Genomic DNA, 72,089 nt, shown 5'->3' on the forward strand with positions numbered 1-72,089 from the left:
AACAGGGAATGCGCACACTTATCCGCTGCGCATTGTTACCCCGAATTATACTCTATCAGTTATAAATCAAAGAAGTTTGCTATGTTACATAAACCCTAATATGACTGAAAATCACTTATTTTGGAAAGTTAAGTGAGTATGTGTTACAGTCCTGAGAAGTTCTATACAAATTTTGACAATGAGTTTTCAATCAGTGCATCAAAATCTCTCCGGAAGATCATCTATTCTAAATGCTTTATATTGAAAGAATTAACTATTTTTTTAAATCTGTGTAAATATTCGATTATTTTTCGTGAAAGGTTTTTTTAAAAATCAAAGCATTATTTATTTTTCTATATTAATATATTTAAAAGTTTTATTACAAGATGAACACGAATAATATATAATCTTTTAATAAAAATTAAATTGCTTAAAAGCATATCTGGACCCGCCTGTATTGCCTCCTCGTCCTCTCCAGCCTCTTTGCCCTCCTCGTCCTCTCCATCCTCCTTTACCAACCAAAGCATTTGCTCCTCTGCCACGGCCCCTTTGGCTGTTACGTTGAGCATTTCTTATTTGCTCCCATCTGTAAAAACGCAAAAATGGATAAATTAAATTATGCCAAAATCTTTGTCCAATTATTTTAGTAACTACAGAAATTTCGAAGAACTTGATCTTTAAGAATATACATGCAATTACAACATTTTACGAAAAATATACGTAAATTAACTTCTAACAAATTTGTATATTGAAGTTTATATGAATTTATTAAGTGAAGATAATTTTTTCTGAAAGTGTTATAATTTGTTAAGAACATATGCTTTCAATGATTACAGCAAATTTGTTTACGGTTACTTCAGCAAATATAATATTGCACGGTTTTGTAACATGAAACGCGAAATTTAAATAAAAATCAATTATTTGGCTCTCTTGTACATACTTTTTATTCCGCTCATTTTTATTCTTTCCAGCCCTGCTTTTTTGCACGGATGTCCCAGGAACAGGAGAGGCATTCTCTTCTCCCCCATCTCCCTTCTATGGGACATCTGTGCTACCGCCCGCTATTTTCGATTGCGACGGTTGCGTTGCGGGTGACGCCTTCGTATTGTCGACAGTCAGTGCAGTCTTCCGATGTGCATCGCTGCATTTCGATGATGCACCATAAGTGCGCGGATTGGCCCCTTTGTTTACCATGAAGGGTGATAATGGCGTCCGTTCCAGCCAAGCCATCTGGGCTTTGGCATTGGCCTCATCAATTTTCCTATAAACAAAAATTTTAACATTATATTTGAGTAGTTTCAGATGACATAACAGACGACAGGGCTATTTACTGTTTAAAAGCCAGTGTGAAAATTATTCTCGCTCTTTGATAAAACGGTATAAGTTTGCGGATAGAGATATATAATGCAACAACATTCACATTGCTTTTTTTACTTGTAAATAGTTCCTTTGCCAGTTACATCATTCCGTACGTCAGAAATAAAGGAAGAGGGGGGGGGGGAGGGAGGGGGGGAAAGAGAGAATGTAGGTGCAGATTGATTAAGAAGCTATGATTATTGCTAAAAGAACCGCAGAAAACGGAACAGCAAGACAGTATGAAAGGAATGGACAGAATAAATAGGGAAGAAGTGTATTTATTATTCTCTATGCAAAAAGATATTTAATTTATCCAACAATAGAAATAAAGACCCAGCCACTGTTATAAAAAGGTAAAAACGTGACAAGAAAGCGGTAACGAAAGGACAACCAGAATGATTAAATGTGAGAGAGAGAGAGAGAGAAGGAAAGAGAGAATATATAGATGTACATTATTTACAATGTAATGATTTTTTTAAAGATGAAGAGAGAGAGAAAAACAGGAAAATAGTATATAAGAAACAGAATGAACATGCATTAAAAATCACGCTTATGCCTCTTGTTCCGTAAATTTTTTGGAAAATTTCTCCTCCAGCCGTTGTTCCATCTGCTTTGGCAGTTCTGCCATCTCTTCTTTATTCATTATTACTAAAGTAGAAAAGAAAAACTATATAGTACAAACACATACATACATACGCAAGTAAGCGAACATCAATTGTTAAATGAATTCTACTTACAACCTTCGGCTACTGTTTTCAACGAGAAACTGTTGCACTGTGCACAGAAGAAAACAAATGTGAGGCAACAATGAGCATATTCCGTACCAAACTTACTGGCTAATATTTTGTTTTCGAAAGTTGGCAATAACTAACTATAAACTAAGCCGAAAAGTGTTCCGAACATAATGTCAGCTACAAACTGTCAAAAGTATCATAAACATTTTTTATTTTGCTACATACATTAACTTAAATTATTTTAACAATTAAAAATGGAACAAGTGCTTGCTATCTTATTTACTAGTTCCTCCAACAGTGATAGTAGTGATGATGAGGATATGGAATTTTATCTAACAATTAGAAATCCTATTGTAATGAGAAGGCCAAGGGTAACAAATTTCATTGAAAATGTAATTTATGCTTATAATGATGAAGAATTCAAAAGACATTTTCGGTAAGTAATAACAAACGATTGTTTATTTTAACACAGCCATTACATATCATGTTTTGTAGAATGGGTCGTGGTACTTTTTATTTTTTATTAAACGTCATAAAACCACATCTAAGAAACATAGAAAATGATGGGCCTGTTATACCACCAGAAAAACAACTATACATTGCTTTATATGTATTAGGAACTCCTGACTCATATAGATGAGTATTAATTATATTTACTTACTTAAACTTTGTATAATTATTTTATTAAAATTTGCATAAAAACATAAACTTATTTGAAATTTATTTTTATTTACATCTGTAGTTACAAAATTCAATGTCGGTAATGTAACAGCTTGGCGAGCTGTGAAAAGGGTAGTGAAAGCTTTATGTATTATACGTAATACTTTTATTCGCTGGCCTACAAGAGAAGAAAGAAAAGCCACTGCTAATAATATAAAGGAAAAATATAAATTTCCAAGAGTACTCGGTATTGTGGATGGGACACATACAGGGTCTTTTCCTAACAGCAGAGCATAGGAGATTCGTGTTAGTTGACTATAGCACTCGGAATGATGGAATCTGAGAGCGCTGATTGGTCAATATTACGTAGTACCAACAGATAGTAAGCCGTTACCAATAGTTGGATACAAAAAATGAGATTCATCCGCCATATTGGTGTGGAGAATGTTTACATGCTAATCGTAGCAGAAAGAAGTGTAAAATGAAAAATGTCAAATGTTGTCGTTACTAAAGTAAAAATTGAATACTTTGAATGAAAATGAAGAATATTCGTACTTTCCATTCATTATTTTCAATTTTTACTTTAGTAACCTTACCATTTGACATTTCTCCATTTTACACCTCTTTCTGCTAGGATTAGCATGTAAACATTTCTCCACACCAAAATGGCGGATGAATCTCATTTTTCATATCCAACTATTGGTAACGGCCTATTATATGTTGGTACTACGTAATATTGACCAATCAGCGCTCTCAGATTCCATCATTCCGAGTGCTATAGTCAACTAACACGAATCTTCTATGCTCCGCTGTTAGGAAAAGACCCTGTATACGGATTTGTACTCCTAAAGAAAATTCAGTGGCCTATGTTAATAGAAAAGGATATCCTTCTATACAGCTACAAGTATAAACCACAAAAAGTATTAAATTTATATTTTACTAACTTAATTTAATAATTTTTAGGTAATTTGCATGGAGGTACGAAGTACCTGGAGAGAGCATAAGGTCCCGCTTTGGGCAAGGGGGTTTAAGAAACGGAGGTGAGAGGAAGGAAGACTGGCCGCCATTTGTTTGGTTCACTTTTTGGCATATATATATCATATATATATGCTATTTGGTTCAACTATTGCACCGTGAACCAAGCCAAAAATAAATGTTCCAAAAGATTGTAATTTTTAATTGCCCCTATTGTCTTCATTCACGTCCAGTGTCCATTTTCCGTGTTTCAACTTAGGAACTTAGGTAAGAATAGTAAGTTGGAATATACTACGCCAAGTGTTCAAATCTATATATTAAAAAGTTACATTTATATAAATAATATAAATAAATTGAAAATGCCTGACTGTGAGGCAAAAGATTGTTACTCTAGAAGAGGAATAAAAAGGAGAAGTAAAGAGCAAATAAATTGGGAAGCTAAATATGACAGGAAAATAACATTTCACAGGTTTTAAAATTATATTTATATTTAAATCACTTATTCATTCCATTATTTTCTACTTAAAAATATAATATAAAATTTTTTGCAGTTTCCCTAAGGATCCTATAAGAAGGATGAAATGGTTAACGATCATGAGTTTCAATGATAGTGAAGTGCCAATAAATGGAAGACTTTGTTCGCTCCATTTTGAAAGTAAATACATGGATAGAACTTCGAAGACAAATGTCAGATTGAAGCCAGATGCAGAGCCTTCAGTAAGTAGTCTGGATATATTTAAATAGAGCTTCTTTGTAATATGGGACAAAGTACCAGAAAATCAAACAGTAATTTAGCTACTATAGTAGTGTATGACAATAAAAGTACAATAATGAAAGTATGTTTTGAATCACCAACTCAATTAACAATTAATTATATTTAAAAAAAAAAATCTTTTAATAGAATAATCAGGAAAGGGATAGTCTGTTTCTATCAAAAAGGCGTAGACTGGATCAAATTGATGAGACACAGAATTGTAGAGCAGGCTCACCTGAAGCTGGGCCCTCACATTTCAATGACGAGATGTCTGAACAACTTCTACCAGAAGAATGTATGTTATTTTTTTTTTACTCATTAATTTTTGTTAAACATAACCTTTCTCACTTTTCTGGCTTTTAATCACATAACACATCAAACCCTTGATAGTAATAAGGTGCACAAAATGTTTAATAGTGCATATGCATATTAATTCAGCATTATTAATCTTCCGAAAACTTATATTATTTAAGGTGGAAATTTTCATATAACTTTATAGTTATGTTTGCACTTTTTTATTTTTCTGTGATATGTAAAGAGAAAATAGGACTATAAAATGATGAAATTTGTACTTTATATAAATTAATCCATCGAATCATGAATCATTATTTCTGTTAATTCTGTGATGGGATATTCTACAATTCAAATTAATATAATGTAATTCAATAATGAAAAATAGTTACACTAGTTTCTAATATTTTCCTTGAATATGTTGGAATAGAATAAATATGGTAGAAGTTTATGAGTATGTATATTTGGTGTGTATAAAAAAGCTGTAAGAGTTACTGTAATCAAAGGATTTTTCAGTGACTGAAAGGGTTAAATTAATTGAATATTGTTAACTTTTATTTCTTTCTTTTCTTTACATGATGGAAAGAAAAATGTCTGATTAATGTACTGTACAAGAATTTATCCAATTAGTCAATCCTGTTGTCAGTGTAACGTCCTCAGTAGCAAACTTGGTCCAAATAATGTCATTATGACCAGAAATTCAGTCAAATTTATGTTATTTGGACCAATTTTGCTACCAGGTATGAGATAGTACTAGCTTCTATATGTGGATCAACATCGACTGGTCCTATTCTAATATTAATCGTAATTATAATATTTCAATATTTCTTCACACAAATTATATTTATTGTCGAGTTATTGCATGTGAATTATATGAATTTTCTATTATCCGTGTAGATTTTATTGCTCCTAACAAAAGGAGAATAGAACCCATGGCTGCTTAATGCGCTGCATAAGAAATTGCTTAATGAAAAATGTAGTTTGTATAATAATATATTCAAGCAATACTGGTTACTGTGAATGTAGTTTAGATTAATATTAGAATAAGACCAGTCAATATTCTAAGAGTAAACAATACTGTTCTTCACATTGGCTGCTTGCAAATTCATAACCGCTGTCTTATCACAGTGAAAAATACTCAATATGATTAGACAAATTGAAATATTACTCACTGTTTAACCAATCATAATTAGTATTTCTTATTATGATGAAGCAGTGGTTATGCATCAGCATGTAGCCATTATACTGAGAACAGGATAGACTATTTAAGCAATTTCTTGCGCAACACATTAACCAGGCATGTTTTCTTTTCTCTGCGCAATCTTATAATTATTTTTATTTTATTGCACTGGTCCTTGAATTTTCTTGTTCTTTTTAAACTGTATTTTTTTGTATTTCTAATTAAAATGTCTTAATGCTCTCTATATTTGATAACCAATTTATCAGCTGTATCAGTAAGAAAATATGTAAAAATGGTTAAATATATTTAAAAAACATATTGCTTCAAATTCAAAAGTTGATATAACAATAAATAATGATTATATATGGGATGATTTTTTTTAAATAATCTACTCAAATGTCTCAAGATTTAATGATTCAAGAAAAAGATCATTCAAGCAAAAATGAGTATAGCTTAAAGAGGAACGTAAGAGAATCATTAGTTTGATTTTAACACATTGTTTGAAAGGCACACTAAGATCACATTAAGTTTTTTAAGTGGAACACCCTATTTTCTTCGCATATTCTTGTACTTTATTTCAAAAGCTTCCAAAACTTTCTTTCTATTTTTTTATTTCATCTAATTGCTTACAAGATATTTCGATCTGAATTTATATACGTAGATGAGTGCTTTTGTGATATACTGTTCAATGTTATTAGATAGAGTAATTTTTTCGAATATTTTGCATATCACCAAGGCGAAGTACAAATTTTCCCCTGCAAGACCCATTCTTCATGAGCTTCCTATGGAGTTAGGTTTATGGGGTATACTACATAATTAAGCATGTTTAAATTACAAAGTTTACAAATGGTGAAATGAACGTGTTGAGAAATTATCAAGTTTAACCAAGTTTAGTTAATATTATTAAACACATGATCGTCATTTGACAAATGCAGATCTAGATCAAGGCAGTAGAGTGAATTTAATTAATTGTACGAATTACGTAATTGCAACCACCAGGTAAGTTTGAACAATATCGAAAACGTTATATGAAAAAATCCTGATGTGGTTAAATATTTATAGTACTTTCTTCGTAATCTGCTCAGGAATAATTTGAATATTATTTTCATGTATTAAGATATAAAAGTATTATAGGTTTGTTATTTCTCAACATATTTGTATTCCTAATATATATATATATATATATACATACCATTGTCAGACTTTTTAAATTTTGTAATTTGAACCTCTCTGCTTAATGTGTTATATCCCATGAACTAAATATCATAATAATGATTAAAAGTAAGTTTTACAGGAAATAATTAGTACTATATTATAATGTTATGCAAAATATGCAAAAACATAATTGCTCTAATCAATAATATGGAGCAAAAAATCTCAAACATGCCATTTTGTCCACGTTTAATTTTGATTATCTTGGAAACCTGATATACTGGATGAATTCAGGTATCATATTTGAATTCTGCAGAATTAAATATATAGAAGATTATGCTAAAATTTTAAAAGGAATCTCTAACTTTTCAATTTTCAAGCCTGTAAAATGATTGCTGAAAATGTATGAAATGTAATATTTGTTGCTGGAGTTGAAATGGATTGTATTTATTTATTCTTGTGGGTTATAGGTCCCCATATGACTCCAGTAAAACAGACAACATTGGAAAATAAAGGAGTCAATGTTTCACCGCATTTATCAGAAAGGACACCACGAAAAGAAGTCTTAAGGAAAGGTCTACTAAACACAAAAAAACATTTTGCAAAGAAAATGAAATCAATTCAGCAAAAAGAAAGAAATGCTAAGAAACAGATAGCAAAGCTGAAGGATATCCTGGTGGCATTGAATCAGCGCAATTTACTCAATGAGGAACAGACTGATTGTCTTCAAAATTTCGGTGAGTTTAATAAGCAGTTAATAATGCGACAAATAAATAAAAATAAGAAAAACCCGGTGCGTAAGCAATACGAGCCTGAATTAAGAAAGTTCGCGTTAACATTACATTTCTATTCGCCAAGAGCATACGCATTTGTACGTAATAAATTTAATACTTGCTTACCTCACCCCAAAACAATAAGTAAATGGTATACATGTATTAGTAGACATACTATGCCGATTCTAGCCCCCCCCCCACTCCTGTCCACTCGGCTGAGCCTGGTTGCGAGGTAGTGGGGGGAGCCAAGAAGTGCTAAGCGGTGGTGGTGGGGGAAATCGGAGGCTCCACGTGAGCTCGCAGCAGGTAGAGGCGAGAGGGTTGCGAGGGTGCGGGAGGATACTTGCAGCATTTTGACGTCACACCCCCACTCCTCTGACTTCAGGCCCCAGTTGGTAAAAGCAGTTTCCTAGATGGTAAAACAGATTCCCCCTGCGTTGATTTTTTCGCTCGCATAACCTTGAATCTTTGCAGCATATTACTGACCCCGCTGAGCCCCCTTTACCCTAAATGTAGCTGAGTGTGTTGCTTTTTTTCCATAGCTCAGCAATTTTTAAACTAATATATAATAGCATGTGCAAATATTTGATTTATTCATTGAGTGCTCGGGGTGCAACTTACTGTCCAGTACTCTCTCTCTCTCTCTCTCGAGTAAATAAATCGGTTGAGGGAGCAGGGACAACAGTTTAACACAATTTGTCCAAAAAATCCTGAAGATTGAAACGATGGCTCCAACATTTGTGGATTTTCAAGGTTTTCGATTGAAAGATAAATCATTCATAGTGAAGGAATTTGCAGTCTTACGCGATGGAAAAGTGTTTCACATTTTATTTTCACCACCGTTTCCATATACATGGTTAAATGAGGCGGAGATAAAGCAATCAAAGTAAGTATAATTGATTTTCCAAATATATATCTTTTTAAGTGATAAGTTTCTTGTTTTTCATTCGATCTAGCTGGTTATATTATAATCATCACGGTTTAAATTGGATGGATGGTTATTCGCCTTACTATAGATACAAAGAAGTTATAAGGAAATATGTGAGTTCAAATGAGGATGAAGAGATTTTCGTGAAGGGACTCGAAAAGAAGAATTGGCTTAGTAATATCTGCGATTTTGTTATAAGCGATATCGATGAATATGAGTGGGGTGATTTTAGACTGAAAGATAGTAATAGCAATACACACCTACCTACATGTCTAAGCCATAATATTATGTGTGCGTTGAGGAATGTTTAATAAAAGTGTAAATAGTTTGTACGTACCAAACTTCAAGAAACTAATGTCCAAGGGATATCGAAGAGGTATAATACCTAGCACCTAAAATAAAGTATGCGTAGCTCAGCCACAATAGTTTTGAAACATATATGATAATGAAAGAGAAATTAAATATGAAGCACCATAATTTTAATAAGTTCCTCCCACTATGGTCTGTAATTAAACTAACAATTAGGTAATACTTCATCTTCATTGTCATCTTCATTATCCAAAATAATTATCTCTTCATATAAAAACTCCACTTCATCCTCACTTTCCACAATTATCACTTCCATTTCTTCCTCATCGTCCTCCACAACTATCACTTCCATTTCTTCCTCATAGTCCTCCACTACTAGATTCATTTGACGTCCTTCGTCCCTTAAAACCTCCTCCTCTTCATCATCACCATCATAACCATCGTTATTATCATCACCACTCATTTCCTCAACTTCTTCAATATCATTTATTAAAAATCTAATTATGGCCCCTAAATCTGCTCCAACACCAATTTCGTTTAAAAAATTTGTTATATCACCATCGACTGTGGATTCTCGACGTAAACTATTATTATTATTATTATTATACAAATTACCGGTACACATGTTTAATTTAATGTAAAACAGATCAGAGGTAGAAGCAAACTTTAATGAGCAGTCTGGAACTACTCAGATTTTTATAACATCTCCAACACCCTTTCAACGACAGTGTTGAGGGTACTTATACGTGTCATTTGATGAAATTACACCCCAAGTTTAGATAAACAAACACATATCATCATCTTACTAAGCACTGAAATTAAAATCATCGTGAGAATGCATGTAATAAAGACTCAAGAGAGAATTACACCCCAAGTTTAGATAAACAAACACATATCATCATCTTACTAAGCATTGAAATTAAAATCATCCTGAAAATGCATGTAATAAAGATTCAAGAGAGAAGCATGCTTCAGATATACAAATATCTTTGTGGTATTAATTTCAGCACGAGAAGAAAAAATTTTTCAAGAAATTTTATTAATAAGCCTATGTCGTTTAATTCTTAAATAAGATACATATTAGAAAGGTTTGTATGAACGATGTATGTTTTGGATGTTCAAATACTTTTGATGCATCAAATTTCAGCGAAAGAGAAGCCTGCTTTAGATATACAAATATCTTTGACGTATATGCTCCACATTGGACCTTACCGTATAACGATATGTCTACGTATGGGGGTGAAATTGAGATCTTCAGCAAGATCATATTTTTTTAAAAAATAATAATATATATTTTATCCAGATGATAGATCTTTACAGATATGTTGATCGCTAACACATTGAAGATCATCAATATGTCCTTGAATGATTCATGCATATTCTTTTAATAGAGTCATAATTTGATTAATCAGCAGTATATCATCTTACACGTTTTCAACAAAAAAATTATTTACCCCTTCCACCAATGAATTTTACCCCTTCCAACAACATTTTTTTCTATATAAATGGATTCGAACAATAGTGAACCAGCTTGAATCTGTTCAAACTTTAGTTAGTGCATCGACCACACAACCAGCAAGAATCTTCAAATCAGTACTTTAGTTAGTGCATCAACCACAACCAGTAAGAATACTCAGATCAGTTTATACCTCAGTCTCAACTGATAAAGAAAGGTAGGAATATATTATTCAAATATTGTTTTAATTTTCAATAATAATAATAATAATAGTTTTCTGCAATACAGGGTCTAGATAAAATGGCATTTTTAACTGGAGTTAATGCATTCGCTTTCATCCCTGAGAAGACATTTGTTAAATTAAACAGTCTCGAGGAAAATAAAGAATATGAAATAATTGAAATGATGAAAATAAAGACTAAATATGGAATGAGGATAATAGCGAAACTATCAACGGAGGATTGGTTTTATCTCCCTGCCCGGATGGTTGCCTTACTCGAATCGCAGGATCAGTTTACGGAGCTGATAAATGCAGCATCACAAAATATTTTAATCATGAAATACTTAGGCGGGAATTATAATAATTTAGAATTTAAGATTAAACAATAAGTGTTTTGCATAATAAATGAGTGAATAAAATGCTTTATATATATTTATTAAAAAGTGCTTTATTTTTTTTCTAACCTTACATATCTAACTTACATTTCTAACAATATTCGTAAGCGGATTATAGTCTATAATTTTATCATGTATAATTAAACAATAGGCTGTAGTATTACTCGGAATATTTTTCCAACACTCGATTTCAATCTTAACATCGACCGTGCCGGTTTTCACTGACTCGTTCTGATGTGAACAATCAATTACAAAGAGCGGACCGTATTGCAAGAAGTTTAGGTAATCGAGCATTGGTTTCGACAGTTTTTCTCCAGCATAATATGAGTAGAAAAACTTTACATACATATCATAGAGTACGGAGTAGCGAGATTTCGTGAAATCAGTATCGAGACGATCGTACGGATAAAATTCAGAATTTAAATAGACTTTAACATCACGTACATCGCAACCGCTAAATTTAAGTACATTCGAATATTGATCGTTCTTCTTATTTTTTCTAAACGCCAGTATCACGTATCGAGGCTTCTCCAATTGTGTAGCTGCTTTAACAGCCCATGTATGTCGCTGTGTTTGAGGTAAAAGGGGATATTCGTAGAGCTCCCAGGAACGAAAAGCCATGGTGAGATTTTTATTCTGCTCGATAATGCGTAGAAATTGTAGTTTGGTAAGTTCATTTAAAGTTACGTGAGGCATTCTCCATTGCACTCGATGCAGTTCAATCCCAGAATCGGTAAACTGATTCGAAGAAAATATTGAATTTATATCATTACGCGCTCGTATCAGAACGAGCTCATGGCGTGCATTGATAACGACACGTTTGTAATCTTCGCAGAATCCCAACAGCATATGCAGGGGAACGCAAAAGCTGAATGTGTCAGCAACATTTTCACGCTCTTGAGTGGCAACGAACCAGCCAGAATGACGTAGACTCATACTCTCTTCACTGCTTAAAGATACGAGATTCTTCATACTGGTAGTGATACCAACGTTTTTGCACCGATCAATCTCAATACCGTTCAATTCATAACGAATTTCATCGAACAGAAATGCCATGGAATTAGCGTCGAGCATAACTTTATCCGTCAAAGGTGTAGTAGCAGCACGAGTACCTTCAATCAGCTTCCCCTCTATGTAGAGGTAACTACCACTGGGCAAAAGAATCAAATCTTGCTGTTGTATTGGGATACGAATTTCATCGCTATTTCCCAATGATGCATTCGCATACGGATTGTAAGCATGTATTTCCAATTTAGTGATGCGGTTGTCGTACGCAGGCTGTGCGGTAACGTTCAATGGATCCATGATTTCTTTTCTTCACAGTCAGACCCAATGAGTGTAAAAAATTTATATTTTTTCTTGTCAAAACTTTTTTGTCACCGATCACGTTTTTCCCTATTTCACTCTGAACTGATGTATTCAGCTCTGTTGCAGCTAATTGACTGATTGGTTCATCGAGTAATGTTGGTTTATAATCGTCGGTATTCTTATAAATCAACATCTTCTAATGTGTAATCGTATGGTGATTTCCTCCTTTCCAAAATTTACAGGACGATTGTCTTGATCGAGAATACGTAATGTGAGACGATCGATTACCCTTGCAATGACTGGCAAGTAAATGACGTTCTTCGGTGTTTCCGAGATTTTATAGCCTGGTGGAACGCTTGGGAAAAATTCGTGGATGACATGTCGTGGTCTACCGTTCGTATATGCACCAGCGGTAATATTACATTCGATACGTAGAATATTTACTTTTAAAATATTCACAGGTTCGTCCGATTCAGCCCAAGTGTTTGGTAGGATTACGCGGTCCGACGAAAATCCTAGCAGAGAACCAATATTATTAATTTTTGTAAAATCAATAGAATATTTGCACATTATTTCACTTTTCAGTGTGTTATTATTGGCACGCAGAATAATAACATTATCATCATAAGGTAACTCCAACCGCATACGCAAGTATTCATTTATCGCACTCAACTCATAACAGCCTGTAGGTATGGTTATTAGTTTATTTTTACCAAAGTAAAAATTATTATTCGTCTCATCTACATTGGCGATCGAGTAGAAACTTTGAAAATCTACGAGCCCCAGTTCATTGTGACCGTCGTCTAGATTGATCGGAGGGAAAAAATTTGATTCCAACACATGACCGTGTCCTGATAGCGTAAATGTTAAAGACATTTTGTCTGTTCTCTTAGAAATTTAACACACAACTGACCACAAATGCTCGTATCATACGACTGATATTGGTCATGATTGTAATAAATTGTACTAAGCGGACCGAAGTACCGAACAAGTTCAGTCGGTGGTTTCAGATTACCGAAAGAATCGAAATACTTTACAAGATTATTGCATTTAACGTAGGCAACCCAGTGAGTGCCTGGACCATTAGAATCGTCAAGGTTAACGATTGCACATTCTTTAGACCATGGACCGTTTCGTGGTAGACTTGTACGCATAAAGACTCCACGGAAATTTGGTATATCACGACATACGTGAGATAATTGAATATTACTTGTAGCACCAGATCTTGGTAGACCGTGTACAGTTACTTTTTTGTTCGCTTCTTTGACATTGATTTTTTTGCTACGCCTCCTCCGCTTCGTTTGTACGGTGCGAGATACAGCCCCCGTCCGTCTCTTGCAGTTGCTTCTATCATACGATTGTGACGCTGCATTTCTTCCAACTGTTTTTTCGCAGCTTTGGCATCGTTTACAGCTTTCGCTATACCTGATGCTCCACCTGCTAGTGCTCCAACCGCACCTAGCAGTGGGAGCAGAGGCAACAAGCCGCCCCGTTTTTTAGGCACTCGAATTTTACGTTTTTTTACAGCACTATTTCCAGTTTTTCTCACTGCTGCTTTCCTCACCATATCTGTTTGTAATCCTAAACCAAGTTTACGCTTTGCGTTCATAGACGCCCAGACAGCTGTTGCTGCAGCACGCTCACCCAAGGTTGCGTCACCAGCTGTGATACGTCTACGTGCACGTTTTGCGAGCACTTTATCAGCTTGATGACGCTGCGATAGGTCTTTGTATTGCGAATATGCGATATCGTGTTCCAGACAGGCTTCGTCCAGCTGGTTCACCCCTCGATCACCGCGTGCTAATCGTTCTTGAAGTCGAGTTCCTGGTCCACAGTAATTGTATCCCGGTAAATGAAGCTCAATCGGTAGTTTGTTTATTGTTTTATTGAGAAATGATCCACATCCAACGCACGACATGTATAACAATCTTTTATCAACGGTGGTAGTCCATCCGCATGAGTAGTATTAGGTAGATTGAAATGTTGTAAACAATAGCGATATTTTTGAACCTCAGGATCTGCACGAATATGCTTGGGTAATTTATTCCAATATCTGTCAATACTGTGTGAAAAGTACTTTAAAAGTACAATTTTCGGTACGTATTCCAATTGATCACTGCTTAACTCCTCCAAACTTGTAACATCCAACACAAATGCAGGCATAATGAAAACTGATTCAATTCTCTGATTTCATGCCTATAAATAGCTCGTGCAATTAAGATTTAACCTCACAGTCGTTCGAGAATGCATTTCGTAAAGCAGCCATTAAGTATCAATATCTCTAATACCGATTATCACACTGCCACCGTTAGTGATATGAAACGTCATGGAACTTTGCTACCGTCAACTATACGCTGTATAGTTTGCGGACCCTCAAATTGTGGGAAAACAAACGTATTGCTAAGTCTTATTGAGAGTCCTCACGGTGTAAGATTTGACAACCTGTACGTTTACTCGAAATCGTTACAGCAACCGAAGTACCGTTACTTGGAACAGCTATTGACAGATATGGAGGAAATTGGTTATCATCAATTTTCAAATAATAGTGAGATTATAAATGTGACAGATGCATTACCAAATTCAATCTTTATATTTGATGATGTGGCAAGCGATAAGCAGGACAATATAAGAGACTACTTTTCAATGGGTCGGCACTCGAGCATCGATTGCTTCTATCTTTGTCAAACCTATGCCAAGATCCCAAAACATCTGATTCGTGACAATGCAAATATGATAATCATTTTTAAGCAGGATGGGACTAACTTGAAGCATGTTTACAAAGATCATGTAAACACTGATATGACATTTGAAAAATTTTGCGAATTGTGTTCAAAGTGTTGGCAGGAAGATTATGGATTTTTAGTAATTCATAAGGACAGTGGTATGCAAAATGGTCGATATCGGAAGGGATTCAATGAGTATGCAACCATCGAGTAGCATAAAGCATCATATCAGTGCTGGAAAGTGTTAGTTTAACGTAGTGCATTGAACAGTGTAAAGCTTTTAATTACACAAAACGGACCGGTTACATTATTAAGCAAACCAGTTATACAGATAAACGGGTCACTTGGATCGGTAAACCGGTCAGTCGAATCGTTAAAGAGGTCGGTTAACCGCTAACCGATTGATTGAACCGCTAAACAGGTCGGTCGAACCACTAAACTGGTTAGGTGAACCGTTGAACCAATCGATTGAACCGCTAAACAGGTCGGTTGAACCGCTGAACAGCTCGATTGAACCGCTAAACAGGTCGGTTGAACCGCTAAACAGCTCGATTGAACCGCTAAACAGGTCGATTGAACCGCTAAACAGCTCGATTGAACCGGTCGGGCGAACCGCTAAACCGGTCAATCGAACCGCTGAACAGCTCGATTGAACCGCTAAACAGGTCGGTTGAACCGCTGAACAGCTCAATTGAACCGCTAAACAGGTCGGTTGAACCGCTAAACAGCTCGATTGAACCGCTGAACCGGTCGGTCGAACCGCTAAACCGGTCAATCGAACCGCTGAACAGCTCGATTGGACCGCTAAACAGGTCGGTTGAACCGCTAAACAGGTCAGTTGAACCGCTAAACAGATCGGTTGAACCGCTAAACCGGTCAGGTGGACCGTTGAACCGGTCGGTCGAACCGCTAAACCGGTCGGTTGAACCGCTGAACCTGTCGGTCGAACTGCTAAACTAGTTGATTGAACAGCTTTAAAGATCGATTGAACTAGCACATTGACTGCTTAAACAATTAAAAGTTTATAAAAAAATGGATGAAAAGTCACTACTTAAGAAGATTGCTGAAACGAGTGAGGTGATTCGTGAAAAACATCGCGCACTGAAATCGGAAAGATCAATGGTGGAAAGTAGATTGAATGAAACTTTTAAACCAATAGTTGATCCACTGAAAAAACTAGTTATGCAAACAGATAATAGCAATGAAGAATCTTATGACTTAAACATTGATCTAAATCATGACAAGAAGCGGAAACGTTATCATACTTCAACCCCCAATGAGTATATTATCAAGAAAAAAAAGAAATTGCATAACAATGACGGTACTCTTACAAATAAATCATTGATGATCTATGATGATAATGATGAAAAATCTACTTTTGATAAATCAATATTACCAATGAAATCAATGCCAGAATCTACATCATTACATTCAGAGCCTGGACAAGAATCTGCATCATTACATTCAGAGCCAGGACAAGAGTCTACATCATCATCACATTCAACATCAAGACAGGAAACCTTAGGATTGCTCAAAAAACAAATAAATCATTCCATAGATTGGAGATCATTTCCACCTATTGCACGTCATTATATGCATTTGCTCCTTTTCGGTAATAAAGATGAAATCGATCACGGTTTCGGAGTTACATTAGATGAAAGGAACCAATATGTGATGGGAAGATGTACATTTGATATTAGTCATGAAGGTGATATTTTAATTGATAAAAAGCGCTATATTGGTACGAGAGGGCTTTTTGAATTAATCTTCATGAAAGAGCCTGATAGAGAGCTCTACACCATTGATGACAAGATCATATATAAGCAAATCCTTGAACAAACTAAATCATATAAAAGAGCAAATGATAGTTACCAACAGGTTCAAGGGAATAAGGGTCCAAAGTATAAGAAAATTATTCAACCACTAATTTACAATAAAGTACCATCACAACGAGTGATAGCTGGTAGTGGATTTATGCGTGTTACTGATGAGTCTGTAAACTATATACATTGGAACGATCCTAATGAATTAGTTGATCGATTGCGACTTTTAATTGCATCAACCACCGCAGGTCATACAAACCACCATAATGAAATACAGTCAATAATAGAAGAGTTGCGTGAAGAGGATCTTATTCTATAAAAGGGTACAGTTTATAAACATTTTCTTCAGTTGCGTACCACACGTCAATATGTCAATTAACAAATTTGGTAGTGGTTTTAACGTAAGGAAAGAATTTAATATTGGTACATTAAATGTGACTAAAAGAGCACTGAATTTGAATAATAAAAAAATAGTAAATTTGACTATTGATTCTGATAATAATACATGTGCTGTGAATATAAAGTTCTTGCAACACAGTTTAGCTAAATTGGAGGAGAAAATTGAAGAAAGAATAAATAAAAAAATACAGGAGATTGAGGCAAAACTTTTGCAAACAAACAGCAAGATTAATGATGGATCCAAAAAGTGAATGTTTAGGATGCATCATACATTTTATACTCATGATAATCGATTGCTTTCGAAAGAAAAAGAATCATGAGTGATAAAAAGAAACAGAAATTATATGTGCATGGGGGAAAGGTTGTAAAAAGCGAATCAGGGAAAATCGTGAGTGAAGAAAAGAAACAACTGGTGCAAGAGTTACATGTCCCTGCGAGAAGAAATTTTCCACGACGAAAAGTCATAATACGTGGTTTCGATGATCTCTGGCAGGCTGACCTTGTTGATATGCGTTATTATGTTGATACTGGTCATCACTATATTCTGACAGTGATTGATACCTTATCGAAGTATGGTTGGGCAGTAGCGCTTAAGACAAAAAGTGGTAAGGAAGTGACCACAGCTATGGGAAAAATTTTAAAGAGTGGAAGATGTCCCAAAAATTTGCAAACTGATAATGGTAAAGAATTTTACAACAACGAGTTTCAACTGCTCATGAAAAAACGTGGAATAAATCATTACTCCACGTACAGCACGTTAAAAGCGTCAATAGTCGAGCGTTGGAATCGAACCTTAAAAACCGAAATGTGGAAACGTTTTACACTGGACGGTAATTACAAATGGCGAAATATACTGCAACAGCTGGTAGATGATTATAACGCGCGAAGACATCGTACTATAGGAATGCGACCCGTTGACGTGAAACCTGAGCATGCTGAGCATCTGCTTGCTACTGTATATAGCAACATTAAGATCGTTGGACGTACCAAGTTCAAGGCTGGTGATTTCGTGCGAATCAGTAAATACAAAAATGCGTTTGCTAAAGGTTACACACCGAACTGGACTACTGAAATATTTCAAATTACAAAAGTGCAAAGGACAAATCCTGCCACGTATCTACTTAGAGATTCTCGTGGTACAGACATACATGGTGGATTTTATGAATATGAACTTTTAAAAACAGCTAATCCTGATGTATACTTGGTAGAGAAGATATTGCGTAAGAAAGGGAATAAGGTATTTGTAAAATGGTTAGGAATGGATAAAACGCATAATTCGTGGATAAATAAGAATAATGTTTTGTAATAATAATAATAATAATTTATGTAATATAATATAATACAATAAATACAGCTATTAAAATCTACTCTTTTAACCTATAATGTCCCCAAGGTAGAGTCGCTACAGAACCGGGTGTTATGTGACGTTTATCGTCATACGGACTGAGAGCAATTTTTCGCTGAGTAGTGGAAAACACCTTGTGCAATTTCGAACGAATTAAATTTTGGTTACGGGACTGTACGGTGAAATTATCCAAACAATCCTTGTAGTCGTCAAAAGTTATGTTTCTATCGATAACATAACCTTTGACCCCCTTAGCCTTTTTGGTAATTTTCGTACAGTCCTGCACCTTAAAGGTATACATTTTCGCTCTCAGTCCAATGAACTCGGTCATGATCTTTCCATTGTTCTCATCCTTCATTAGCCCAGGCACTTTTTTATTGACTCGAGGTAAGCCGTACCGATTATCAGGAGGGTAATCGCTGGTGTCGAATTTGACCAGATCACGTTTCATGACCGAGTAAACATCGTCACACTCGATACTGTACACTAGACTGTCCGTGTCGGTATACATCGCTTTACATTTACTGCCGAATGTAGGAAGCATATAATCGTAATGGAATTCATACAGACAGGTCTTTCAAATATCTAAAATGCTCATGCCTACGTACACGGGCTTATCAAACTTCGCGGATAATTTCGACAATTGAATAGCGACCAAATTCTCTTTAAATATCGCACGACTGTGAAAATTCGGTTTGGAAATCAACGCTTCCGCCCCGTATCTTCCCTCCCACTTGGTTACGAGCCTCACGTCAACTCTATTCCTAACATTTTCCATAGTCTTACCAAATACTGCATTGTTCATTAGCTTGAAGAGATTCTTCTCGAAATCGTTTTTCGAGGCTGTCCGCAAGCGTGTATTTAATTCGATATACGCCTTCAGCCAGGTGGACTGCCGGAACTTTAAACCGCGATAAATGCGTTTTAAGACGATACCGTTACGTATACACTGCTGTAGAGCACGGTAGTGTATCACATAACGCGTCTTATCGTCGACGGTTGCGAGCAGTTTCTCCTGGTGTGAACCTGGCGGCTTCTCACGCACCGGGCAGAATGGTAGATCGGAGTGTTTGTCGTGAAGCTCGCGTGGATATTCCAAGTTCACCTCCAAAATATAGCCTTCGGACGAATCCTCGGACACATTAAGGATGTCGAGATTGGCAGCGTCATCGATCCATTGGAAACCGTGGGTTGGCAACGGTTGACACATTGCCCATCCATATAGATTATTAACGTCGTAATACATCAAGTATTTCGACGGTTCCGCCGGATCGTAGTTTCGCATGTACCGATTGTTGGCCCTCTCATAGCGGTGGGAGCACTGGCTCAAACCACCGCGTATACCGCGTTCAATAAAAAGCAACATGTCCACATCGGTGAAGAGTTCCAGACGGATTCCCGTATGCTTGAGCATCGCGTCCCAAGTGAAGCCTGGAAGCGTATAATAGTGAGCAGGATCTAAACTATAATTTTTCATGCAGCTATCGCGAAAACTCTCGAAAACATCGGCCAACAATAGGACATCGGTCTTTAAATAAAGATCGCTGTACTCCCCGAGTGTTGTCACAGAGAATTTGGTCCATACCTCTTTGGCATGATTATATGCTTCTTCCGTGATATCGCTATCGGACAGTCTATTGTAGAACAACTCTCGTGCAGGTAAAACCGTTTCTTCCAAGCGAGTAATGTTATCCACATAATCGTAAGGAAAAATACCTTTTCTCGTAAGCAGACTGAACTGTTCAATACTTAATTCCGAAAATTGTGACTCTAAATTTTTCAGCTGAGATCTATTCAGATATGAACTCAATTTATCCAAACTGGATGCCATAAATTTGAACGAATCGATGAATCTTAGCTGTATATTATACTTTCGCAGATATTTACTAAATGAAGTGTATTTTTCCTTATTTACAGGCAGCAAATTTACCGATCCCTCAAGCGTATTCACGATCGCCTCAAAAATAAAATGTGAATCATAGCCGGATAAATTATGGAATATTACGGGAATAACATGCGAGTCTTTAAAGTTTAAGTTGCAATTATTATGAGCCGGTCCTCTATATCTACCAGTTAGGTGATCATGATCGCGAATACGCACTTGATTTGGAAGAAACGGTTTTCCACAAATGTGACAATTAGGTTCACTGTAGTGCCGCGAAATTTCAACATCACTAAGAGTATTCATCGGTATTACAGTCTTCAATTTTTCGCTGACGATGCGTGCAATGCTCTCGAGCTCGCATACGAACCATTCGATGCAATTAGCACCTCGATGTGAATTATAACATGAGAGTGACGCATTGCGAGCACTTTTTAAATAATACCCTACACTAAAAGGTACATGTTTCTGATAATCGTAACTATTTTTACTACTATTACTACTATTGTCAATTTTCTCTAGTAAACATTCAAAGTCTGCATAGACGACAAACGGCACTCTTTCACTGTTCTTCTGGTTCTTAAAAGATACCCAACAGTCTTCTGCATTCTTTGGCAGTATGACACGGATATTGTCATTAAGCTGCACACAATCCCTCTCATGAACCTGAAGTTTATCTGCCGTATGAAAATAGTGTAGACAGCTAAACAAAAAAATGAATATGATTTTAGTATGAATATAATATTTATGTATACATATATTTGTACATCCATTACAAACCGTTCACAAATATGAATAGTATGTTCCCTTTTATTTGTCTGGTTGCTTATTAATCTAGAAAGATTTCGTATACATAGAAAGTGTGCATTTCCTTGGTCATCTGTGATAAGAAGGAGATTAACATGTCTCGATCGCTTCTTCTTCGTTAGCTGAAGAGGTGTGATGTTTATTTCAGTTTTGCTTTCATTTTCCTCCTCCTCCATTGTGAACACATTGACTGAAATGTTATTATCCGATTCAAATTTCGGGATCTGTTTCAGAGTGGTTGGAAAGGTTAAGCTTCCAACGTCTAAAACAGACCGATAATGCGGATAGGAGGATGTACGGTAGGTTTTGGCGGGTGGTTTTGCAGGAAAAAGCGCTACCGTCACAGCCCATGCAAAACATGCACTATCCTCATTATCAATGTTTATCACAGCTCTTTTATGTATTATACTGGGTGGTAATTTGACTCCACATCCAGCACGCAGTGGATTATAATGATTTATATTGACTATCAAGTTCAATATTCTTTCCAAAGCCCATCCACTATCGCGTTCTTGAAACTCGCTCAAGTCATTCAATATTGTCTCTACAATATTTTGCCTATACCAATCGCTAAAATTATCAGTTTTATATAAAACATAATTTTTTGTACTAATGTTCTTATCATCACTAATATCCTTACTAATAAATTGTCCATTTAACACACAGTTTATTTTAACACAATTTACACTACAGAATACTTTATTTACACGGGTATGTACAATTTCTTGTGCATTTAACAGAAAATCACGTGGTTCTATATAATTTGAGTTTATCACCATACCACTGCATATTCGGCTATTAAACGCTGATTCAAGCTCCTCCCAAATGAGTCCTTCCGCTGCATTGGAGCCAGAACCAAATTTAATGAAACTCTTATCCTTTGCCTATCGGAGGAGGAGGCATTTAATGCTCGCGATCTCGGCAAAGTGTTTCTGTCGCGTACCTACTGAAGCATTTCGATCAATGTTTCTTAATTCCTGAATATAATCACGACATTCGCGAACCCATGTAGAGTATTCATCCTCTGTTCTAATTGAGCTAAACTTTTTTCGAAGTTCGGTATACATTTTGTAAATGTATGATCACTGGAAGATCTCTGATAAGTTGCTTCGTGTCCAACAATAAATCGCTGGGTGAAACTATAATGAAACTTTTCACCCGCGATGAATCTTTTTATAATTCGTATGAAGATGAAATTTGATATACTTAGTCATCTATTTATGTGTATGTGTGAATGTTAAAATCGTTTGAAAATGGAAAAAAATCAGGTATCAGATATCCAATATGCTGATTCTTTATTTTAAACACGTGCCGTGAATCAGAACAATAATGCAAATTGAATTTTCAAGCTGATTTATTTATTCCTTCTTTTTCTCATACATAAATTTCATATAATAAACATTCCTCAACGCACACATAATATTATGGTTTAGACATGTAGGTAGGTGTTTATTGCTATTACTATCTTTCAGTCTAAAATCACCCCACTCATATTCATCGATATCGCTTATAACAAAATCGCAGATATTACTAAGCCAATTCTTCTTTTCGAGTCCCTTCACGAAAATCTCTTCATCCTCATTTGAACTCACATATTTCCTTATAACTTCTTTGTATCTATAGTAAGGCGAATAACCATCCATCCAATTTAAACCGTGATGATTATAATATAACCAGCTAGATCGAATGAAAAACAAGAAACTTATCACTTAAAAAGATATATATTTGGAAAATCAATTATACTTACTTTGATTGCTTTATCTCCGCCTCATTTAACCATGTATATGGAAACGGTGGTGAAAATAAAATGTGAAACACTTTTCCATCGCGTATGACTGCAAATTCCTTCACTATGAATGATTTATCTTTCAATCGAAAACCTTGAAAATCCACAAATGTTGGAGCCATCGTTTCAATCTTCAGGATTTTTTGGACAAATTGTGTTAAACTGTTGTCCCTGCTCCCTCAACCGATTTATTTACTCGAGAGAGAGAGAGAGAGAGAGTACTGGACAGTAAGTTGCACCCCGAGCACTCAATGAATAAATCAAATATTTGCACATGCTATTATATATTAGTTTAAAAATTGCTGAGCTATGGAAAAAAAGCAACACACTCAGCTACATTTAGGGTAAAGGGGGCTCAGCGGGGTCAGTAATATGCTGCAAAGATTCAAGGTTATGCGAGCGAAAAAATCAACGCAGGGGGAATCTGTTTTACCATCTAGGAAACTGCTTTTACCAACTGGGGCCTGAAGTCAGAGGAGTGGGGGTGTGACGTCAAAATGCTGCAAGTATCCTCCCGCACCCTCGCAACCCTCTCGCCTCTACCTGCTGCGAGCTCACGTGGAGCCTCCGATTTCCCCCACCACCACCGCTTAGCACTTCTTGGCTCCCCCCACTACCTCGCAACCAGGCTCAGCCGAGTGGACAGGAGTGGGGGGGGGGGGGGGGCTAGAATCGGCATAGTATGTCTACTTGTATTAACGGTGACCCGGGGTTTAATGAAGAGTCATTAAAAGCAATTAAGCAGTGTGCAAATTCTTTAAATTATCCGTTACTTGGTTCATTAATTTTTGACGAAGTGGCAATAAGGCAGCATATAGAACTCATTGGTCAAAAACCTAGCGGTTATGTCGATTTTGGAGATAACATTGATCACGGGTATGGAATCGTAGCTAAAGATGCGTTAGTTTTCCTTGTAAATTGTATTAATGCATCATGGAAAATTCCAATTGGCTATTTTTTAATTGCTGGAATAACTGCCGAACAGAAAGCTTGTTTAGTCAAACAAGCATTGGCATTATTGTATGAGTCTAATATTGAGATTGTGTCGGTTACTTTCGATGGGGCACCCAGTAATTTTAGTATGTGTTCCTTATTAGGATGTAATTTCTATCAAAATGAATTTCAGACAAATTTCTTGCATCCCATTACACGGAGGAAAGTAGCTGTGTTCTTTGATCCCTGCCACGCGTTGAAATTAATGCGAAATTGTTTGGGCGAATATAAAACCATTGTTAATGGCAGTGGTGAAATGATCAAATGGGACTATATTATAAAATTGGATAATTTACAAAACAATGAAGGTTTGCATTTGGCAAATAAAGTGAGAAGTGCACATGTAGAGTACCATAAACAAAAAATGAAAGTAAAACTTGCTGCGCAAACTTTCAGTAACAGTGTAGCTGATGCTTTAGAGTTATGTAAGAATGAATTAAAGTTAACAGAATTCGCGGAATCAAGTGCCACAATAGAATTTATACGAATAATTAATGACCTTTTCGACATTTTAAATTCAATGAACATGAAACAATATGGATATAAAAAACCACTAAATGTTAATAATAGTAATGTAATTATAAAAAAATTAAAAGAAACTTACATCTATTTATCCAATTTACGTGATGCACAAGGACTGTTATTAATTAATTCGAGAAGAAAGTGTGGCCCTCTTGGCCTAATGATTTGTATCAACAGCTTATTATCAGTATATAATGAATTAGTAGTTAATTTAAATATATTACAGTATATACCGACCTATAAATTTAGTCAAGATCACATTGAGCTATTATTTGGTAGCATTAGATCTCACGGAGGCTGTAATAATAATCCCACAGCTCGTCAATTTAAAGCTGCATATAAAAAGATTTTAGTTCACACGGAAATTCGAGAAAACTCACGTGGAAATTGTATTCCACTTGAGCTAATTTCAATTTTGCACGCTTCAGCAGATTCAGCATCAGTAATTAACAAATCCACTCCAAATTCTAGAATGATCGATATTACCAATGATAAAGAAACTTCCGAGGATGATCCAATTTTATTTGAATCACCGAGCTTATCAGAATATTCGAAACGAGTTGTTCCTTATATCGCAGGTTTTGTTGTAAGACATTTACGAAAAACTATCCATTGTGAAATATGTACCGAAATGCTGATTGGAAATAAAACACATATACACTGTTCTTTAATTACAATTAAAACTCATGGTGGTTTAATTTACCCTTCAAATGACGTTATTACTGTGTGCTTTAAAACTGAGTCTATAATCCGGTCTGCATTACGTGAAAGTGGAGGTAAACATCTTTTAAAAAAATTTTCAGTAAATTACCTCTTACATCTCGTTACAAAATCTATAATGAACATTAATATTTTTGAAAATTTAAAAGAACATTCACACGACCAAACAGCTTTAGAAAATCATAGCTTTCATTTAATGAGAGCTATTGCCCATAAATATATTAACATAAGATTACACTTTATATTTCGGAAAGTAAATGATAAAATTAGCATTAGACAGGAATCTAATAAGATAGTTTTATTTAAAGGGCAATAAAATTACTTTTAATGATATTATTTTTTTACGTAATATGTAAATGTTATATAAATTCATGGTTTTTGCAATACTTAGTTTGTAATAGACTGTATGTATGTCTGAAAAAGACACCATACCCCGTATTCTGTAACTTTAACGAAAATATTCGGTGTCGGTACGGACCGAAAATGATATATATATAAATATATATTTATCATTGCACGTACCGATATTTATCGTTAGCTTCTGCTTAACGATACCGAAATTTGTCGGTAAGAGTTACAGAATTGCCCTACATGTCTGAAAAAGACACCATGTCTGAAAAAGACACCATGTCTGAAAAAGACACCATGTCTGAAAAAGACATCATGTCTGGAAAAGACACCATGTCTGAAAAAGACACCATGTCTGAATAGACACAAACATGACGGAAGCGATCACCACCTTCCCGTGGTTTCTGTCGAGCAACAATTTATTTTTTACAATCATTTATTGTAACAATTAAATTGGCCAAGAGTGATCAAAGTCTTTCATTTAAATTGTAGGTAAAATATAGATCAGAGATTTAAGGAGGCTTCACCTAATACTGTTGACATAAACAATTGTAATCCTTTTTGATATAAAAACATATCTTACTTTCCATTTATACTTAAAGCTAACTAAATAATATTTTTTCCCTTAATTTCTTTATATACATGCAGTTCAACAGAAACCGAGAGTACGACTGATAATGTTAATCGTCTTGATAAAATGAAACTCAATGGAACGTCGAATTCAAATTTGCTACGTGTAAGTATCAACATGTCTTCTATGGGAACCCGTGTATCGACATTGCAGAGTGAACATGAGTTGTTGTCGATTACGTAAATGATGCAAAGGTTGTAACTAAACAGGCAGAAATTAATATTCTGAATTTTTGAATTGAGGTAGACACTCAGTTTGTAATAAATATAATATTATTATATTAAATTATCAATGAACTAAAATTTAATTGAGTTTCTCTTGTTTAATAGATACTAGGGTAATATGGAACAGCAGAGCAGTAGCTGATAGATACAAAGCAAGGCATTGTAAGTCTTTTCGTTAAAAGCCTAAGAGCAACAATTCTACGTTTTCATCCAAACTTTCTAACCTAATCACAAAGAATATAAGGAGGATGCAGTTTTTAATTGATTAATAGTAATTCCTGTTCTATGAAAGTTTCTATGTAAAAACCATTCAGATATTAATCTAAGCTACAGCAATAGTTTATTTTCTTATATGATATAGTTCCTTGTATACATACACAGAGTTGAAAATACACCATTTGTGATGGCAGTTTCGTGCATTATGTTTCTTACAATTTATAAAATGTACTTGCCACAATAATATGACCAGACAAAACACTGCATGATTCGGCAAAATTAGCTAAGTAAGTCTTACAAATTCTTATATAAAATACGTGATGGTGAAAAAATTTGGGTAAAGTTAAATAACTTAAAAATTAAGTGTTTCTAGAAAAAAATTGTTTATGAAAATATACAGAGCACACGTACAGAATATACGCATTACATTTTAAACTTTCACACAATTAGCACTTTAAAATATATTTCTTTTTAAATAAAAACTTAAAATATAATTTTGTTTCTTGCTATCCTCACTACAGATATCTTACGATAACAAAATAATTCTAAATATATAAATGCAAAATAAAACTCAATGCTTCTATAGCACCCCTCAGTGCATACTTGTACATAAAAATATTAACTTAACTAAACTTTACTTTTATATATATTTTCTGAGCCAATATCTTCATAAGTTTCTATCTTTATAGGTTGCATAAAAAACTTAAATATTATGATACCTAATTTGGTAAGAGATCAAAATGCTAAACTAGAAACATGTACATGAAAGTTAAACAGGAACATGTAAGTTTACATTTATATTGTTGCCACGAACATTATAATGCCTATCTATCTTTAGACTAGATATATTAGTTCTTTTATTCAGTCTTTCATGAGTTGTATTTTACAGAACATGCTAATATAGTGTAACGTATCAAAAGCTTACAAGCCTAGTTTCAGAAATTAGGCACGGAGACATAACAATTCAAACAACTGCAGCAATGTTAATTTCCAGCTTCGATTTTAAATGCATACAAAGCAATGAGGCCCCAGAGTGTTATTTCTTCTTTTTAAACTACTAAATAAAATATATAGTACCTACAAATATATATTAATTAATGCATTTTGCTAACTTAATAATCTAATAACATAAAATATCCTATTGCTAAACTTATACTCACCAAAAATTTAACAAAAAGACTAATTAAATCTGTATATAGCTTTAGAAGTAAAAGGTAGGATTGCAATATCTGAAAATTGAATTTTGTCCATTCCCACGTCCCCTTCCTCTTCTCCAATACCATTGAACTCTAGCTTTTCCCCTCCCTCTACCTCTCCGTAATGCTAAGATAAAAAAAGGATTGATTTTATATTATAAAAATTAAGGAATCCATGTAATAAAAAATTTAAGAAACAGAGTATTAAATAAGAATATCATTCTCTGAATTTGTACTGTAAAAAGAGTTATCTTCAACCCCAACAATACTCTTAGTTAATATTCTATTCCTTATGTTATTCTTACCAATGTTTTTTATGTTCAAGACAAACCTTCAGATTAAAGTTATACTGTATCAAAAATAGTTTAGTTCTAGTCACATGTACTTAACCATTTTAACGGCAGTTCAGCTTTGCTTTGAGGATTTGTCCTGAATCTATGTAAAGAATAATAATAAATAATAAATGAAAAAAATTACTTCCAATCGTGTTATCGTGATGAATAACATTAGGCAAATTTGTGGGTGGAGTTTTATTTTCTTTTTCTTCATTATTTTTCTTTTCTTCCTCTTTTTCATTATTCGCTTCTTCTTCTACATTTTTAGCTTCTTTACATAACTTTTCTATCTTTTTATGTATTTCTTCTATTCCTTCTCCCAATTCTTTTATTATGCCCGAATCTTTATCAGATTTACATTTTTCTTTAAGAATTTTTAGAGCATTTTGGATTTCCTCCACTACAGTATTTGCGTGTTTTTCATTTTCAGTATCTAAATCGTAAAGAATTTTTGTTTTAATATTTTGTCATTTCACTAATAATGTTAACCAAGTTCTTAAAATTATGATTTACTTACTTTGAGCCATCGTTGATATCGTTGATGTAATAACAAATATTTTTATAGAATTATAATGATCAATGAGTGTTTTAATTTACACTTAGGCTATAGCCTGTTTCTTTCCCAGCAAATTGATCCAGATCTTAACTGCCCCACTGAAATAACATAAAGAGATCCACTATTCAAATCTATAATCCCAAGTGATGGAAACGATGGACTACGAGAAATTATAACGGTCCATGGACCAAAGTTCCGTGACATTAATTTTTGGCTTCGTTCGCGGGATACTGGCCGCCATTTGTTTGGTTCATGTGTCATATATACTTATCTTCATTCCCCTCACCCCTGTTGCCTAAATCCCAAGAGCATATGCTCTCTCCAGGTACTTCGTACCTCCATGGTAATTTGCAATGAAAAGCGAGAATTCATTCATTGCTATGCAGGTATGCCAGGTTTTGTCCATGACATGCGAATTTTTAAATATTCTGGAGTTCAGCAAAGTGCTCTGAAGATTTTTTTGGTAATAAGCATCTCTTAGGTGATTCAGCTTATGCACTTCAGAAATATGTTATGATACCATACAAAGATAACGGGCACTTATCATTTGAAGAAAAAAATTACAATCACATTCTATCAAGTAGTAGAATCATTATCGAAAGGGCTATTGGACTTCTGAAAGGCAGATTGAGATTTATTCTAGATAAATTGCCCATGAGAAGAACAGATTCAATTCCTTATTACATTATTGCATGCACTGTGCTTCACAACATATGTCTGCTGAGAGGGGATGAAGAGATTGAGTATCCAATTATTCTAGATGAGACTGAAGATGCTGGGCCTTTAAAAATTACACCTGAACAGCATCAAGGTGGAATAATTAAAAGAGATAAAATAAAAATATACTTAACCACTTTAAGATCTAATTAAATTTTATTTATATGTTTAAAGAAACAAGTGTATTCAATAATATTTGCATATTTCTTGAATAAAATATAAAATATTAAGCTCAACAAATTAATATAAAGTTTTAAGCACTTTAAAACACGCTACTTATATTTTCTAGTTCACAGGCTTATTATCACAGTATTGAAAACAGTTTGATTTATCTTTATCAATCGATAATGATACCATTCTACAACTTATTTTTAATTTCTTGTAATATTTTAAGCTTTTCTTCTTTGTAATGTTTATCATATTCTAATTTCTGTCTTTTAAGTTCTATCATATCCCTAAAAAAATCTGTTTTATTAAACGTAGAACGTTTTGAACTTGGAAAAAATTATTCCAACTTTTACATGCTCAAAAAAACTGTAAAACTGTGCAAATAGTAATATAAGAAAAATGACTTACCTAAACTTGGTATATGATTTTCATTAATATGTTGGCCAAGAGGTATGCTTGATCCTGCAGTTGAAATTGGCTTTACCAATGGCATTTTACCAAATATTTCATGCAAAGTCTGTAAAGAAATTAAGTTAAATATGAAATTAATATAGTTTATATAATTAAATAATACCTACATCAAAATGTTCCATTGACTTAGGCTCATTACTGGTTTGACGGTTATGGTCTATGCACTTTTTGTATAACTTTTTTAAATTATCGATTTTTGCACTGCACTGGAATGGTGACACAAAATAACCTTTTTCCTTCATTTTGGAAGAAAGATTTTTCGAAAATCATTATTTTTTATTTTTCCATTTTTTAAACGGTCATGTATATCTGAATATACAGATAAAAGCAGCTTCGTTTCATTGTGTGTCCATTTATGTCTTATACTGCCTAAATAAAAATATAAATTATTAAATTTGTAATGTATCTACAAATGCTTATATAATTGCAAATTATTATTACTGAACAATGGCTTCGGATCATCCACATCTTCATTCTCCTCTAACTCTCCTTCCAAATAATTCTGTTCTAGATCATTCATAATTTCTTTGTTTTCTGCCATTTGTGCAGAAGAAGTTATTGTTTTAACTGCTGTAGGAATATCAGTTGATATGCAATTTAATGTCTGAATTTCTATTTCTTTGGTAATTTCATCCGATATTTCTTTAGAATATACAAGACCTATAAACAATAATATATTCAGCAATAGTACTTTTCTATTATCTTTCAGTTACTGCAAATATATTTGTATACCTGTTTCGTTTAGATTAACTTGGTTGAATAATTGTGGATTTATTTGCTTTTGCTTCTCCAAAAATTGTTTAGTATATACATGATCTGAAAATTTATATTAATATAATCAATGTAATTCATTAAATATGACAAAATTTTATAATATAATCAATGTAATTCATTAAATATGACAAAATTTTATAATATACTTATTTGTATTTACCCTTATGGGCCAAGTCATATATATCCTTCTTTACTAAAAACTCGTAAGTTTTATTATTATTTTCCTCTCTGATCTGTAAAAGATACATTATGCTGTCGGACATTTCTATGAGAGCAATTACGGGTAATGTTAATACGGGTTAAACTAGGTTCGGAACACATTTTTCAATTTGGCTAGCTTAGCTAGTTATTGCCAACTTTTGAAAACAAAATATTAGCCAGTAAGTTTGGTACGGAATATGCTAAATGTGGCATAGGTGGGACCCTCCCCCCTCTCCCTCCAGATACTAATTGAATATCACGTTGTCCATTTGTGTTTATGCGACGTCCTAGCGGCATATTTTGTAACTCTTAACAACAACTATCTTTAAGGGTTAATATTTTAGGTCAGTCAATTAAAGCAACCTAGAACATTGATGGAAGAAAACATAAATTTTTTTAAATATAAAAGATATTAAAATTTTACATAGAATCTTTTCTAAAAGTATATATTTATCGAGTCTCAAACTGTAAATATTCTTATAAAGATTTAATTTTTAATTTATTAGTAATTCAAATAAGTTATTAATGACTACTATAAATATTCTAAAATTATAAAAAATGGAAAAAAAAAGAGTCGAAGAGGTCTCGAACCTGGGCTCACCGGTTCCAAAAATCGAGACCTTACCACATGCGCTATAAGAGACTTAAGGATAAGTATGATAAACTTGCATAAACTTTATAGCTACAAATACGCGTACTCGGCTTTTGGAACCGGTGAGCCCAGGTTCGAGACCTCTTTGACTCTTTTTTTTCCATTTTTTATAATTTTAGAATATTTATAGTAATCATTAATAACTTATTTGAATTGATAACGAAATAAAAATTAAATTTTTATAAGAATATTTTGAGCGTAATTATGGAATATTAAAACCCCATTTTTATATATTTTTTAATCTAATATGTTCATGGCAATAAAGAAACATTCTACAATAAAAAAAAAAATTTATTGGATGGAATCGAACTCGAATCTGAGGTTTGAAAGATGCAGGAGGATTGAAGCAGGACGAAAAGGAATTTTACTCGGCTCTTCAGCTAAACGAAAGTTAGATCGAGAGGGAGAGAGAGATCCGATAAAACTATGCCGTTCTCTCTCGAACTCGATGTATAGCGAAGATGTCCGAAGCTGAGCGATGGTAACCGAAGGTGGTTGCACACGCATTCGCACCACAGTAATGGTGTGTTTGTCTAACAAAGTGCTTGTCATTCGCGTCCGACAGATGGCGTTAGTGGGTTTATGGAATTTTCGACTTCTAACAAGCATCAGCGCCGCCTACCGGCAAGGATTATTTGAGGACAATGCCATGAGCAATCTCCCGTTTCATCTCTGTATATAGTACCTTTTGAGTTTGCTGAAATGGAGTCATTTTCGAGACGTTGGAATTTATTTTTGAGTATTTTTGCTTTGTTCCAAATGTAGTAATTTTTATAATTCGTATAATAATTATAATAATAGTAAATAAGTTTTAATATTAGAATTAGGAAAGTTTTTGTTTGTATGGCATTAAAACGTTCTGAGAAAATCAATCAGTATTGAATACTGTAAGGACTCTCGAACGCTATTCAATGCGTTGTTTATGTTTACATCCGATGGACCGAAAGAACAGTCCGTTGGAGTTCTGAGAATTTTTGTGAACGAAAAGATGTGTATCTGGAGGGGATAGCGTTGCGTTGCCAGTCCAGTCTGGCTAGAGAAGCCATCGAGTAGGGAATAAAGAAGAATATATTAAGGATGTTCTACCCCAAAATGATTTTCATAAGATTGTTTAAATTTTAATTGAAATGGGTTAAATATAACAATATTGACACGATAGTCAAATCTGAGATTGATGACACGTTTCTAGCTAGAGAAATTCAATATCAATGTTATCACTTTTACTATGGAACATATAGGAGATTCTGCTAAAAAGACAACATTTTTACTAATATTAGATAAACGGTTCTTTAGATTTTGTTAAATAATAAATGCTTTACGGATTATACTTGTTAACAGCACATAAAAAAAAATGAAAAATAAGACACGTACCGTTGCCGAGAAAATTTAAATTAAAGTTTTATTGTTACACGATAAACGTGAAAGTTAGTAAATATGGCAGCGTCGCATATGCGCGCGCAACTGCGGTACATATATTTACTAGTAATGAGGGAGAATATATATTTTAAAATTATTATTGTACTTAAATTTGTATATCTACATTTTAAATTATATGTTTTAATTGTGGATGCGAAAAATAATAGGATAAGTAGTACAATATAAAGATCGAAAAACATTTGTTCATCTTCCCATGTTGCCGTTATTACAAAAAGCTTAAGTTGCATCCACAACTTCACTATACGCGTTAAGCCATTCGCCGGTGTGAATAGTACCTTTGGGGTAGAACAACCTTAAGTAACGAGTTTAATAATCATTGCCCTGAAACAGTTACCCTACACAAACATAGCTGATATTAGAATTAAAATTTATGGTTTGTGCAAAGGTTTTGAATGATTCAATTTTTTTCCTTTTAACATATTTTTTTGTAAGCCCTATACATCTTTTGTATTCAACATAGTCTAAAAGTTGTCTAGTATGTCTCCATTTTTTGAGGGCAGCTTTTCTAAGATGGATTAACTTGTAACATTCTGAGTCCCACCATGAAACTGGATTGTAATGACATTTATTCGGATTTAAGTTTGGAGTAGGGGTACATTCTATTACTAAGTTAATAATATAATTGGTAAAGAATTCGTATTTTTTAAGGATATCTAGGCATACAATGACCGCCACTAATGGCCTGCAAGATTTTTTTGATGCGTTTAGGAACCATACTTCCCCATGGATTTTTCTCCGCCTGGACTGAGTGACTGGAAAGAGTATAGGATATGTATGATAGGCTATCCTTGTTTAAATGCCTTAAAGAGAAAGAGAGAATCTTATACCGCGTTCAACGTAGTTTCTCCAGGCATTCGTTTCTTATTTTCCTATCTCGGACGTCGCCATTGCTCTTCTCTCTCTAACTCATAGATTTCGATCTGCGTCTTTGTCTAAAATAATTCTACACCACTGGGTGATTTTTTGGTGACTCTATACCACTGGACCTATCTGTGAGTCTTGTGAGAGTGTGAAAAGTGCAGAAATGTCAGTCTGGCAGCGCGGATTTTTAATCAAACGAGTGTTAGTATAAATTGTTAAAGAGTTTTAATTTGTTGGAAAATGTGAATCAGTTATAGTGAAGTTATAAAATTTTTAATGACTTTTCTGGATTATTGAAAAAAATAGGTATAATAAAATTTTTATACTTCTAAAAACTTACATTACGTATTAAGGAAATATATTAAGTTAATTCTTGTCAAAATTAACTTAATATATAAATGTATGAAAGTAGAGTAGCTAAGAGGGTTCTATGACCGGGTGGCGAGGGGGTCGGGGTCCCGCGGGGGTAGGGGAAGTAGGGGAATTGCCCCCTCTGCGGTTGTGCGCATTATCGCTTCCCCCCCCCCCCCCCCCGACGTTAAACTCGTAGGGTACACACGTGACCTTCCCCCTCCATTATCGCGGCCTCCTCCCCCGACGTTAAACTCGTAGGGTACACAAGTGGCCTCCCCCCCCCCCCCCCCCCCTCTTACGTTAAGCAGTGGACGCAGAGAAAGAGAGAAAGAGAGAAGGAGAGAAGGAGAGAAAGAGAGAAAGAGAAAGAGAAAGGGAGGTTGCGAAATGAACGATCGTTGAAGTTTTTAATTAAAATTTATATATATTTTTAATAATATACACATAATAATAATAATGCTCCTAAAACTGCAGCATCTGCGATTAATTGATATACAATGCTTGTTTCTTTAGAAGTTTTTCTTACATTCTATGGCATGATGTACGTATGTTCTGCAAATGTTACACCACTCTGGAAGTGAGCAATTAATATAGAGGTGACCATAATTTTTGCAATTTGTACACCAATAATGTGGCGTTAGATCTATCGCAGGTTCCATTTGCGTAGCCTCTGTTATTACGGAAATTGGTTCCATTTGTGTACCACTATTTTTCACCTGGGACATATTTGAAAACATTTTGTTATTTTTTTATATTGTAATAACTATTTTACAAAGCAAGTATACTTACAAAAATCACCTCCTCTTTTCTTCCTCCTCCTCCATCTCCTCTTCTTCTTCCTCCTCCTCCCTCTCCTCTTCTTTCTCTCTCTCCTCTAAATCAATGGCTGGTATAAAATAAAATAAAAAAAATAAATTTTTTTTCGTTATTCTTCGTTTTGAATAAAAAAAACAATTGGTCAAATAGTGAGATAGTTAACAGTTTTCAAAAATATGTGTCGTAAAATTCTTTTATGATTCTATTTATTGACATTATCTCTAGGTTTTTTTTTTCTTTAAAAGAAATAAAAATAATTACTTACGGTTCAAGTGCATATTATGATGAAGCATCTCTTCATATTCTTCAAAATAAAGATTATGAGAATCGTTAATTCTTTTGATGTATTCCTGCATCGATTCTGCAGGATTTTCATCCTCCTCTACTAGATTTTTTTCTCACAAAACCCCGTTCACTTACCATTTTTTTTTTTTAATTTTCTATTGTACAATCTGTACTGATGGAGGTTCGACGACTGAATGAAGCCTCTGAAGAAATTTCGTCAAGAGAAACTCTTTGTCGTTCAGTTTTTAAATATAAAGTTACATTTGATAACACTTAGGAGTCCATTCTTTCTTCATCGAGAAGGGATACACTATACCCTCTGAATAATCACCGTATTGTGATATTTTTTCCTATTGTGTTATATTGTGATAAACCTATAGGTCAATCACAATGGAAATGCATCGCAAGAAAGAGAAGAAAATTACCCCTTCCAAAACATTGAAATTAAATACGCTTAACATACGATAATATCGTTTGCAAAGAAGTCAAGTGAACAGCAGAAGAAGAAAAAGCTTCAGTCTGTAAAACGTATTCTGCATAGCAGTTACAGTAGTGTTATACGTATTGAAAAAGAAAGAGAATAAGTGTTTTTGAAAAAAAACTTCTTTTGTTTTTCTTACATAATAAAGGTAAGGAAAAATTTTTTTTGAAAATGATTTTTTAACTTTAATAAGACGAATTATTTTTTATAGACATATCAATAAATTGAAAATGAATTTTGAAAAAGTTAATACTCTTGGAAATGTAAAACCAAAACAATTTGTGAAATTGGAAACTTTAAAGGAGGATGAAAATTACGAAATTTTAGAAGTTGAAAAAATTAAAACTAAATATGGGATAAAAATAATTTTAAAATTGACAACCGATGAATGGCTATTCTTGCCTGCAAGAATGGCAAAATTGGCAGATGACCCGGAAGAATTGAAGCAGCTGCAAAATGCTGCGTTAGCAAGTAATTTAATAATGATCTATAAAGGTGGTAAATACCACAATGTAGAATTTAAGAATAAAAATTAAATATTGTTTGTTCAAAAATTGTTTGTTTAAGAAATAAAACTAAATTACTGCTTATATTTATTTATTTATTCCCCACGTCTAATTTCCAATATCGTAATGTAGAATTTAGGAATAAAACATTAAGAACTTTAATAAAAAAAAGTATTTTATTTTTTATAAACTTATATTTCTAACAATAATTTTTTTTTTTTTTTAACTTACATTTCTAACAATATTCGTAAGAGGATTATATTGTACAATTTTATCGTGTATAATTAGACAATAGGCTGTAGTGTTATCCGGAATGATTTCCATACACTCGATCTCGAGTTTGACGTCGACCGTGCCGGTTTATCTGGACTCGTTCTGATGCGAGCAGTCGATGACGAAGAACGGCCCGTACGTCAAAAAGTCCGTATAGTCGAGCATGGGTCTCCCGAGTTTCTCACCAGCGTAATAGGAGGTGAAAACTTTACATACATGTCGTAGAGGACGGAGTAGCGGGATTTCGTGAAATCAGTGTCGAGACGATCGTATGGATAAGATTCGGAATTCAGATAGAGTTTGACATCGAGTACTTTGCAATGACTGAATTTGAGCACATCCTCGTACTGATTACTCTTCTTGTTCGTTCTGAACGCCAGAATGACGTATCGCGGCTTCTCTAATTGCGTGGACGCTTTCACGGACCACGTGTGTCGCTGCGACTTGGGCAGAAGCGGATACTCGTAAAGTTCCCAGGCGCGAAAAGCGAGTGACAGACTCTTGTCCTGCTCGACGATACTGAGAAATTGGAGTTTCGTAATTTCGTTCAGGGTCACATGGGGTATTCTCCATTGCATTCGTAGCAGCTTGATCGACGAATCGGTGATTTTCACCGATGAGTAAATGGCGTTTGTATAGTCGCGCGCGCGAATGAGAACGAGCTCGTGACGCGCGTTAACGACGACTCGCCGATAATCCTCGCAGAATCCCAGCAGCATTTTCAGGGGCACGCAAAAGCTGAAATTCTTAACAACCGCCTCCTTTTTGAGCCGGTCTTTGGCTGTAGCGACGAACCATCCGGAATGACGTAGACTGGCGCTCTCCTCGGTGCTCAGGGAAACGAGATTCTTCAGAGTGCTGGTAATACCGACGTTTCTGCATCGGTCGATCTCGATACTGTTCAATTCGTAACGAATCTCGTCGAAGAGAAAGGCCGCAGAATTGCAGTCGAGCGTAACTATATCCTCGTTGCTGGCGCTCGCGTCACGCATGCCCTCCACCAGCTGACCCTCGACGTAGAGATAACTCTCGCACGGCAGGAGTATCAAATCTTGCTGCTGTATGGGAATGCGAATCTCGTCGCTGTTCGTCAACGAGGCGTTCGCATACGGATTGTAGGCATGCATCTCTATTTTGGTGATGCGATTGTCGTAGGTCAGCGGTGCCGTGACGTTCAAGGGATCTGCCATTGTTCCACTATGTACCTTCGCCCAATTTCTTCACGGTGAATCCCAATGATTGTAAAAATTCTATATTTCTTCTCGTTAGCAAGAAGCTCCTCTTGTCGCGATTTTCACTCCGATGAACCGGTGTATTCGACTCCACGTAGGACGAACGACTAGCGAACGTTTCATCCAGTTTCACCGCTTTATAATCCTCGTTACTTTTATAAATTAACATTTTTCTTAATGTGCAATCTTATGGTAATTTCTTCACGTCCAAAGTCTACGAGACGATCGTCCTGATCGAGGATACGTAACGTGATACGGTCGATTACTCTGACGATGACCGGTAGATAAATGACGGTTTTCGGTGTCTCCGAGATTTTATAGCCCGGTGGTACGGTGGGAAAGAACTCGTGAATAATGTGTCGGGGTCTACCGTTGGTGTACGCACCACCTGCAATGTTGCACTCGATGCGTAGAATATTTGTTTTCACAATGTTCAGTTTCGTCGGATTCAGCCTGGGCGTTCGGTTCGATCACGCGATTCGACGAGAAGCCCAGTAGTGAGCCAATGTTATTCGGTTTTCCAAAGTCAATCGAATATTTGCAGAATATTTCACTCTTCAGTGTATTGTTATTCGCTCGTAGAAAAATAACGCTGTTAATGTCGTCTTGAATTTCGTGTCTCGCAGAAATTTGAGACTGCAAATACTCATTTATCGCACTCAATTCGTAACAGCCTCTGGGTATCGTCAGTACCTTATCGTTATCGTAGTAGAACTTATTATTCCTCTCGTCCACATTGGCTATCGAGTTGTACGTTTGCATGTCCACGAGACCGATCTCGTACCGATCGTCTTGCAGATTGATCGGAGGAAAGAAATCTGAATTTAATACTGATTTACGATCCGATAATGTCACGGTGAAAGACATTTTTTTTTTTCAAAGTATCTGTTCTCGCAGGAATTTCACGCACAACTGACCGCAATTGCTTTTATCGTACGATTGATATCGATCATGATTGTAGTAGATTGTAACGTTAGGACCAAAGTAACGCACACATTCTTTCGACGGTTTCAAATTTCCAAAGGAATCGAAATATACGACGATTTCGTTACGCTTGACGTAGGCTACCCAGTGGGTACCAGGGCCGCATTGATCGTCGAGATTCACGATCGCGCAATCGTTGCACCGCGGCCCGTCGAGCGGCAGAGATGTGCGCATAAAGACTCCACGGAAGTATGGTATGCGTCGGCAGATGCGTGCCAATTGTATGTTACTAGTAGCACCTGAATCCGGGAGAGCATCGCGACGACGACGAAATTTCCCCTCATTCATTTTCTTCCTCTTATCCGACCGTTTTTTTTTTGTTGTTTTTTTTTTCCACCTCCACGGTTTCTCTCTCCGACTACTCGCTTGTACGGTTTCAGATAAAGACCTCGGCCTCTCTCGCGCGACGCTTCCATTGCGCGATTGTGACGTTGCATTTCCCGCAATCGTTCTCTCTCAGCTTTTGCACGGTTTACAGCCGTCGCTATACCCGATGCTCCACCTGCCAGTGCTCCGACTGCACCTAGCAGTGGGAGTATAGGTATTATACCGCCCCGTTTCCTCGGCACTCGAATTCTTCTCTTCCTCGTAGTAGTAGTACCAATTTTTTTCTTGTTGTTGTTGTTATTTTTTTTAGCCGCTACTGCTTTCTTCATCGCGACAATATTATGTAATCCCAAAACAAGTTTACGCTTGGCATTCATAGATGCCCATACGGCTGCGGCGACCGCGCGTTCACCCAAGGTCGCGTCTCTTGCGGTAATACGTTCACGCGCTCTCCTCGCTAGCACTTTATCGGCCTGATGACGCTCCGGTAGATCCTCGTTGTGCCAATATGCTAAGTCGTGATCGAGGCAGGCCTCGTCCAGCGGATTTATACCACGATCGCCGCGCTCCAATCTTTCGCGAAGTCGAGTGCCGGGCCCGCAATAATTGTAACCGGGCACGTGCAGCTCAAATGGCAATTTTTTCAAGACTTTATTGAAGAACGATCCAGACATTTAGAGCAACTGCTTCTCTTGCTGACAAACGTAACAGTCTTTCATCCGTCTCGGTGGTCCGTCGTGGTAAATGGTATTAGGTAGATTGTAGTGTTGCAAGCAATATTGATATTGCTGCACATCCGAGTCCGCGCGAATGTGCCGAGGTAATCTTTCCCACACACTCGCGATACTGTCTGGAAAGTACTCCAGCAATACGATCTTCGGTACGTGTTCGAGCTGATGATTCGTCAAGTTCTGCAGGGAATCGACGACGACTAGCATGAACGCCATCGTAATGGCAACTGACCGAATAGTTCCGTAAATCGCGAAATATAAATGAACGATACAGCTGTTCCCGAAGGTTAATAGCGGGGATGCATTTCGTGAAGCACTTGCCGACTATTCGCGTGACAAATTTGGATGCTCACGATGCTACCACGCAAATAAGAAAACGCCACGGATCGCTATTACCATCTACGATACGCTGCATAGTTTGCGGTCCGTCGAATTGCGGTAAGACAAACATGTTGCTGAGCCTCTTAGAGAGTCCGCACGGTGTGAGATTCGAGAACCTGTACGTCTACTCGAAGTCGCTGCAGCAACCGAAGTATCGATATCTGGAGCAGCTTCTGCAGGACACGGAGGAAATTGGTTACTTTCCATTTTCAAACAATTGCGAGGTTGTGAACGTCGCGGATGCAAAGCCGAACTCCATTTTCATATTCGACGATGTGGCCAACGACAAGCAGGACAATACAAGGGACTACTTTTGCACGGGTAGACATTCCAACATCGATTGCTTCTACCTCTGTCAGACTTATGCGAAAATACCAAAGCATCTGATACGAGATAACGCAAACTTGCTAATAATATTTAAGCAGGATGGAACTAATCTGAAGCATATTTTCAACGATCACGTCAACAGTGATATGTCGTATGAGAAATTTCTCACATTGTGTTCGACCTGTTGGAGTCGCGATTACGGTTTCTTAGTAATAGACAAGGATAGCTCTCTGAAGAACGGTCGATATCGCAAAGGTTTCAACGAGTACGCCACGATCGAGTGAACGGCCTTGTGAATGTCGATAATCAGGCCGGTAAGGTTTCAACCCACGATCACGGCCTTGGGTGTCAGTTTGATAGTGGAGTGCAGGCCGTTCGGATCTGTTAAGAAACCGCGTCAGGTCGGTTAAAACCCGTGTCGGTTCGGGGAAAGCTGTTGTATACAGAATCGTGATGGATGAAAAATCGCTTCTGAAGAGGATCGCCAAGACGAGCGAGATCATTCGCGACAAGCATCGTGCCTTGAAATCGGAGAAGGCGATAATGGAGAGCAGTTTGAACGAGACATTCAAGCCGATAGTCGATCCATTGAAGAAACTCGTTCGCAAACGGAGGATAACACAAATAATAATAATAATAATTCGTTTGTCAAATACAACGATAAATTGAAGAGGGGAGCCTACTTCACATCGACACCGCATAAAAGAGCGAAGAATCTTAATAGTAGTGATGAAACTATTACGAATCCATTGGATTTCATGACCGACGACGAGTCTTCTATAACCGATCAAACGTCGCCCGATTCGAAAAAAAGTTTGTTAGAAAAATTAAATATTGATGAAAACGAGGAACCACGCTTGTTACAATATGCCTTTCAACATAATCGAATACATCCGATCCCTGGCAAGTATATTAAATTACTTCTGACCGATAGGGAAAACTTGATTGATCGTGCTTTTGGACCTCGTTATAAAAATGATCAACTGATGCTTGGTAGATGTAAATTTGATATTAGTCATGAAGGAGATATTATTCTCGATAAGACGCTATACACCGGTACAGTAGGTACTTATGAACTAGTTTTCATGAGAGAACCCAATCGAGCTATTATAAAACCCGAAGATTTGGAACAATACAAGAGTATTCTCAATCAAACTAAGGCGCATAAACTGTTAAACGATACTTTAAAACAAACCAAGGGTAATAAAGGTGTAAAATATACAGAAATTATGAAACCATTGCTATTGGGAAAACCAATGTTACCGCCTGATCGGTTACCATCAACATCAGGCGCAAGAAAATCGTCAACGTCTGACGCGTCAACATCAGGTGTCAGTAAAGCGTCAACATCATCAAAAAAAAGGGGTAAAGGTCTTATGCGTGTCACCGAGGGACCAATCAACTACGTACATTGGAACGATCCGAATGAATTGATCGAACGTTTGAGACTTTTGATCGCATCGGTGGCTGCCGGTAATACCAGTCATCACAACGAGATACAGTCGATAATCGAGGAGTTGCGCAACGAGGATCTTATCGTATAAAGAAAGTTGTACGTTATATTTTTACCTCAGTGTAATATCAACGTCTTTCGATAGCACGAGGTAAAAAAAAAAATTAAATGTCTGATTCCTGCTGTTGTGAAATTTACATTTGTTTAACATACATCGTAGACTGTATACTCTCGGCATTACGAGCCATCAAAAAGAGGAATAACGAGCAACAACAAGAGACTGAATTTTGAAAAAAAAAGTGACAGTAGTGCATTTGAAATGTCGATAAATAAATTTGGAATTGGACTGGATGGTGAGAGTAGGAAACACTTTCACGAACCAAATTTAGAACATTTACTGCTCGAATTTAAACAATATTTGACAATAACATTGAATAAACATAATGAACAATTTGAGAAAAAGATGGACCAAATTTTGCAAACAATTTGTGAAAAATTGGATGATAAAGTGAGTAAGGAAGATCTGATACGTGAAACACTTAGCAATACTTATCAATTATAGGAATCTGTCCATGTTTGAAAAAAAAAAAAATGAGAAAAGAAAAGATACAGTTGGTGGAGGAGCTCCATGCACTGGCGACGATAAATTTTCCACGCAGAAGAGTCATCGTGCGTGGCTTCGACGATCTCTGGCAGGCCGATCTTGTTGATATGCGCAATTACGTCGATGCGGGTCACCAGTACATTCTCACTGTAATCGATACCCTCTCGAAATACGCTTGGTCGGTGGCATTAAAGACCAAGAGCGGCAGAGAAGTGACGACGGCAATGACGAGAATCCTAAAGACCGGCAGATGTCCGAAAAATTTACAGACCGACAACGGCAAGGAGTTTTACAACGGTGACTTTCAGGCGTTGATGAGGAAACGCGGGATAAATCACTACTCGACCTACAGCGTGATGAAAGCGCCGATAGTCGAGCGCTGGAATCGTACGTTGAAGACGGAAATGTGGAAACGATTTACGCTGAACGGCAATTACAAGTGGCGCGCTATACTGCAAGAGTTGGTGGATGCGTATGTAACGTAGGGGTCAGCCACCTCGCCGAACCAAAGTAGATCGCACGCGTCCGTGTGCAATACCGGTAGTATTGCACATTGCTGACGCCCGGAATTCCTTTCCGGAAATGCGTAAATCCTTAGGCGTCGGCCGTGGATGTGGAGACTTTTTGGTCGTCATGTGTCGAAAGATCATGGCGCTACTGACGACACATGACATATTAAGCCTCCTACATATATGCGAGTTCCGCGACCCTCAAGTCGAGTCTTATTCTGTGCAAGCCTAGCCGCTGCCGCATCATCCGCGTTCCAAGGTCGTAACTCTAGTGTTCGTTCCACGGGAGCAGAGTACTCCACCATATTCTAACAAATCTCTTGCCCAGTCGCCGTGTACTGGTAGTTAAGTCTAGTATAATTCAATCCGAACCAAGTCGTGTAAAAATTGTCGCGAGTGTGCATCTTTCAGTCGTGCCTAACACGTACCTTTCTGGAAGACAACACATACTACCACGAACTGATCATAATTAATTAAGTGCGAGTAATCCAAAACCATAGGAGAGTCTAGTCTCTCCAATAGTTGTGACGAATTGTAAATAATCCTGCGAATGCTGATGCAGCATATTTAGTGTTTACTGTAAGTACATTTGTAATATCTGAAAATACATAGTTTTGTGTCAAATCTGCTGTTCCAACGTGTGTTTATACACACTATCATTCACCCCGAATCCTGCCAATTCATTACATTTTTACCGCTCGGAGTGTAATACTTAGTTCATTGTACTGTGAGTCGCAAAGCTCGATCGGCGTTTCTACTGACCCAGACTGTAGTGTCGAGTCAGCGCGAAACACGACCGATAGGCGGCCACGACTACCTAGTACGTAACACGTACAATGCGCGAAAGCATCGTACCACGGGAATGCGTCCCGTGGATGAAAAACCCGAGCATGCAGATAAGCAACTCAAGACAGTATACAGTCACATCAAGGTCGCAGGTCGTGCCAAGTTCAAAGTCGGCGATTTCGTACGAATCAGTAAATACAAGCAGATGTTCGCCAAAGGCTACACGCCAAATTGGGCGACCGAAATATTCGAGGTGGCGAAAGTGCAGAGGACCAATCCCGCTACGTATCTCCTCAAGGATTCCAGGGGCACGGAACTGTTGGGTGGAGTTTACGAATACGAGCTTTCGAAAACCATCAATCCCGATGTGTATCTGGTGGAGAGAGTATTGCGCAGAATGGGCGATAAAGTGTTCGTTAAGTGGCTGGGATTCGACAGTACGCACAATTCCTGGATAAATAAGAGCAATGTTTTATAAGAACTTTTATTAAGATGTATCGTTGAAATAAAAAAAACAATAAAGCGACTAAATAAAAACAATAAATAAATTATAATTTTAGACTATAATGTCCCCAGGGTAGAGTCGCCGCGGTGCCGGGTGTAACGAAACGCTTGTCGTCGTACGGACTGAGGGCGACCTTTCTCTGACTGATCGAGAAAACTCGGTGCAGCTTCGATCTAATTAAATTTTGACTGCGAGACTGTACGGTGAAATTGTCCAAACAATCCTTGTAGTCGTCAAATGTTATATTTCTATCGATAACGTAACCTTTGACACCTTTGGCTTTTTTGGTAATTCTCGCACAGTCCTGCACCTTGAAAGTATACATTTTTGCCCTCAGTCCTACGAACTCGGTCATGATACGACCATTGTTCTCGTCCTTCATCAAACCAGGTATCTTTTTGTTGACGCGCGGCAAGTCATACCGATTGTCGTCGGGATAATCGCTGGTGTCGAATCGCTCGAGATCGCGTTTCATGTACGAGTAAACGTCGTCGCATTCCACGCTGTATATCAGACTGTCCGTGTCGGTATACATCGCTCTACATTTACCGCCGAATGTAGGAAGCATATAGTCATAGTGAAATTCATACAAGCAAATTTTTGAAATATCTAAAATACTCATTCCCACGTAAATGGGTTTATCAAATTTCGCGGACAATTTCGACAATTGAATCGCGACCAAATTCTCGTTGAAAATCGCGAGACTGTGAAAATTCGGTTTGGAAATCAGGCTTTCCGCCCCGTATCTTCCCTCCCACTTGGTTGCGAGCCTCACGTCAACTCTATTCCTCACGTTCTCCATTGTTTTACCGAAAACCGCGTTGTTCATCAACTTGAAGAGATTCCTCTCAAATTCGTTGGTGGACGCGGTGCGCAAACGCGTGTTCAGCTCGATGTAATCGCGTAGCCAGGTGGACTGCTGAAACTTTAAACCGCGATGTATACGCTTCAGTACGAGTCCATTACGCATACATTGTTGCAGAGCGCGATAATGTATTACGTAACGGGTCTTATCGTTTAAAGTGGCCAGCAGCTTCTCCTGGCTCGCGCCCGGCGGCTTCTCGCGCACCATGCAGAACGGTAGGTCCGCGTGTTTGTCGTGAAGCTCGCGCGGATACTCCAAATCGACCTCCAAAATATAACCCTCGGGATGATCCGTGGGTATAGCGGAGACATCGAGATTGGCAGCGTCCTCGATCCATTGGAATCCATGGGTGGGCAGCGGCTGACACATTGCCCACCCATACAGATTGTTTACGTCGTAATACATGAGATATTTCGACGGTTCCGCCGGATCGTAGTCCCGCATATACCGATTGTTGGCCCTCTCGTAACGATGGGAGCACTGACTCAAACCACCGCGTATACCGCGCTCCACGAACAGCAACATATCCACGTCCGTGAAAAGCTCCAGCCTGATTCCCGTATGCTTCAACATCGCGTCCCAGGTGAAGCCCGGTAGCGTATAATAATGGGCTGGATCCAACTCATAATTTAGCATGCAACTATCGCGAAAACTTTCGAAAACATCGGTCAACAATAGGACATCGGTCTTCAGGTACAGGTCACTGTACTCCCCAAGTGTGCGCATGTGGAATTTGGTCCATACCTCTACGGCATGATTGTATGCTTCCTCGCTGATATCGCTGTCGGTCAGTCTGTTGCGAAACGACTGTCGCGGTGGTAAAGCCGTCTCTTCCAATCTAGCCGCGCTATCTATATAGTCGTAAGGAAAAATACCTTTCCTCGTAAGCAAGTCGAACTGCTCGACGCTCAATTCCGAAAATTGTGACCTCAAATTTGTCAGCTGAGATTCCGCCAAGTACGAGCTCAATTTGTCCAAACTGGAGGCCATAAATTTGAACGAATCGATAAATCTCAACTGTATATTATATTTTCGCAAATATTTGGTAAATGAAATGTATTTTTCCTTATGTACAGGCAGCAGATGTACCGATCCCTCGTACAAATTAGCGATCGTCTCGAAAATGAAATGTGAATCATAGCCGGAAAAATTGTGGAAAATGACTGGAATGACATGCGAATCTTTGAAATTTAAATTACAATTATTGTGAGCCGGTCCTCTGTATCTGCCGGTCAGATGATCGTGATCGCGAATTCGTAGTTGATTCGGAAGAAACGGCTTTTTGCATATATGACAATTGGGGTCATTATAGTGACGCGATCGTTCGGTAAGACTAAGATCACGCATGGGTACGATAGTGTCCAGTTTCTCGCTCGCGATGCGCGCAATGACCTCGAGCTCGCGTACGAACCATTCGATGCAGTCGGCACCCCGATGAGCATCGTATTTCGAGAGTGACGCATCGCGAGCACTTTTTAAATAATAGCCTACACTCATAGGTTCATGCTTCTGATAAATATCACTACTGTTCGATTGTTCAACTTTTGATAATATGCACTCCAGATCCGCGTATACGACGAATGGCACTCGTTCCCCATTTTTGATGTTCTTGAAGGAAACCCAGCGATCCTCGGACTCTCTCGGTAACATCAATCGGAGATTATCGTTGAGCTGCGCGCAATCCTGCTCGTGCGACTCCAGCCTCTCCACTGTGCGAAAGTAGTGGAGACATCTAAAAAATTTAATATAAAACATATGCAGTTATATTTGTATTTTTTCAGTATTATTATTATTATTATTATTAATACATACCGATCGCATACATAATGAGCATTTTCTCTCTTGGTGAATTGGCTTCGCACCAGTCTCGAGAGATTCCTTATGCACATAAAATGTGCAGCTCCCTGTTCATCGTTGACGAGAAGAAGATTAGCATGCCTCGATATCTTCTTCTTCGTCACCTGAAGAGGCACAATTCTGCTTTTTGCGTCGCTATTTTGCTCTTCATTCTCCAAGGTGAAGATGTTCACCGACACGTCGTTATCCACCTCGAATTTCGGAATCTGTTTTAGCGTAGTCGGAAAGGTTAGGCTACCGACGTCTAAAACCGTCCGAAAATGTGGATAAGAGGACGTGCGCTTTGGATTAGCCGTAGGTTTTGCCGGATAGAGTGCCGCCGTCACGGACCACGCGAAACATGCATTATCACTGGTTTCTAAATTTATCAGAGCTTTCCTACTCGTGATAGCGGATGGCAGATTAATTTTACAACCCGCGTGGAACGGGTTAAAACGATTAATGTTAACTATTAAATAATGAATTTTGTGCAAAGCCCATCCACTATCACGCTCTTGAAATTCACTTAATTTTTGCATAATAACGTCTAAAATGTTTTTCCTATACCAATCACTAAAATTATCAGTCTTGTACAATGTAGCATTAGTCGTACTAATGTTTTTATCATCACTATTGTCCTTAGAGATGAATTGTCCATTAAATACACAGTTAACCTTAACACTATTTGCACTAACAAATACCTTATCTATACGCGTACGCACTAATACTTCCGCGTCTACTAAAAAATCCTTAGGCTCTATATAATTACTATTAACTACCATGCCGCTGCATATTCGACTTCGAAACGCCGAATCAAGCCCCTCCCAGGTAAGTCCTTGTACGTCATTGCTACAACCAGCACCTGATTTAATATAATTCAATTCTCTCTGCGCTCGTAGCAACAGACACTTTATACACGCGATTTCGGCGAAATTCTTTTGACGCGTTCCAACGGGCAAAGCTCGATCAGCGTTGCTCAATCGTCGAATATGCTCGCGACATTCTAGTACCCACGCATCGTATTCATTCGCACTATTAATTGTAAAAAATTTTCTTCGCAATTCGGTAGACATTTTATGTTTTTTCTTAAAGAAATGAATCTGTCATACGGTGAACAACAACAATAAATTAATAATTGCGAATGCGTCTCTCGCGAAGAGTAACGCTTATATATATATCGAATAGAGAATGGAAGTAGGGGTATCTACACATCCAATTGTTTCGTCCGAGATGCATACTGACATTGATATACATTGTTTATTCAGAAGTCTTTTATTCCTTTATATATTGATCATATACAGATTTCATAAAGTAGACATTTTGCAGTGAACATATACCATAATGATTCATACACTTGGGTAACGGTGGTTCGAAATTTTTACTCCATCCAAGACTAAATTTATCCCACTCACACTCCTTCGCATTGTATATATTTTCTAAGTTGCAAATTTTTCTCAACCAATCATATTTCTCCCGTCCTTTCACGAAAATCCAATCCTCTCCCTCGTATGACGTTACATACTTTCTTATTACATCTTTATACTTGTAATAAGGTGAATGACCGTCGGTCCAATTGAATCCATATCGATTAAAATAAAGCCAACTTTAAAAAGAAAAAAATCATATACACAACATTACATGTAAAAAAATAAAATAATACTTACTCATTCTGTTCTCTCTCGAGATCGCTCAACCAAGCTTCTTGAAATGGTGGTGAAAATACATTGTGATACACTTCATTATCACGCAACACCGCAAATTCTTTAACTATAAAACTTATGTCGGTCAATACAAAACCTTGAAAATCAACGAATGTCGGTGTCATTATCGTCGTCGTCGTCGTCAATCGCTCGATGCAATAATGAACGATCTTTTTTGTCGCATTTAAGAAAATTTGTTCCCCCTCCAACAGGGGAACAAATAACGTATTAAAATTTAATGTTTTTTAAAGGAGGGGATAATTTCTAAGAAATTTTGTTTCCCCATTGTTACCTATAGTTTCTTCACAGTATAATACAATAGGAAAAAAAATATCTTCTAGAGATTAAGAAAGAAAGGACTTCTTATCAAATGTAACTTTATATTTTAAAGAAACTATAAAATCTTTCTCTCTACGGAGATATTTCTTGGAATGTTTCATTTCAGTTTTTTTCTTCATCGAGAATAGCACGAGTGCAACAATGCATAGAATAACTCACATAATGGATATAGAAGGTTTCTTAGTTTATAAAAAAGAACTTAAATATAAAGATATAGCTATAATTGATTTAAAAAGTAACCAAATTTCATACGCATCGTTTCGTTTGCGTGACAGTATGAAAAATCTTAGTGAGAAAGACAAAAAAACTGTGTGGTATTTGCTCAATATGGTGCATGGTATAAAATATAGTGATACGGGATTCGAGAAATACGAGCAGGAGGATGTGGAAGATTTTATTAGAGGTTGCCTAACGTGCGAGAATCCCGTAGTAGCCTACAAGGGAGGGAACATTGAAAAAAATCTATTGAATAGGATGAATGTGGATAATATTAATTTAGAAGTGTATGATTGCCCTAAGTTTAAGGATTTAATTAAATTATATGATTTTGAAAAAACTCCGTGCAATTTACACGTTCGAGAGAAGAACTTGGACAATGAACGTATCCACTGTCCTTACGAGGAGGTGTCAGTTTTTGCCAAGTGGATAAAAGCAAATATGTGATTCTTTGAAAACTATTTAGAGAAATAAAGAGGAGAACACAAGTCCTCAATTCTTCATTCAATCTTATACCGTTGTCGGTGCTGCACACAGGAAAAAAAAATGAGCTGCGAAAAGTGTAAATTAATCATGATTCAAGAGGATATTGTTCCTCTTTCACCCACTCTTCCCAGAGAATTGACAGAGGAATCCGTCAATCGAATTAACGATTTTTTCAATCGTTACTTCGAAGAGTATGAACGGAAACTGCATCATTATTTGCATAAAAACTGTAAGTATTTATTTTTTACATTTTTTTCATAATTATTGTTTGTTTCTTTGTTTTTTTAAATAAAGTGAAGAAAGACGAAGAGAAACAGGCTGAGGAAAAAGGTATTGAGTCAAAGAAGACGAAGAAGGAAGAGGAGGAGGAGGAACAAGAAATTGAGTCAAAGCAGACGAAGAAGGAAGAGGAGAAAAAAGTAGAGGAGGAAGAATGTAAGTATTTATTTTATCTTTTTTTACCTTTTCATAATTATTACCTGTTTGTATTTTTAAAATAAAGTGAAGAAAGACGAAGAGAAAGAGACTAGGGAAGATATTGAGTCAAAGGATATGAAGAAGGAAGAAGAGGAGAAAAAAATGGAGGAGGAGGAGAAAGATATTGAGTCAAAGCAAACGAAGAAGGAATAGGAAAAAGATATTGCGTCAAAGCAGACTAAGAGAGAAGAAGAGGAACCACCACATTTCTTTTTCTTTTACTATTAAATTATTTTATCCAACAAATTGAAAAAATATCATTGTAAATTAACCTCTACTATTTTTTTTATCAAATAAATTGAAAAATATTATTGTAAATATACCTTTTACTAATTCATCTGGAGTTAACGGAAAGAAACCTAATACGTATTGAGAAATGGATATAAACTTCTCTCCGCATTGATAATGAGATGTAAACTTCATCCGAAGTGGAGAGAGAGAAAGCTAATATGTATTGATAAAGAGACGTAAACTTCATCTGAAGTGGAAAGAGAGAAGGCGATATGTGAACTTCATCTGGAGTAAAGAGAGGAGAGCACTCTTCACTTTAGTCTTCAGTAAAACACCATGAGCTCCGGACGTAAAATTGTGCTACCACAAAAAAAATTCACAATGTCGGACGTGAAGAAGTCCTCTGTGCGGTAACCGGACATTTGGCCTAAAAATTTTTTGGTGAGGCGCATACTCTCTACACAATTACATGAATATGGCTAAAGTTCGCGCAGCTCTTTAATACCTCTGGCGGCGAATGTTAAAAATAAATTCTCCAATCCGGCAACGTTGGCTTGAACTGACAGATGAAGCTTATGATTGTTTGTGTGTTAAATGTCAGGTTTGTAAAACTTATTTATTAAATGATAAATTTGTTATTGTAAAAGAAAACGATGCTTTGTGTAATATAATTGTTACAGATTGCTTATAAATTCAGCCTTACTTATTGGAATAAAGTAGAAATTAGTAAATTACAAGGAATGAAATATTGCGGTGTGGAAATATCATTTGATGAAAATGTTAAATATTAAACTGATATTTATTTTCATTTGGATATAAAGTTCAACATTGAAGAATACAATCAGCCAGACTGAGAACGATAACTAAGGTACTTGCTTGCCTTACATACGTTGTTAGTAAAGCTTTTATTAAAATTATAAATTGATGTATCGAACTCCACAAATCAGTTTAGTATGTTCAAGGTAAATTGTTTTGCATATTATTCAATATGTCTATGATTTTATATAAGTTAGGTATTATAAAAAGTAATTTTGATGCAGGCATAGTAAATAGCATTATATTGATAATTTTTCAGTAGCAAAAGGAGTTCTAAGAGGCTGCGAAGAAATAAGATTCTGTAACGAAAAAGACTGAATTCCTAGAATTTTTCAACATCTTCCATTTCTATTTGGTGTGTTTTTTTCTCTGCTTTCCAAATACTGGTAAGAACACTTAGTATCTGTGTTCAATGGCAAACTAAATATTGCTTATTATTCTAGTAAGTCTTTTTGCTAAATATTTTTTATCACAAGACATCTTGGCATTCATGAATATTCTATTTCAGTTATAATAATGGATCTACATAAAAGATACATTTTAATATAAGATTTTTACCTAGTGCAATGAAGAGAGCTTTTGAAAATGATAAGATGGGTCATTCATTTACAATATATGAGTAGTGGTAGCTAGGGGGTTCCTGTGACTCGGTGGTGAGGGGAGTGCTGGTGTGCGGGGGGAAGTGTCTTGGGTTCCTGTGACATGGTGGTGAGGGGGGTACGGGTGTGCGGGGGGAAGTGTCTTAAGAGAGCTGGGGATATATTGGGGATGAGGGGGAGTGCGGGTGTGCGGGGGGGGGGGGGGGGAAGTGTCTTGGGTTCCTGTGACATGGTGGTGAGGGGGGTGCGGGTGTGCGGGGGGAAGTGTCTTCTTGAGAGCTGGAGTATATTGGGTGATGAGGGGGGTGCGGGTGTGCGGGGGGGAAGTGTCTTCTTAAGAGCTAGGGTTTATTGGGTGATGAGGAGGGTGCGGGTGTGCGGAGGAAATGCTTTGGCTATGGGGAGTGAGAGAGAGAGAGAGATCCCTCTCACCCTCTCTTTCTCTCTTAGAGTCTCTCACCCCTCTCCCATCAGCCTAGGGCCCGGATGGTTAGTTATCCTGGCAGTTACCCAGATAACTTTTTTTTGTATTTTAGTTAGTGGAGGAAACAGTTCCAATTTTCTCCACTAGGTGGCGATCACGAAAATTACGGGGAACAGCTACACCGCTAGGGGGGTCCTCAGCATCTTACGGACTGCCATTTTTTTTCTTAGACCTGCCCTCGGAGGGTCTTTTCTCCCTCCACATACTTATCCTAGACCCTCCCACTATTTTCCTACTATAGACCCGCCATTTAACTTGATTTCACATTTTTCCTTAAACATTGAGCACTAGGTAGATTTTTTTTCTTTTATGAGTTAGTAATAATTATAAAGTGCTTTTTTCATTTTTTTCTTTTTTTCTTTTTTCTTTTTTCTTTTTTCTTTTTTCTTTTACGGATTAAATTAAGGGAAATAGGAGTAGGGGAAAAGAAAGAGACTATTAAATAACATTTATCATATAATTAAAAACGAACATGAAACTTATATAAAAAACTAATACAATTGAAACTTATATAAAAACGAATATACAATAATATTTAGCCCATTCAGCTAATAACAGCTTCTGAAACATAAAAAAATTTATTAATATCAAGTAAATTGCGAACTTAATTTTTAATATTTACCTTTTATTTGTTTCCGCACCCACTTTGCGAAAACATCTACCTCCTGTTTCACACAGTGGACAGGCTTTTGTGTTTTTCGCGTAATTTTAATTTTATGCAGCTCACAAGGATTAATGTCTGTTTTTATATATTCAATTAAGCAATCGAATTTTGGACAATTAAAATTTTCTAAATTGACATTATTAATATTCATTATATTTAATAAGTCACGTTCGAAGTGTCCACCTTTATATGCAACCACTGGTTGCACTCTGTCACATTCAATGATTTTTAGAAAATCATATATTTCATTTTGTGAATATCTTTCATTTCCCGTATTTCCATATGCAATTCCGTGCACATTATTAAACACAATAGATGCAGTTTTCCGGTCAGCAATACTTAAAGTGTTCATTGATCCACAAACTTTAAACGCACCATAATGTGTTAAGTTAGAGTATATATTTTTAATAGCCACTTCTTTGTACACTATCTTCTTATTAACGATAAATCCATCCACATCTATTATGTGCGTGATATCTCTTAAATGATGCATAATGTCAGAGTACCTGAAGATTCTGTGACTAAAACTGAGCTGAAGATTCTGTGGCTTAAACTGAACTGAAGACTATCCTACACGCTTCTCAAGATTTTTTAAATGCTGTAAGGGATGTGAAAAATTTGATCTGTGGTGGGAGATGACTAACCAGACACTCTTAGAAACACCATTGGTCCAAAGAGTGAAAATTAAGGATAGTGGGAGAATTGAAATACTTGGTTTGAAGAGAAGGGGAAAACTTTAGAGACACAAAAAAAGAATATATTTAAAATAAAGGCAAAGTGTAATAAATTTAGTATAAAAAACGCTAACATGATGATCCCAACGTTCGTCGATTTTCAAGGATTCTATTTAATGGATAAGACATTTATAGTTAAAGAATTTGCAGTTTTACAAGAACTAAAAGTGCATCATATTTTATTTTCACCCCCCTTTCCACATACTTGGTTAGGTGAAGAGGAGAGAAAGAAAACAGAGTAAGTATATTTTATAAAAAACAGCGAATTATTATTTTCAATGAATAAGGAATTTCTTTTTCAGTTCAATCTTTTTCAATCATCATGGCTTAAATTGGATGGATGGTTTTTCACCATATTATAAATATAAAGATATTATAAAAAAATATGTATATGAGGATACGGTTTTTGTAAAAGGGGTGGAAAAGTTAAATTGGTTAAAGAGTATTTGTGATTTAGAAATTAGTAATGTAGATGAATATGTGTGGGGAAATTATAATTTAGAAGATGGTTTATATAATTCACAACTTCCTATTTGCATGAATCATGAAGGTATATGCGCACTGAGAAATGTATATTATATGAAATATATGTATGAATCAAAAATCTAGAATATATGTATATTTTAAACTTGAATGCATTCTTTTTACTTCAACGCGAAACCTGATCCGTAAAGTATTTATGTTACTGAAGTGTCTCGGAGACTGATTATTTGAAGGGTTCTCCATCTAAGATTTTTCATTAGTTTCACGCTGATCATTTAAACGGAAAGAACTACGATGTCGCTTCTAAATAGAGTTTTAAATAGCCAGGATGAATATCGTGAGTGGGTACGTGATTGTCGCGATTACATTAAAAAATTGAGAGTTGCTAGCCGCAATGCACGTATAGGGGCAAGGCAGAAAATATTTACGGAAATTGCTCAGATACAGTGCCGATTAATCAGAGCAGCAAGAGAAAAAAGTTATTCTTCAAATCACGCTCTTAAGAATCCCGATTTAAGAACTCAGCATGATTATCGCGAGTGGGTTTGCAAGTGTCGTGATTATATTCGAGATTTGAGAGAATCCAACCGGAATGCAACTCCAGATGCTATACAGAAAAATCTTGCAGAAATAAAATGTATTCGAAAGTTACTTCTCCATGCGGCGAAAAATAAAAATTCAATTGGAGCGGGCATTAATGCGGAAAAGCTTATTTGGAAAGATCTTGATTCATCATTTAAAAGTCGAATGTGTAGTGGTATGATAGTAAACACTAATTATATCGAACCACATGAATTTCTATTGGCAGCATCAGAAATGCTGCAATCCTACATGAACAAAGTATTCAGTAAAGTAAGCGCTGTTAAGATAAATATGGTATTCAACGGACAATTTATTTGCAAGGAAATTAGTGATATCAAACATATTTCCACAAAAAATGTGATTTTATTCAAGACTGATACTTTTAGTGATTGGTATAAAACAAACGTCATAGATAAAATTTTAACAAAATTAGGTGAATTTCAAGAGCGTGATAGTGGGTGGGCTTTGGAAAAAATATTAAATTTAATTGTGAATATTAATCACTATAATCCACTACATGCAGGCTGTGGAATCGACCTTCCAAAATATATTAAGAACAAACATGCAGTGATAAACATACAGAGTGATGATAATACATGTTTTGCATGGGCTGTAACGGCTGCACTCTATCCGGCTATTTCAACTAAAAACTCATAACGACAATCTTCATACCCCCATTTTAAATCTGTTTTCAACGTCAGAAGTATAACATTTCCAACCACATTAAGGCAGATACCTAAATTTGAAGAAGATAATGATGTGTCGATTAATGTTTTCACCATGGTGGATGAGCAGGAAGGGCAGGAGAATAAAATTATTGCACCTCTTCAACTCACAAAATGTGAGAAATCGAGACATGCGAATCTTCTTCTTCTCGAACATCAAGGTGCAGCACATTTTTTATGTATCACGAATCTTTCTCGCTTGCTAAAGAAACAACTGACTCGAAAAAAACAATCTCATCTTATTTGTAATCGGTATGTTATACTGTTTATATTTTAATATAATTTTATTTAATGTTTATATACTAATATGATTTTTCTCTTAGATGTTTACACTATTTCTTCAATGAGGATAAACTTCAATCTCATAAACGTGATTGCAGTCAGCTCAATATAAACGTCCGTATACTGCTACCTGAAGAGGACCGTTGGGTGTCCTTTAAAAATGACAAGAACAATGAGAGGACCCCATTCGTCGTATATGCAGACATTGAATGTTTATTAGAGAAAGTGAATGAAACGAGCGGTAATAGTAGTATTTATCAAAAACATTTACCCTTTAGTGTAGGATATTATTTTAAAAGCGTTCGTGATTCATCGCTCTCAACCTATAAATCATATCGTGGACTCGAGTGTATAGAATGGTTTGTGCGAGAACTCGATAAAATTGCTAGCATAGCGAGCGAAAAACTAAAGACTGTAGTGCCTATGAGAACGCTAAGTATTAGCGAAAATTTTCGTCATAACAATGATCCCGACTGTCATATATGTAAAAAGCCATTTCTTCCAAATCAAATACGTGTTCGCGATCATGATCATTTAACAGGTAAATATAGAGGACCCTCTCACAACAATTGTAATTTAAACTATAAAGATTCGCACGTTATTCCAGTAATTTTTCATAATTTATCTAATTACGATGCACATTTCATCTTCAATGCGATCGCTAACATGTATGAGGGTTCAGTATACCTGCTACCTGTACATAAGGAAAAGTATATTTCATTTACAAAATACATACGGAAATATAATATTCAGCTCAGATTTATTGATTCATTTAAATTTCTTGCATCAAGTTTAGACAAATTGAGCTCATACTTGGAGAGATCTCAATTGAAAAACTTAGAGTCAGAATTTTCGAATTTAAATACGGAACAATTTAATCTACTAACAAGAAAAGGTATTTTTCCTTATGATTACGTAGATAATCTGAATCGTCTGGAAGAAAATGCTTTACCGCCTCGCAAGTTATTCTATAACAAATTAACTGACAGTGATATTAGTGAAGAGGCATATAATCATGCTAAGGAGGTATGGATCAATTTTCAAATACAAACACTTGGGGAGTACAGCGATCTCTATTTAAAAACTGACGTATTATTACTGACAGACGTTTTTGAAAATTTTCGCGATAGCTGCATGGAAAATTATAATTTGGATCCTGCACATTATTTTACACTCTCAGGCTTCACTTGGGATGCAATGCTTAAATATACTAGAATAAAATTGGAACTTTTCACTGATGTTGAAATGTTGCTTTTCGTAGAACGCGGAATACGTGGTGGTTTGAGTCAGTGCTCTCACCGCTATGAAAAAGCAAACAATCGGTATATGAATGATTATGACTCAACAAAACCAAGCAAATATTTAATGTACTATGATGTAAATAATCTATACGGATGGGCAATGTGTCAAGCTCTACCTACTCATGGATTTCGCTGGATTGAAGATACTAACAACTTTGATATCTCTAGCATACCTATAGATTCATCTAAGGGTTTTATTTTAGAGGTAGACTTGGAGTATCCAAGCGTACTTCATGATAATCACTCTGACTTGCCATTTTGTCCGGTACGTGAGGCTCCGCCCGGAGCACGACAGAAAAAGCTACTTGCAACTGTCGAAAATAAGGAGCGTTATGTTATACATTATCGGGCTTTACAACAATGTATTCGTCATGGAATGGTACTGAAACGTATCCATCGCGGATTAAGATTCCAGCAATCTGCATGGCTAAACAAATATATAGACTTAAACACACGTTTGCGAGCTGCATCTAAAAATGAGTTTGAGAAAAATCTTTTCAAACTAATGAACAATGCAGTGTTCGGTAAGACGATGGAAAATGTAAGAATTATAGTTGATGTGAGGCTAGTTAGTAAGTGGGAAGGAAGATATGGAGAAGAAGCATTGATATCCCAACCAAATTTTGACAGTAGCGCCATATTCAACGAAAATTTGGTTGCGATAGAATTAGAAAAATTAACGGCGAAATTTGATAAACCTATATATGTAGGTATAAGTATTCTAGATATTTCAAAAACATGTTTATACGAATTCCATCATGAATATATGCTTCCAACGTTTGGTAGTAAATGTAGAGCAATGTATACCGATACAGATAGTTTGATATACAGTATCGAATGCAATGACATTTACACGATCATGAGAGAAAATCTTTCAAAACTCGATACTAGTGATTATTCACCTAATAACCAGTATAATTTACCTCTAGTAAATAAAAAAGTGCCTGGTTTGATGAAAGATGAGAATAACGGGAGAATTATGACTGAGTTTATTGGACTGAGATCGAAAATGTATACATTTAAAATACAAGATAAAATTTTTAAAAAAGCTAAGGGCGTTAAGAGTTGCGTTATCGCTAGAAAAATAAAGTTTGCAGATTATAGAGACTGCTTACAAAATTTTACTGTTCATATCCATAATCAAAATTTATTTCGTTCAAAATTGCATAATGTTTATTCAATTGTACAGCAAAAAATTTCTCTCAGTCCACATGATGATAAGCGCTATATTGTACAAGGTACTGTATCAACTCTACCATGGGGTCATTATAGGATAAATGAAATAGAATTAAGTGAAGTAGATTTAAATGAAGATTAAATAATTGCTTCTTTATTAATAAATTGTATGTTACAAAATATTGTTTTTATTTATCCATGAATTATGTGTATTATTGAATCCTAACCACTTTACAAAGACTTTGTCCCCCTTCTTACGTAATACCTTCTCAACTAGATATACATTAGGATTAGCAGTTTTTAAAAGTTCATATTCGTAGAATCCACCATATATATCTGTACCACTAGAATCCCTTAGTAAATATGTAACAGGATTTGTTTTCTGCACTTTTATAATTTCAAATATTTCAGTTGTCCAATTTGGTGTGTAGCCTTTTGCAAATACATTCTAATATTTACTGATTCGTACAAAATCACCGACTTTGAACTTGGCACGACCAACGATCTTTATATTACTGAATACTGTTGTTAAGAGCTTATTAGCATGTTCAGGTTTCACATCGGCTGGACGCATTCCTATAGTACAATGTTTTCTTGAATTGTATTTGTCAACCAGTTGTTGTAGCATAGCTCTCCACTTGTAATTTCCATTCAACGTAAATCCTTTCCACATTTCTGTCTTCAACGTTCGATTCCAACGCTCGACTATGGTTGCTTTCAATACACTGTATGTTGAGTAATGATTTATTCCATGCTTTTTCATAAGCGATTGGAAATCACTATTATAAAATTCCTTGCCATCGTCGGTCTGTAGATTTTTCGGACATCTCCCACTCTTCAGGATTTTCACCAATGCAGCTGTCACTTCCTTGCCTGACTTGGTTTTCAGGGCTATTGCCCAGCCATATTTCGACAATGCATCAATAACTGTGAGAATGTAGTGGTAGCCTGCGTCTGCATAGTTTCTCATGTCTACCAGGTCTGCTTGCCAGAGGTCATCGAAGCCTCGTATTATTACCCGTCTACGTAAAAAGTTCCGTCTGGCAGGCACATGCAACTCTTCTACCAATTGCTTCTTCTCCTCACTACTCATAATTATTCCACTACGTGTTATGTTTACAGCAGGTCATCAAGCACTGGCGGTAGTATAAGTTTCTTCAAGGCATAATTTATATCGTCTTCTCTATTCTTCTCATTTGCAAAATCTTTTTTTGCCAGCTGATTAGAGAAATATTCTACAACAATTTTCAATCCAACAATCATATCATTTCGTAATTCCTTGTCTTTTCGATCCAATTTATAATCATTATGATCGACTTTATCAATCAATTTATCGATTCTTATACCAATTTCATCAATTTCATCGATTTTTTTCATTAGAGTTGTAAATTTTTCCTCAAGAATGTTACATTTTAGGTAATAGTGAGTTAGCTTCTCACTGTATTCAAACAATTCTCTCATTAAGCTATCACGTACAGTCATCGAATTACGTAACAGCGCAGCCATATTCACCGCACTTGTCTCATCCGTAACATCACATTCTAAGTTTGAAATTATTTTCTTCTTGGCATTAAATGCATTCTTTTGTTTATCAAACTTTAACGTATCATTATCAATTTTGTGGAAATAATTTCTCACTTTACCGTTATTGAAACCAGCTCCAAATTTATTTATTGTCATAGTGAAGTAGTACGTGGAACTGAGAAAATCTTGAAACTGCAATCTCTTTTATATAGAATAACGCTTTCTTCTCTTATTTAGATCCTGCCAATTTGTAACTATTATGATCGATTTTATCATTCAATTTTTCGATTCTTTCATCAATTTCGTCGATACGTTTTTTCAACAGATTTGTCATTTTTTCCTCAAGAATTTCACATTTTAATGCATATTCATGCAGCTTCACACTATATTCATTCATTTCTTTTGTAAAGCTATCACGCAATGGTGTCAAATTACTCATCAGAACACTGATATTCACCGCACTTGTCTCATCAGTAACATCAGATTCCAAGTTTGAAATTATTTTCTTCTTGGCATTAAATGCATTCTTATATTTATCAAACTTTAACGTATCATCATCAATTTTGTGAAAATAATTTCTCACTTTACCAGTATTGAAACCAGCTCCAAATTTATTTATCGTCATAGTGAAGTAGTACGTTGAACTGAGAAAATCTTGAAACTGCAATCTCTTTTATAAGATGATACCTTCTTCATGGAGCTCCTCAATTATTGACTGTATCTCATTATGGTGATTCGTATGACCAGCAGCAGATGATGCAATTAATAGTTTTAATCGCTCGACCAGTTCGTTTGGATCGTTCCAATGTACATAGCTCACGGGATTATTATTAACACGCATATATCCCTTGCCTTGTACAAGTTTTGTCTTCGGTGGAAATAATTCACTAATTATTTTCTTCCATTTATGTCCCTTATTCCCACGAAGCTTTCCTGTACTAATGTTATCTGCTCTGTGCACATTAGTTTGAGAAAGAATACTTTTATATGTGTCTAAATCATCTTTAGTATAGTCTTCAGGTTCTTTCATGAAGATCAATTCAAATAGACCTTTCGTGCCAGGATAATACTCCTTATCGATAATAATAAAATTACTGTAATCATCAACATTAAAAGCACATTTCGCAAGCCACATTTTATTCGTCACTTTATCCAACTTAACTCCAAAATTACTGTCAATTTTATCCTTAGCATTATTCGTCAACAATTCTATATATTTGGATGCAATTGAACCAGACTTTATCGTACTTCGATTAGCATCTTTTACATCCTCGATGGATGTATGCACAGGTAATTCTACTTGTTTCGCTAAATCTTGCGTGCCATATTCATTATTCTTCTTCACCTTCTCCTCCTCCTCCTCCCCCTCCCCCTCCTCCTCCTCCTCCTCTTCATCATCTTCCAGAGAAAGGTACTGTGTTTCGTGCGACTGTGGATATTCCTGCTCATCATCCGATGAATGACCTTGAACGTTAATTCTGGAGCTGCGTATGAAATCTTTCCGCTGTGGAGTCGATGTGAGATAAGACTTTCTTCGTTTCATCGGAATTATGAAAGATTCCTCGTGTGAGAGAGATCTCTTTATAGGTTCCATTTTCATCTCAAGTTTCGGTGCAACGAAAATTGCTTGATTATTTTCGGTGAGCTTCTTTAATGGTTCAACTATTGGTTTAAAAGTTTCATTTAAACTGTCTTCCATCATTACTCTGTCTGATTTGAGTGCGCGATATTTTTGACGAATTACTTCACTTGCCTCAGCAATCTTCTTTAGAAGCTTTTTCTCCTTCATATTGTAAAGCTATTCTCTATTCAATATATAGACTTGTTCAACGTTCAAGGTTAAACTAACATTTTTGACCATTAACATCACTCTTTAATCACAGCATATTTATTGAAACCCTTTCGATATCGTCCATTTTGCATTGCACTGTCTTTATCAATTACTAAAAATCCATAATCACGCTTCCAACAATTTGAACACAATTCATAAAATTCTTCAAACGCCATATCTGTATTTACATGTTCGTTATATATATGTTTTAGGTTAGTTCCATCTTGTTTAAAAATAATTAAAAAATTTGCATTATCACGTATTAGATGTTTTGGTATCCTTGCATAAGTCTGACAAAGGTAAAAGCAATCAATCTTAGAATGTCTACCCATGGAGAAGTAGTCTCTTATATTGTCTTGCTTATCGGTTGCAACATCATCAAATATGAAAATTGAATTTGGTAGTGCTTCAGCTACTTTTATAACCTCACTATTATTAGAAAATTGGAAATAACTAATTTATTCATTGTCCGATAATAGTCGCTCCAAGTATCGATATTTTGGTTGCTGCAACGATTTTGAATAAACGTATAGGTTTTCAAATCTCACACCCTGAGGGCTTTCTATAAGGCTCAGCAATACATTTGTTTTTCCACAATTTGAAGGGCCACAAACTATACAGCGTATGATTGATGGGAGTAGAGGTCCGTGACGTCTCATGCATTTATCGGTTGTTCGGTAATCTATATTAGAAACACGAATACCGAGCGGCTGCTTTACGAAGCCCATGACTGAAAACTCTGTGGTCATACAACCTATTTATAGGAATGAAATGAATTGTTTGATCAGTTCTCATCATGCCGTTATAAGTGTTAGATGTGTCAAGTTTGGAGGTATTAACTGCTGAGCAGTTTGAATACATACCGAAAATTTTACTTTTAAAGTACTTTCCGCGTAGTATTCAAGAGGTTTGGAATAAATTGCCTGAACATATTCGTGCAGATCCTGAAGTACAACAATATCGCTGGTGTTTTAAACATCATAATCTACCTAATACAGATCACATTGATGGAACGCTCCTTTCAATAAAAGATTGCTGGGCTTGCCAGCAAACTCTGTGTGAGAAACAGAAAGAAAGTTCCACATGGTAAGCTACGGTTGTGGAACTTTTTTCAATAAAATACTGAATAAATTACCGTTCGAAGTACACATACCTAGCTACAATTATTGCGGACCAGGTACTCGACTTCGAGAACGGTTAGCACGTGGTGATCCTGGTATAAATCCTCTAGACGAAGCCTGTCGTGAACACGATATCGCATATTCAATATATAAGGATCTGCCACCACGTCACCAGGCTGATAAAGTTCTTGCACAGCGTGCACGAAAACGTATTACTGCTAGTGACTCATCTTTACGTGAACGAGCAGCTGCAGCAGCAGTCTGGGCATCCATGAATGTAAAACGAAAACTTGGCTTAGGCCTACAAGTGCATGGAAGAAGCATGAAGAAAAGAAAAATTCGTGTACCGAAGAAACGAGGAGGTTTATTGAGGAAAAAGCAATTTACTCAAAAAAAAAACGGGGGGGGTTTATTACCTCTGCTCCCACTGTTGAGTGCAGTGGGCGCATTAGCTGGGGGCGCAGCAGGTATAACAAAAGCTGTAAACGATGCGAAAGCATCCAAGAAACAATTGGAAGAGATACAGCGTCACAATCGTGTAATAGAAGGCAGGCGTGGACATGGTTTATACCTAACCCCTTACGGACGAAGGGGGGAGGGTTTGAAAAGGAGGAAAAAAACCTCGCAAAAAAAAAATAAGCAACCTCCCGAAATCTGGAGCTACTAGTAATATTCAATTATTACATGCATGTCAGGATATACCACATTTTCGAGGAGTTTTTATGCGCACATCTCTACCACAAACCGTACTATGCAATGAGTGTGCAATCGTGAATCTTGATGAAGATAAAGGTTCTGGTACACATTGGGTTGCCTACGTTAAACGTAATAATTACGTAAAGTATTTTGACTCCTTCGGAAATTTGAAACCTCCAATTGAACTTTTAGATTATTTTGGTCCTTCTGCTATAATCTACTACAACCACGATCAATATCAATCGTATGATACAAGCATATGCGGTCAGTTGTGTGTCAAGTTTCTACGTGAACAATGTCTTTAACGGTTACGCTGTCTGACCGCGAGTCCATATTAGAGGCAGATTTTTTCCCACCGATCAATCTTCGGGAGGAGCAATATGAACTTGGTCTCGTAGACTTTCAGAGCTTCAATTCAATCGCTAATGTTGATGAGTCGAACAATAAGTTTTACTACGATACTGAAGATCTGACTATACCTACAGGTTGTTATGAATTGAGTACTATAAATGATCTTTTGCGTACATTGATGCATGAGGCGGATAATGAAGATGTCATTATTCTACGTGCTAATAATAATACGTTGAAAAGTGAAATAAAGTGTAAATATCTGATCGATTTTACAAAACCTAATAATATAGGCTCTTTATTGGGTTTTTCGTCAGATCGAATTATTCAGCCGAACACTCTAGCCGAATCAGACCAGCCCGTAAACATTATAAGGGTCAATATTTTACGAATTGAATGTAATATTACTGCTGGTGCATATACAAACGGCAAACCTCAACATGTTATACATGAATTTTTTCCAAGCGTGCCACCAGGCTATAAAATCACGGAAACACCGAAAAACGTCATTTACTTGCCAGTCATTGTGAAAGTAATTGACCGTCTTACTTTGCGCATTCTCGATCAGGAAAACCGTCTAGTAAATTTTGGTGGGGAAGAAATTACAATTCTATTACACATTAGAAAATGCTAATTTACAAGAATACTTATAAATCACCGATACCAGATGAGCCTATCATCAGTCCAACAGTTGCTGCAGGAGCAGATACATTGGGTGGGGATTACGTTAGAAGACCGCTAACAAGAAAAAATATAACCTTTCTTCAATCACTGGGTTTCAAGGTCAGAAATAAAAATGGACCTGTTGGACGTAACCGCACAACCTGTGTACGACAATCGCATTACTAAAATGGAAATACATGCTTACAATCCGTATGCAAATGCATCATTGGGAAATAGTGACGAAATTCGAATTCCAATACAACAGCAAGATTTAATTCTTCTACCATGTGAGAGTTACCTATACATAGAGGGAAAATTAATCGAGGGCACTCGTGCTCAGGGTGCAACAGTTCAAGATACAGTGGGACTTGACTGCAATTCCATGGCATTCTTGTTCGATGAAATTCGCTATGAATTGAATGGTATTGAGATTGACCGCAGTAAGAATGTGGGTATTACTAGTTCCATGAAGAATCTCATTTCTCTGACTGGGGAGGAGAGTACGAGTCTACACCATTCAGGATGGTTTCTATCAGATTATAAGCCTACGAAATATTTTAATTTTTGCGTACCACTGAAAGTGCTGTTGGGTTTTTGTGAAGACTATAGAAGAGTCATTATAAATGCACGTCATGAGCTCGTTCTCATTCGAGCGCGTAATGATAAGAATTCGATATATTCTTCAACGAAAATCACCGACTCCAAAATTGATGTTCAAAAAGTGCAATGGAGAATTCCTCATATATCATTGAATGAATACACAAAACTTCAATTTCTACGTATTATCGACCAAAACAAAAGCCTCACCATGGCTTTTCGATCCTGGGAACTCTACGAATACCCGCTTCTACCAGAAACACAGAGGCATACGTGGGCTGTAAAAGCTGCAACACAATTGGAGAAGCCTCGATACGTTATTCTAGCATTTAGAACAAATAAGAAGAATACGCAGCATATGAAGGTGCTTGACTTCGATGATAGTTTTGTTCGTGATATTAAAGTCTATCTTAATTCTGAATTTTATCCGTATGATCGACTTGATACTGATACTGAAAAATCACGATTTTCTGTACTATATGATATGTATGTTAAATTTATCCAATCCTATTATGCTGGAGAAAAACTATCGAAACCAATGCTTGATTACAACAATTTCTTAGAATATGGCCCTCTCTTTGTCATTGATTGTTCGCATCAAAACGAATCTATTAAATCTGGCACAGTTAACGTTAAAATAGAGATCGATTGTTCTAAAAATATTGCAAGTAATACTACTGCGTATTGTTTAATTATACATGATAAAATTGTTGAATATAACCCGCTTACAAGTATTGTTAGAAATGTAAGTTAATCGTTAATAGTTAGAAATGTAAGTTAATCGCTAATAGTTAGAAATGTATGTTAATCGCTAATAGAATATAGATAAGCTTATCATTATAATGAAGGAAAAAAAATAATAAATAAGATATAATAATCATTTATTTGTGTTTAAATTATTCCTTACAAATGTTTTCTAAATTAATCTTTTGAAATTTGACTAACAATTGCAAATGTCATATTATTGTAATTTCCACCATGATACGTGAATGTTAATATTTGATTTGAAGCTGCATCTTGAAAATTCTTGAATTGTTCTGGTTTTTCCAGTAATGCCATCATCCTCGCAGGCAAGAAGAACCATTCCTTCGTAAGCAGCTTTGCTATTATTCTCTCTCCATATTTGGTTTTAATTTTCGATAATTCAGTTATTCGGTATGACCCCCCAATCTCCAAAGTATTCAGTTTTATAAAAGTTTTTGGTTCTACAGTTGCGAGTTCATTAATCTTAGTTAAATCCATTTCTATAATAATAAAATAATATTAAGAATAGAGAATAACGTAAAAAAGAAAAAATAATTCTTACCTTCTAAAGATTGTCTACGACAATTACGTGACAATAAAAAAATATTCTGTCTGCAACGTGAAACTGGTACTTTGCACTGCTTGAAGCTTCAATACTGCTATTACACCACAATAAAATATTATGACTGCAGCGTTACAGACTTGAACTTTCGACTGCTTCACGCTTCTAATCGAGACTGAATGAAATTTCCTAATTGCTAGCGTGGGTGACTTTGAATAATATCCTAGGAGGGAATAAGATATACACACTTGGAAATTGAGAGTAGGGGAAGTGTTGCAGGCAAACGAAACTTGGGTGGCTTTGAATAATATCGTAGGAAGGGATAAGATATACACGCTTATTGGAAATTGAGAGTAGAGGGACTGTTGCAGGCGAACGACATTTTTGATGGGTTACTCACTCATGATTGTAGATTTCAAAGAGAATTCATTATTTTAAACCTGTTGATACATGTATTCTTTAGATCAAGTAGTTGTTAATTAAAATAAATAAATCCATTTAATTATATACACGTTCCTTATATAAAGTGACATCAGTCTAGAATATAAACTTTTCATTGTTTAAAAGCAAGTCGTGAGATACACGTTCTTCAGATCAAATAACCGTCATCTAAAACAAATATATTTAATTCAAACGTGTCATAACACGTACTAGATGGTGCAGATAGTCACGTTCCTCAGATAAAGTAATGACAGTTTAAAATATAAACTTTTCATTATTTAGAAACGAGTCGTGAAATATACGTTCATTATTACTTGGGTTGGGAATACTAGCATCTTAAGGACATATCCTGAGTGCAGCTTAAAATTTACGAGCGCATCAATGGCTTTTCGACAATCTTACGTCACACTGTGACTCTGTTTAGCACGTGGGATCATTTGTCTGCTCTGCTTGTGAGAAAAGTCTTGAGAAAAAAATAGCTAGAGGCTGAATGATTTGTCTGGTCTGCTTGAGGGAGGTAAAGTCACGAAAAAATAGCTAGAGACTGGTTGAGAGGGTAAAATATGGGCAGAAGGTATCGGGTCAGTTTTAGAGAGCCCTGGGAAAGCTCATAGGAGGAACATTGGGTGGTCCCTAGAATTTCACTCCCCATTGTTTCGCAAAAGGAAAAATAATGTCTGTTAACTATGTGACATGTAGAGCATGCTACAGGAAGATGTAATGAATAATCTATTCACTTATAATATGCTTACAGTAATTTTTATTCAATATTCAAAAGATTTAACATATAATACTTTTATTCAATATATATATATATATATATATATATATATAACTAAAAAGAGTTTTAACATATAATATTTTAAAATATCAAGCTATTCTTCTGCCCTTGCTACCTCCATCGTTGTCTCCTCCTCATCCTCCTCCTCCTCCTGCTCCTCCTCCTCTTCCTGCGGAATTATCCCTGCCTCTATCTCAATCATTCTGATACCTCTCATCAACAGTTGTATACAGCGTGTTACTGTAAAAAATCATCAGATTTTAGAAAAATGTATGATGCAATCTCATTCATAATAACTTACTATTTTCATAATCCATTCCATGCGTCTCGATTGTTTCTTCATTTACCGCTCGTGATAAATTTTGCATAATTTCATCTATTATTCTTGTAATTATATGAATTACTGGAGAATTCTGTCTATACGCTAAATTAATAATCACTTGATACTGCATATTTTTTCACTTTATATTTATCGACAGCTTGTATAAGAAAAAAGGAATCTGTATCCAAGGTTCAAGAAAGGTATAATGTGAAATTAAAAGAAGGACCCAAGGAGGAAAATAGTGGGAGGGTCTAGGATAAGTATGTGGAGGGAGAAAAGACCCTCCGAGGGCAGGACTAAGAAAACAAAAATGGCAGTCCGTAAGATGCTTAGGACCCCTAGCGGTGTAGCTGCCCCAGTAATTTTCGTGATCGCCACCTAGTGGAGAAAAAAGAAACTTTTTCCTCCACCAACTAAAATACAAAAAAAAGATCTCTGGGTAACTGTCAGGATAACTAACCATCCGGGCCCTAGGGTGATGGGAGAGGGGTAACCCTTAGGGAACTAATGGACCCGTAGGATAACTAACCATCCGGACCGTAGTGACATGGGAGAGGGGGTAAGCCTTAGAGAACTAGTGGACCCGTAGGATAATTAACCATCCGGGCCCTAGGCTGATGGGAGAGGGGTGAGAGACTCTAAGAGAGAAAGAGAGGGTGAGAGGGATCTCTCTCTCTCTCTCACTCCCCATAGCCAAAGCATTTCCTCCGCACACCCTCCTCATCACCCAATAAACCCTAGCTCTTAAGAAGACACTTCCCCCCGCACACCCGCACCCCCCTCACCTCCATGTCACAGGAACCCAAGACACTTCCCCCCCCCCCCCCCGCACACCCGCACTCCCCTCACCACCGTGTCACAGGAACCCCCTAGCTACCACTACTAACAAGTGTGCTACGCATAGGAGAATGCTACGTAGTCTTGGAAAAAGGGCTACACACAGTGGACGCAGCACTCTCAAGGATCTACAACGCAGCAATTGTTTAATCAGATAAGTTACTGCGTAATAATAATTCAAGTAAGATTCTTGATTCTTTAATCTGGTTTGTAATATACTTTCAGGTTTGGTTAGATAAACTATGGCATTTGGGCTCCTGCAACATTTTCTTAGTGGATTTGAAGTCTGCCGTTATCCCAGCATACTACGAAATAGATAGCAAGTATGCTACGCATAGGAGAATGCTACACTGTCTTGGAAAGAGGGCTACACACATTGGACACAGTACTCTCAAGGATCTACAACGTAGCAATTGTTTAATCAGATAAGTTACTGCGTAATAATAATTCAAGTAAGATTCTCTATTCTTCAATCTGGTTTGTTATATACTTTCAGCTTTGGTTGGAATAACTATGGCATTTGGGCTCCTGCTACAGTTTCTTAGTGGATTTGGACTCTGCCGTTACCCCAGCATACCAAGAAATAGATAGAAAGTATGCTACGCATAGGAGAATGTTACGCTGTCTTGGAAAGAGGGCTACACACATTGGACGCAGTACTCTCAAGGATCTACATCGCAGTAATTGTTTAATCAGATAAGTTACTGTGTAATATTAATTCAAGTAAGATTCTTGATTCTTTAATCTGGTTTTTAATATACTCTCAGCTTTGGTTGGATAATCTTGGGCTTCTTAAGTGTTTTCAGTCAGTAGAAAATGCACACTCGTTTACTTTGCAGCTTCAGTGATTTACAATTCTTCATATGCCATCCATTGTATATTATGAATTTCAAATATAAGGACTTATTGAATTATTCAATGAAGTACATTACATATGTTATTTTTTAAAATTATAGCATTGTTATTCATTGTAAGTTATAAACATCATTACATTATTATTCATATTTTATAGTTAACAGATACAGTAAAGTTTAATATTTAAATTATTTTTGATTGTAATTTACGAGCGATTTTTACTTTGGAAGCTAATTTCGTTTGTTAATAAATTTTACTCATACATTACAGTAAAATATGTAACTTTATTTACTAAAAGATATATTTATTATATAAAAATTATAGAAATGTGCAATTGGTCTTAAGACATAAAATAGAATGAGGAATGTTATAATAGGTTGACTCTCTATATTTTAATTACTTCTACTAAGCGAATTGAGACATAGCACTATACAGGGCGTTTTTCTCTAACGGCGGCATAAAGGAGATTCGTGTTAGTTGACTATAGCGCTCAGTATGATGGTTTCTGAGAGCGCTGATTGGTCAATATCATGCAGTGCCAACATGAAATGGTCCGTTACCAATAGACGAATACGAAAAATGAGACCCATCCGCCATTTTAGAGTGGAGAAGTGTTTACATGCTAGTTGTAGCAGAAAGAGGTGTGAAATGGAAAAATGTCAAATAGTGAGGTTACTAAAGTAAAAATGGAAAATAATTAATGGAAAGTTCGAATATTCTTACTTTCCATTCATTATTTTCCATTTTTACTTTAGTAACCTCACTATTTGACATTTTTCCATTTCACACCTCTTTCTGCTACAACTAGCATGTAAACACTTCTCCACTCCAAAATGGCAGATGAGTCTCATTTTTCGTATTCGTCTATTTGTAACAGACCATTTCATGTTGGCACTACATGATATTAACCAATCAGCGCTCTCAGAAACCATCATCCTTAGCGCTATAGTCAACTAACACGAATCTCCTATATGCCGCCGTTAGAGAAAAATGCCCTGTATAAAATTGATTTAATTCTTTTATGCAATAGCACTTAATTATAAATTCTGATATTTAACACGTTCACGCCGGGGCCGATTTTCGTTTGTTTTGTTATGAGGCGGCGCTGAAATGAACATCGCGCTTCATCTGGCGGCGCGTGATTATTGCCTATTCAGACCTGCATACGCCTTGTTTGTTGCTCTGCAGTACAGTGAGATCTTATTGTGCAAGTTTTGTAACTCGTGCCGTTTTTTTCATTCTGACCACAAATTTCCGACAGTAAATATAATTAGAAAGGTGATTAGAATGTTTTTTTAATTTTTACCCTTATAAAAAATGGATAACATGGATATGGAAATAAGTGATTCGGATGAATCTGTAATTAGAAGCAAGAAAAGAAAAGTGGCAAGATTACGAATAGTTTCTTCCTCTTCAGACGAGGATTTTGTTAATTTTATCAATGAAGAGAACGAGTGTTCCACGGAGGAAGAATATTTGATTTCTAAATCAGAGAACGAGGATCACGATGAAGAATGGCAGGAAGTAAAAGAAAGAACCGTATTAATAAATGAGTATTCGAAAGAAGAGGAATTTTTACATAAAAATATTGACTGTAATGACCCTTTTGCCTTATACAAACTATTCTTCACGGATTACATACTAGAGACTATAGTTGATGAAACAAATAAATATGCTACTCAAAGTATAAATAATTCTTCATCTAGCAGTAGAATACACCAGCAGGGCTGGCAGTCTATTACAAGAGATGAAATGAATACTTTTTTTGGCATATTGCTTATTATGGATATTGTGCAATTGCCAGAAATTAGATTGTATTGGTCAAACAACGATATGTATGCGAACACACGCATAAAAAAGGCAATGACACGTGACCGTTTTCTATCTATTCTTAAGTTTTTACATTTTTCGGACGATACCACAGCCAGAACTGAAGATCGGTTGCATAAAATTCGAAATA

The 72,089-nt window shown here is 36.1% G+C and overlaps 3 protein-coding genes across 3 annotated transcripts in view; 2 read left to right on the top strand and 1 right to left on the bottom strand.

The window, feature by feature from the left end:
* Positions 1-2,323: 2,323 nt before the first annotated feature.
* LOC136780825 (putative nuclease HARBI1) lies at positions 2,324-29,846 on the top strand. Its single transcript, XM_066739369.1, is given in 6 exon segments — positions 2,324-2,505; positions 2,565-2,705; positions 2,804-3,001; positions 3,552-3,633; positions 29,302-29,416; positions 29,419-29,846. Coding segments are annotated over 6 exon segments (1,146 nt in total).
* LOC136780725 (uncharacterized) lies at positions 18,780-19,304 on the bottom strand. The gene has a single exon (XM_066739280.1). It carries the CDS (start codon positions 19,302-19,304, stop codon positions 18,780-18,782), a length of 525 nt encoding a protein of 174 aa, XP_066595377.1.
* Positions 29,847-71,455: 41,609 nt separating the features above from the next.
* LOC136780826 (piggyBac transposable element-derived protein 4-like) overlaps positions 71,456-72,089 on the top strand; it is an 854-nt gene continuing 220 nt past the window's right edge. Inside the window, exon 1 of the mRNA XM_066739370.1 lies at positions 71,456-72,089. This exon is cut by the window's right edge and continues 117 nt beyond it. Coding sequence (XP_066595467.1) covers positions 71,456-72,089 — 634 coding nt within the window.

Source organism: Prorops nasuta, unplaced genomic scaffold (genome assembly GCF_024137725.1).
Source record: "Prorops nasuta isolate Cenicafe-Biocafe unplaced genomic scaffold, Cenicafe_Pnas_1.2 PNAS00020, whole genome shotgun sequence".
Taxonomy (NCBI): domain Eukaryota; kingdom Metazoa; phylum Arthropoda; class Insecta; order Hymenoptera; family Bethylidae; genus Prorops; species Prorops nasuta.

Coding starts and splice junctions, on each gene's coding strand:
- LOC136780725 (XM_066739280.1), bottom strand. CDS start 19,304: ATGCTTCCTACATTCGGCAGTAAATGTAAAGCGATGTATACCGACACG.